The sequence below is a fragment of the Lycium barbarum genome, chromosome 7, assembly GCF_019175385.1.
Source record: "Lycium barbarum isolate Lr01 chromosome 7, ASM1917538v2, whole genome shotgun sequence".
In the NCBI taxonomy this organism is placed as follows: domain Eukaryota; kingdom Viridiplantae; phylum Streptophyta; class Magnoliopsida; order Solanales; family Solanaceae; genus Lycium; species Lycium barbarum.
In genome coordinates this window covers 124,433,602-124,505,690 of record NC_083343.1, presented here as the reverse complement: position 1 = coordinate 124,505,690, position 72,089 = coordinate 124,433,602, and the positions used below count along the sequence as shown (strand labels likewise).

The window sequence follows — 72,089 nt, the reverse complement described above, 5'->3', positions numbered from 1 at the left end:
CCTATAAACAGGACGCTACAAGATATTTAAGAAAAATTCCCTTATTCTTGATCTAGATCGTACGGTAGAGCTGATCCGTAAGTGTTCACTTCTAACCTTTATTTTTATTTTTTTATATTCTCAGCGATGCCTAACACTACTAGACGGCAGGCAGCTATGCAATTTATACAGAGATTAGATGACGAGGCGGGAGGAGGTATCAGTCAGGCGCCGCCCGCTAATTGGGATCAGCATGAGCCTCATAACGAGGCTGAATCTCAGGCTTCTGGAGCAACACCTCCACCCCCTCTTAAGGGGCAGAGAAGAGCCGATGTACCTCCGGTTCCTCCTTCCGTTGCACCTGATCAGGATTTAGATATGCGGAGCGCAGTGCAGTTATTGACTAGACTTGTGGCCTCTCAAGCCCACTGTTAGGCTCCAAATACGGGTGACAGAGCAGTGAGTGCAAGGGCACGAGACTTCATTTACTTGTCACCTCCAGAATTTACAAGGACAAACCCGAATGCTGATTCACATGATTTCTTAGATCGTATGCAGCGGACTCTGAGGCTTATGTTGGCTACTGATACTGAGTCGGTAGAGTTTGCTTCTTATAGGCTACGGGATGTTGCTATAGATTGGTACGAGACCTGGAAGCAGTCCCGAGGACCCTATGCTCCACCGACGACATGGAGAGAATTTTCTGAGACATTTATGCAGCAGTATCTACCTATTGAGATTCGTCATGCTCGACAGGATCGGTTTCTGCGTTTGGAGCAAGGTAATATGAGTGTTAGGGAGTATAGCATGCAGTTCAACTCTATGGCCAGATACGCTCCTACTGTTGTAGCTGATATGACAGATCGAGTGTACCAGTTCGTGGGTGGTTTAGGACCGCATTTGATCAATGAGTGTACCACAGCTTCTCTGAATCCGAGAATGTATATTGCTCGGATACAGGCCTATGTACAGAACTTAGAATATCATAAGAGGTAGCAGCGGGTTGATCGAGAGCGGGATAGAGGTCAGCATAAGAGGGCCCGATCTGCGAGTGATTCGGGGAATTTCAGAGATGGACCTAGGTCGTAGTTTTCTAGACGTTCATCTTATCCGGCAGCCAGTGCACCACCGCAGTTTCAGGGTTAGCGACATGATTGGACCACTTATTCTGGTCAGGGTCAGAGTCAGAGTTTGCGGACATCAAGCCCGCGTTTAGAGGCGAGTCTAGCCAGACCAGGCCTCCGGTGCCCCGTTGTGATCGATGTGGTAGGGCTTATTTTGGGATGTGTTGTCAGGGTGCTGATGTATGTTATGCGTGTGGACAGCCAGGTCATATTATGAGATATTTTTTTAGGGGAGGCGGAGGTGGTATGGCTCAGCCAACAGCATTTGTAGCGACTTCTTCTTCTTCAGTGCGCCCTTCTAGGCAGAGTATGCAGACATCGACTGGCAGGGGTAGAGGCAAAGGAGGAGTGTCTAGTTCAGGCGGTCAGCAGAACCGTATATATGCATTATCGGGCCGTCAGGACTTAGTGTCATCTCCGGATGTGGTTACAGGTATATTATCCGTCTTTTCCATAAATATGTATGCCTTGATAGATCCCGGTTCTACATTGTCGTATATTTCCCCGTTCGTTGATAGCAAGTGTAATAAAGGGCCTGAATTATTACGTAAGTCATTTGAGGTATCTACGCTCGTGGGTGATCCTGTGATAGTTATACGGGTATATCGAGATTGTGATATGATGATTTATGACCGCCATACGTTAGTTGATTTGCATGAACTGGAGATGGTTGATTTTGATATTATTATGGGTATGGATTGGCTGGTTTCTTGTTATGCTAATGTAGATTGCCAGACGAAGATTGTTTATTTTAATTTTCCAGGCGAGCCTGTTATTGAGTGGAAGGGCAATGTTGCAGCGCCAAAAGGGAAGTTTATTTCTTACCTTAAGGCCCGGAAGATGATTGTGAAAGGATATATTTACCATCTGGTGCGAGTGCAGGATGTGGAGGCAGAACCTCCAACTCTTCAGTCGGTTCCTGTTGTTAATGAATTCCCCGATGTATTTCCTGATGAACTTCCTCGCCTTCCTCCCGAAAGGGAAATCGACTTTGCTATTGATGTACTTCCAGATACTCAGCCTATATCTATTCCTCCGTATAGAATGGCCCCTGCTGAATTAAAAGAATTGAAAGCTCAGTTGAAGGATCTTCTGGATAAAGGTTTTATCAGGCCCAGTACTTCTCCGTGGGGTGCACCGGTGCTGTTTTTTCGTAAGAAAGACGGTTCGTTGAGAATGTGTATTGATTACCGTCAGCTCAACAAGGTGACTATTAAGAACAAGTACCCCCTTCCCAGAATCGATGACTTATTTGATCAGCTACAGGGAGCGAAGTACTTTTCCCAGATCGATCTTCGGTCTGGATATCATCAGTTGTGAGTCTAATAGCAGGATATCCCGAAGACGGCTTTTCGGACCAGATATGGCCATTATGAATTTCTTGTCATGTCCTTCGGTCTCACTAATGCGCCAGCAGTTTTTATGGATTTAATGAATCGGGTCTTCAAGCCATTTCTTGACATCTTGTGATTGTGTTTATTAATGATATTCTGAAATACTTTAGGTCAGAAGCAGAGCACGCAGATCATTTACGAGTTGTATTGCAAACGCTGCAACATCATAGATTGTATGCTAAATTCTCTAAATGCGAGTTTTGGTTGAATTCGATGGCGTTCCTTGGACATATCGTCTCAGATGAGGGCATTAAAGTGGATGGTCGGAAGATCGAGGCAATAAATAATTGGCCGAGGCCCACAACTCCTACGGAAGTTCGTAGTTTCTTGGGGTTAGCCGGCTATTATCGGAGGTTTGTGGAGAATTTCTCTTCTATTGCTGCACCCTTGACGAAATTGACACATAAAGCAGCTAAGTTTCAATGGTCTGATGCTTGTAAAAAAAGCTTTCAGGAATTGAAGAGTCGATTAACGTCAGCGCCTGTTCTGGCACTTCCTGAGGGATATGAAGGTTATGTGGCGTACTTGACGCGTCGAGGGTTGGATTGGGGTGTGTTTTGATGCAGAACGACAAGGTTATAGCATATGCTTCAAGGCAATTGAGGAAGCACGAGCAGAACTACCCAACTCATGATCTTGAGTTGGCAACCGTTATATTTGCCCTGAAAATATGGCGTCATTATCTTTATGGAGTTCATGTTAATATCTACACAGATCATAAGAGTTTTCATTATATATTCAAGCAAAAAAAGCTGAACTTGAGACAACGAAGGTGGCTAGAATTACTGAAGGACTATGATGTATCCGGGAAAGGCGAACATCGTAGCTGATGCGTTGAGTCGTAAGTCCATGGGCAGTTTGAAACATGTGGACGCTGATAAGATAGAGATGACCAAGGATCTATATCGATTGTCCAATCTGAGTGTGCGGTTACTTGACACAGGTGACGAGGGTGTTGTGGTTCAGAAAGCTGTGGAGCCATCGTTAGTAGCTGAAGTGAAAGCACGACAGTTTGAAGATCCCGAATTGATTAAGATCAAGAAAGGCATCTATTCTCAGAAAAAGCAATTGTTCGAGATATCAGATGACGGAGTTCTTAAATATAAAGGTCGATGGTGTGTACCTAATGTTGGGGAACTTTGCAAGCAAATTATGACGGAGATTCACCAGTCTCGGTATTCGGTTCATCCCGGTTCTACTAAGATGTACCACGACCTTCGTCAGTTATATTGGTGGAATGGCATGAAGAATGGCATTGCTACATTTGTGGCTCAGTGTCCGAATTGTCAGCAGGTTAAGGTTGAACACCATAAACCTGGTGGATTGCTTCAGAATATTGAGATCCCAACATAGAAGTGGGAAGCTATTAATATAGACTTTATTACAGGATTGCCCAGTTCTCGTCGGAAGTTCGATTCCATCTGGGTTATTGTGGATAGGCTTACAAAATCAGCCCACTTTTTGCTTGTCAAAACTACGTACGCAGCTGAAGATTATGCCAGATTGTATATCAAAGAGATAGTTCGATTACATGGAGTTCCAGTTTCTATCATTTCTGACAGAGGTACGCAGTTTACAGCTAATTTCTGGAGATCTTTCCAAGAAGGGTTGGGTACTCATATTAGTCTTAGCACAGCTTTCCATCCACAGACAGACGGACAGGCTGAACGTACTATTCAGATGCTCGAGGATATGTTACGAGCCTGTGTATTGGACTTCAAAGGAAGCTGGGAAGATCATTTGCCACTTATTGAGTTTGCCTACAATAATAGATACCACTCTAGCATACAGATGGCGCCATATGAGGCTTTATACGGGCGGAAGTGCAGGTCCCCTATTGATTGGTTTGATGTCGGTGAAACAAAGTTATTAGGACCTGAGTTGGTGCACCAAGCGGTAGATAAAGTTAAGTTAATTCAAGAAAGGTTTTTGACGGCTTAGAGCCGACAGAAGTCATACTCAGATAACCGACGTAGAGATCTGAAGTTTGCTGTGAGAGATTGGGTATTTTTGAAGGTATCGCCTATAAAAGGCATAATGAGATTTGGCAAGAAAGGCAAGCTTAGCCCCAGGTATGTCAGGCCGTATCAGATCGTGCAGAGAATTGGCCAAGTTGCTTATAAACTTGATTTGCCACCAGAGCTAGAGGCAGTCCATCTGGTATTGTTATACCCAATTTTAACCGAAGTCAAAATAGTTTACAACATCCCGGTAATTTCGGGGTTAATTAAAGTTAGGGAGTCGCCACCTAATTATTTATGGTGAATTAGGACACCTAAAGCTCATTAAAGTTATTTTTAAAGGTAACTCCGTTTTAACGTCTACGAAACTTAAAATTCTGGGTAAGGGTTCAATTAATCTAGAGGAAAGGTATTAGGCATCCTCTAAGACCCATTAACAATGGTTAACTGACCGGACTTAAAATTAATTAAAAAGGCTAATGTTAAGTATAAGTATGAAATCTTACGGTAAAAGAATAGCTTATAATTAGATATTTTGAATTATAAAGCATTGACTAAAGTTGTGCTAGAAAAATGACCAAAGTAGACAAACTGTTTTTAACACGTTATGGGGCAAGGTTAGAAGCAAATCTGATTAAGATAAGCGAGTATTGGCTTATGCATTATTTTCAAATTTTAGCACCTTTGAAAATTACTTCGTTTAAAGGAAAGACCATTTGAACTTGAAAAGAGAAAAAGGACATTGGGTTATTGATTTTAGTCTTTAAACTTAAGTCATATTCTATGTGATAAAGAAATATTATTGCTACTGCCCTAGGAAGGACGTATACTACCATCTGTGATAAAAATTAACCCCTTAATTACTAGTTATAGATGAAATTTAGCATGACTAAATAAAACCAATTGTTAATCTCATTGTTCACCAAATACCACACAAGCAAATAGAGGCAAATAAACTAACACAACGAAACAAATTAACGGAATATTTAGCCAAGTTCCAGGGCCTTTTGTACAGCCCGAGCATGGAAGAAAATAGAGACGTTACAGCAGCCTAGGGCAAACTGTTCGTTCAGCAGAGCAAAGCTGCGATATTTGTATAGGCTTAAGCCTTAGACGCGTCAACTGTTTGCCAAAGAGATATAGCAATTCGTCACGGAGAAAACAGCAGCAACAAGCCACATTATTTCATGAATGTAGCAGCTAGGTTGTCGTTCAGTGGTGGTGTAGTCGAGTCTCAAAAATGAGACTCTTAGGCTCCAGAGTACATGCGAAAGAAAAGAAAAAAATGTGAAACGAATCAGTCCATTTCTAATCAGCAGATGAAGTGTAAGACGAACCAAATTTGCATAAACATTTACCAAAATATTATGCATACTCACTCAACCATCAACACAACACAAATAAGAAAGAGTCAAAGCTAAAGATGCCATCTCAAATCCACATCAAATACATATGACAAAGGCAATTGAACACATGGTGGTAGACAGCCAAATGATAACCTCTCACCATAGTTATCTTAGCATCTCAATAACCAAACCAAACATTTATCTACACAGGGACTTATAATTAGTCAAGATGGACACCAAATGTGCACAGAAAGGGGGGGGGGGGGGGGCAACAAACAGTAGTGCACTAATCAGGTTAGAACAAATAATAACATTATAACAAGTGTCTAATAATGAGGTCGTGAGCATTTGGTGTAGTCCACCGAATGTGTACAGACAGAAAGGAGACAATCTTTCAGATTCTCTTAGCAAATGGATATGTAAGCTAAGTGATTTGGTCTTGATAATTTAAGGGGAAACAGTCCCTTTGCAGGTTCATACAGTGCATTTAAGACAACATGCAAGATTTTCTGAAGAAGAAACATGTACAGATACAGGGGAAAGAAAAGGGGTTAAACATGGCATACTAGGATTCTTAACTTCACCCTAGGTAAGACACATGTAGCATATTTGCATAGCATTTTCCGCAAGATCATTTATAAGTTTAGAAGCCAAGAAACTGGTTTAATGGAACAAGATGTATGCATATTTAACACTGATGAAGATGAGACAAAGATCATATGCAATGATAGGTTCAAATCCTCAAAATTCGACACACAAATAATGCTAGTAGGTATATAATACAAGCAAGCTTGTCATAAACCTTAAATAACATGGTCAGACACTGTAGACATATGAATCACACTTAGACAATCATAGGCATATATTTAAATCGTACAGGATCTTCACAAGCTAAATTTTGGCTCAACTAACCACAGAGAAACCAGAGTTTTTAGACAGATGATGAAAGCAAGGAAAGGCACAATGGGTTAAAGCCATTTCTTTATTTATTCCAGCATAAACAGAGCAATAGGTTTTTGACACAAATTCCCATTCAACAAACACAAACTTATGGCTTCAACTTAAAAGAGTAAAACAACATTCATGTTCAATTTAATGGGCATTCACGGTTCCGAACAGACATACGCTAAACAGATCGAATCAAACCAGTCCTCTATTATCAAATTAGGTTTATGATCACTCGTGTTTGAATAAAGGGACAGGACCCAAACTACCTAAACACAGAAGTAACATATTCTTGGTGATAACACATATTATTTACCTCAACAGTTTGACGATATGAGTCGGTTCCAACGCCACCTATACTAATAAACAAGGTATTGTTTGATCACGTAATTAAAAAATGTTTAAATCAATGTCTCCCCTATCAACATTTAGCCTAAGCATATTTTAGCAAAAAAAAAAACACTGGATTTCCGCTTTGTCTAGGTAGAAATCTAAACAAACAGAAATACCATTTTAGACTACCGCACATTGAACCGAGCTCTACTGAACAAAACATGTAAACACAGAGAGGCATGCGACACACATAAGGGACATTAGAGAACTGAGTTAAACACAGAAAAATCACACATGCAAACAAGGAATCATAAACACAAATCAGAATTAAATCGAAACTAAAATGGAAAAAGAGGAGGGTTGCACCGACCTGTCTCATGTGCAGTGAACAGGGCTTTAAGTCCTAATCTACACTCAATTTTTTAAGTAACAGCAGAAAGAATCAGCGACTTAATCTTTCAACAGGGTATTCCAGGTATAGTGAAAAAAGTGTAAATATTTTGGGAGGGGTTCAGGCAGCTGAAAAAAAACTCCCTTTGTTGGATCAAAACGTGAGTATTTATAGGATGATTTAGGGTTTGCGCGGTTCGAAAATGGGCGGAATTTTAACATCTAGGGTTTCAAAACGAGTCCAAAATAGACCCGTTTGAATTTGAATATTGAAGGCGTTTTCGAGCCAATTTCAAATGGTTGACTTGGATTTTATCTGCAAATGGATCGACCATTTATGGTCTTTTAGGATCAACATGTGTTTGAAGCTGGAAAAGGACTCCCTTCCTCTGTCGAAGACAGAAAACTCAAGTAACGCAGACATAGGGACGTTTTTTGTGTGGAAATGGTATAGACAAGACTGCGCTCGGCTAAAGAACGGTGTATCATAGCCGAAAATGGTGAGGGAGAGAGAGAGTAGAGAGAGGGGCTGCAGCTGTATTTTGTTTTGATGAAGAGAGTAGGGTTAGATGATGACATACGGAAATGGGCCGGATCGGGTAGAAATAGTAGGCTGGATCGGGTGAGTTGTAATGGGCTGCTTCGGGTCGAGGTAATGGGCTGCTTCGGGTCGACTGTTGAATTTAATATGTGGGCTGATTTGGGCTCAGTTGCTTGGGCCATCAATTGGCTGAAAATATGGATCCTTCTTCTTTATATTAATTATTTTTTGGGCTTCTAATTTAATAACTAATATACTATATACTATGATAATTAGTGATTAGTATGTAGAAAATAAAGGACCTGATAAAGTATAATTAATTTAACGAGTACAAATCTGAAAATAAAATGATGACGAACCCTTTTGAAATTTGTGATAAAGTAATGCCAGTAATGTTGATAGTAAAATAGTGAAAATGGGAGTAACGATATTAATAGTAGCAGCAATAAAAATAATAGTGAAAATAAAGTGTTTAGCTCGTCAACAAATTTAGAAGCCCAAAGAAATAAATAGGAATAAAGGAGGGACGAAATTGGATGTCAACAGGTATTTCATGTCTCCATGCTACGTAAATGCTTAGGTGATCCTTCTCGTATCACCCCTATTGAGGATATTCAAGTTACTGAGGACTTATCATACGAGGAAGTTCCTGTTCCCATCTTAGATCGTCAAGTTCGTAAATTGCGAACTAAAGAGATAGCTTAGGTTAAGGTATTGTGGTGGAATAATAATGTAGAAGAGATGACGTGGGAGGCAGAAGAAGATATGAAAGCCCGATACACCCATTTGTTCCAATCTTCAGGTTTACATTGACATCTCTATACTACGACACTTCCTTTCTTATTTCTATTTCTCATGCTATATATATATATATATGTTGCGTTAGGTGCTATTGCTGAGTCAGGTGCAGGGAGTACATCCCGGACCACAGTAGATGACAGTTAAGGTGAGTTATGGCTAACTTATTTTGATTTCTACATACTTAGATGGTCGTGTGAGGCCAAATTGCGATTGTTATGTTGTTGTGTGGCCCTGTGTGGCTTTGGATATTGGTTTGAGCTGCCTGACAGGTTTTGGATAGTCCTGTTTACAGAGGAAACTCTGCCGAAATTTTTTAAATTTTTGAGAGATTTGAGATATCCCTCAACATTCGAGGACGAATGTTTTTAAGAGGGGAAGGATATTACACCTCGTGTTTTCGTGCGTTGTCGTATCGTAAGGTTGCTAACATGGTAAGAAGGTATTTTTTTGAGGTATTTAAATAGTATGATAGTCGTACGTTAAGTTTTGAAGTCAAATGAGTTACGATACGGAAGTCGACAAAGGTCGTCGCAAGTTACATCTGTAAATTTTACTGAAATTTGAGTCAGATGTGAAAGAGCTTTTCCCTCAATATACTTGGAGTTATGGGGTGATCTACCTATCAAATCGAAGGTCTACGAGTCTAGTTTACAGCGCATTTAACCGTTTGTTGATACGACATGATTAGAGAGAAATCTGCATTTCCGTACAAGGGTACAAACTGCCACTGAGCAGTGGGCCTAACTTAAGTTATATAAATAGAGGCCCCAACGTTTTAGGCCCTCATTTTCATCAATATTAAACCCTAGAAAAGCCCTTATACTCTCCCAAATTTATTCTCCATCAATCACAACTAAGTTCAAATGCAAATCAAGTGATTACAACATAAGGAATCACATGACAATCATAGAATCGTAGATTTCTCGTTGTTTCGATTTTCGGAAGAAAGCTTCATCTTGAAATAACTTAAGTTGCAGAGTATTATTCAACTTTTGAGGTATGATTTAACCTTCTCTTCATCTCTTTGAGCCTTACAAGTAATTAAACCTAGAAATTAGGTAGAAACCCCCATAGAATAAGCTTTTGCAATTCTTATGAACTCTTATGGACTTGGGTTGATTGTTGGGCTGTTTTATATAGTTTTAACATGTTTCTTGGAGTTATGGTGGTATGGATAGGATAAGACTGATGAGGGGGAGTAGGAAAGTAAAATTTTGTAGCGTTTTGCAGGAAAATTGAGCTATAAAAGAGCCTACGAGCTTATGCCCGCGAGTTGCTTGCTTAAATGTCTAAGTGAATATTTTCATGAGCTATGAGTTTGATTTTGATCTTGAATAGTTCGTTTTGTGTAGGTAGTCGTTCATAAGGTATTTAAGGACCCGGAAGACGCGTATAGCTCTATCAACGAGGTATGTAGGGTCCTTCTTTATATCTTTCGGCATGACTAGAACTCGAATGAACGTTTATTGGATTGATTCATCGAATTCGAACTGCTGCACTTCAAATTGATAAACATGATTAAATCTACCCTTTTCTCATGAATAACTCACATCGAAGAAGATTTAAGTATTCTCATCCTTCCTTGTTCGTCGCTCAAAGAGAATTAAAATTCTTTTGTTCGTTCTTTTTCCGACGTTCATATTGATCATGGTTACTGATAGCTTGAACATGATGTCTACTTCAAACAAATCCGTACTACGTAACTTCCATGTTTCTTGTGTTGGTTGTCTCATTGGAAACCAAAGAACGTAAGGACAATAACGATAGTGGAAGGATAACGACGATAGGTCACTTCGACTCTTGTTATGATATCTCTTCTGAGGTTGGTCTTGCATTGCACTTATATATATGTGTGCTTATTTTCATTACCGAGCCGTGCTATAGTCGGCCGGGTAGGCACTTATATGTGCACCTAGACATGTTTTTTCTTTACCGAGCCGTGTTGTAGGCGGCCGGGTAGGCACGTAGTTGTGCATCGCCACTGATCAGTTGGGCAGAGATGATGTTGTGATGATGAGATCACCCCATAGAGGGATTTATTATTATTGTTATATGATATGATATATATACCTCCACATTGAGGAATGATTTTACGAGCACGCATTTACATTTATGTTGTGGTTATGGTCGCCCTCAGTGGCTTTGAACAGAGTTTCAGGTTGTTTGTAAATCTCTTCTCATATTATTTACATTATTTGTGCTTGTGCTTACCGCCTTACATATTCAGTACATATTTCGTACTGACGCCTTTTGTGCGCTATGCTCATGCCCACAGGTGCTGATAGACAGGCCAGCGTGCCTCCACAGTAGGACACCGAGATCAGCGGTTGAGTGTCGCACTCCACTTTTTCGGAGTTGCTGGTTGTGAGTCTATAGGTACAGATGCATATGTATATGCATTGTTTTGGGGTATGTCGGGGCCCTATCTCGACCTGTTGATATTGTGTTGCTCTTTTAGAGTCTTGCAGGCCAGTTGTCAGTGTATATATGTTTTGCTTGGCCTTGGCGGCCCCCTGTACAGTTGGCATGACTATATAGTCTTGTTGGCCTTAGCTATATGTATATATATATATATATATATATATATATATATATATATAGGTTGTTGTTGGGTTCTTCTGCGTGTAGGATTATACATTTGGTTCTTGTTAGTGTCATATTGCAGCCTTGTTGGCCTATTATTCATATTACATGTCACAGATGCCATGGTTGGTTCGCTCAGGCCTTCGGGTGCCGAGTGCCGGCCACACTCCCCAAGGTTGGGGTGTGACAAATATGTACTGCTATTTTTTTTTTAATTCAATTATATATACACAACTCAAGCGGATTGCTCTGGCGGGTGAAGATTTCGGGCATGAACAATAGGAGTCATTTAGTTCGGAACAAGAATATCCTGAAATTATAATTCCACATCCAATATGGGATATGAAAAAATATCAAGTTTTGTAGTATAAAATTTACATATCGGTTTTAATTAATACCAATAACTAAACACTTGATAAATGTAATCTAAAATTATACCAGAATTAGTATCCTAAACCGGTTAATCAAATGACCCCTTAGAGTTGACCCTCAAGTTTTAACAACCCTAGGCTAGAGAATGTGGTCGATCACCATAAACAACAATTGCCCAATTATTATGCTAAAGAGAGTATTTATAAAATAACAGAGAATTATTAGTTGTTGTTAGGTAGGAAAATTCTGTTTGCATGCAGTGGCTTTAAAGTTAGTTAAATCACTCTTTACAAGTCAATAACGAGTTCTTGTTATCAGGTCACAAAAAGTGGAGGCACAAGCTTTTGTTTGAAGCTTCACTTTTAGGTTTGACTAGCAGTTGCAAAGTACTATTTATGAGGCGAGCAAAAGGACCAACCTTTTCACTTACTTTAAAAGAGGAATGTTATTGTTGCATTGGTGGTTAGGTTGAGCTAATAAAGCATAGATTGGTTGATGGATTGACTATCTTATAATATTCACAAAATAATTCTAATATCACATGACCATGTTTTAAATTAGGAGTATATATTTTGCCTGGCCATTGTGCAAGAGCGGTGCATTCTTGAGAGATCATAAATACCGGAATCTGGCCAACTACTTATCTCACTGTCATAATCCAGCAAAAAATTTACTCACATCCGATATACTAACCTAATGAAAACCTTATAAAATGTGTCTTTACGTACACCAACACTAAATCATACTCCCTCCGTCCCAATTTATGTGATGTAGTTTGACTGGGCACGAAGTTTAAGAAATGAAGGAAGATTTTTAAATCTTGTAGTCTGAAATAAGCCAAAGATATTTATGTGGCATCTCGTAAAGTTAAATTATTGCCAAATAAGAAAATGTGTCATTCTTTTTAGGACTGATTTAAAAGAAAAGTTATCATATAAATTGGAGCAGAGAGAGTAGTTAACCAATATATACATTCTCACTTTAATTTATCATTTAATCATAATAAAGTAATATAGTTTGATGAAAACATCGGAACGTGTGTACATTTTTACCCCGTTTCCGGCGATATGAATCTATCCATCATCTCACCCCAAGCAATTTTTCTCTATTTTGTAAATGAGCAGAAGCCATTTAAGAAACCTTTATAAGTTTTTGTTGTGAAGAGTCCCACATCAGATGAAAAAGAGATGGGTGGTCTCCTTATATGAATTTGGGCTCTCTTACAAGTTCGTTTTTAGGGTTGAGTTAGGCCCAATATCAATGTTCATTTCTTTACACTTACGGTATGTCCATCTAATTTTTGTTCCTAAATGAGTTTTTACTGCTTTATGTTTGTCACTGTCAGTACTGTAACCAATTCCCAAAGGAAAAACGGAAAAGAAAAAAGAACTGCTTCATAATTCCTCTTCTCTACAAGAAAAACATGTCGTACCTATCACATCCCTCGACTCTTTATGTGCGTTGCTCGTAGTATATATAATTTTCAAGAAGTTACAATAATTGTTAATTGTTATCTACTCAAAGATATCCGCTCTAGGAACAAATTCTCAAGAGGAATTGATATTTATTCACGAATCACATCCCTCGACCAGCTCATGCATGCTTCATGAGCTATGTACGTAGTACATTAATCAGCATTCCCAGTTTCCTAATATGTTAAGAATCTGACATCAGTGGGTTAAACGGTACATGGTCTTCTTATGTGGACTTGGACAATCCTCCCCTCATGAGCTTGCTTTTGGAGTTGAGTCGAGATCTATTCTTTACATAATACTCGGCTGTTAACAATGTGCTTTTAAGCATTTCCATGCTTTGATAGCATGATTTTGTTTTCTGTTTAGAAGTGCAGAAATAGTTTTCTGATGGAGAAAAAAGCACTAAAAGGGAGAGTATAAGATCTTGATGCCTTCCTCCTTGAACCCCCATTTCAGAAGCCTCCAGTACTTGAAAATCATGTTGTAATGAATTTAACACTTGAACATAGAAAACACAAATTAAGTAAAAAGGTTTAAGTTCAATGCAATGCAAGTGTAGAAATATTTACACTATATAATCAGGTCACTTATAAGGGTACTTACAGGTTAATCTCAATGATAAACATCAATTTATAACCTGGTAATAATGGTAACTAACTTACTATCACAGGTTCACAGTTAAAGTACACTGATAGTAGTAACAGTGTATATAACTAAAATCCTAAGTAAAATGCGTGTCATGCATCAAGCTTCCCCGCTTCTTCAATCACAAAGCATACATGAGCTGATATGGTTATCCAAGGCTTCTTCTTTTGCTACTTTTCTCTTCTTCAACTATCTGTTTTCAAGTAGCACACACACGCTAGTTCAAGTTTTTCGAAACACAAAACAAATGCAGAAATGATAGTAAACTTGATACCTTTTTGGCCATGTCTTGCAAGATCTCAAGAATGTCAGAAAATTCAGGTCTTAAGCAGGGGTCTTGTTGCCAGCATCTCTCGAGCAATTCCACCAACATTGGATGAGTGTGCGTGGGAATTGTTGGCCTCAGACCCTATAGTTTTATGTTAGAAAATTCAACTAATGAAAGAGAAAAACCTCAACTTCACAGGAAAATTAATCTCTCAAAGTGACCTCAGGATGTTGCTCCAGAGTATCAATATTGCTTTTAGTACTTCCTGTGATCTAAGTGTACTGATATTTGTCGATTGCTATGAAGTGTGGTATATGTATAGTTTGTTCTAAATAAAAATATGTTTTTACTGCTAAGTTTTCTACAGATTTTGACAATCTCAATGTCCTGGTGCACCTGTGGCCACCATTGACCCAAAGAAAATATGGAATATTTGTGTAGATCCAACCATAGTGCACGAGTTATCAAGTAGAATCATTCAAAATTCAAGAGGACAAGATATGTTTGTAGATTGAGAAATACCTTCTGGACCACAGCCACTGCAGCTTGTAATGGGGTCAAGAACTCGTAAGGAAGCTGATATATTAACATCGATAAAAACGATTATTGACACTGAAATTTTTTAAAGCCAAGTAAATGCTCATGAGGAAGCTGCTGCTATGAAGAAAAATGGGATAATCTAGTGTAATAGGTTACAGGGTGAACTACTGAGATAGTAAAATATATAATAAGATTCATTGCCCATAATAAGCTTGTCAATATGAAAAACAATGATCTTTGGCAACATGAACTTTTAAGCAAAATGCTAAACAAATGAAAATTTATGAATTGGAAGCTTTATTCAACAAGTATTTCTGATGATTTACAGGCAATATTGTCCTCATATGTTAATGTTCTCCTAACCCCTCTCTTCCCTATGATTTTATGAATGATTGAAATGGAAGAATCAATGGAGAAAGCATTACCTTTCCTGTTAGCAGTTCCCACAAAACAATCCCAAAGCTGAAAACATCAGCTTTACGATCATACGGCCTATGTCCAATAACCTTTAAAATTTCAAACAAAAGAAATTAAAGTCAGGAGGTATGAACTGATTGAGCTGATATTAAGTTAGAGAAACAAGATAACCATTTCTAGCATCATTTCTACGGGTTCATTCAATAGTAATTTGGGTTGATTGCATGAGTTACTCTATAGTAGATCATGCATACAATTAATTTCAACTACATGTGTTTTTCCTTTTAGACCTTTTCTTTGATCTGATGGAAATTGCCTTATACTAAGGACCTCGATCAGCTAAGCTCATAAGTTAATGTTATGAAAAGTCATTGTTTCGTCACGATGAAACTCTACCAAGCTAGAAATTATTGATTCATGTGTGAAGCCATGCGCTTAAGAGAAGTGTGCATTTCACACAATGACGCGCAAAATGATCCAAACGAGAAGGTTTGTACTTAAAACTCTCAATTTTGAGGAGTTGGATAAATGACTGCATTATTGTATGCTGAATGCTGGAATTAGTTCATTTGATTACAATTTGATTGTTTATAGAACTAAACTATATTTTACATATGTTTGGTACGTAATTTTTAGTTTTCTGTAAATTATGTGCTTCGCTTCAAATTAGCATCCGTGTCTCTTCTTACTTTTCGCTTCAAGTCCCGTGAAAGTTTTCTTTTCCAAAAATACTACAACACGACAAAAAGAAGAAAAATGAGTGATACTACAGAAGAAGGGAAGAGAGGGAGGGTAGACCTCTGGAGCCATCCAACGATATGTTCCTGTTTCTGCAGTCATGACACCAGACTGAACTTGCACTCGAGCAACACCAAAATCAGCAACCTTCACAACCTATCAAGGACAATATGTAGGCAGTTTGTAAGAGTCTTTTTACATATACAGTCAAACATATAAGGATAACCAGGAAATCAACTTCATTCCTCACTTGATTTTCATCCATCAAGAGATTGGCAGTCTTCAGGTCTCTGTGGATTATGCTATTTTGGTGCAGATAGCTCATACCCTTTGAAAGATCAATTGCAACCTTGAGTAATGCTGGAAACCCGAAAAACCCTTTCTTTTTATGCAGAAAATCGTACAGACTTCCACCGGACATAAATTCTGCATTGAAGGGATATTTTAGATAGATGAAAGAAGTCTTTTCCAGTGAAAGGGTAAAACTAAACTAGACAATCCATGTGCTCTTTAATTAAAATGCATCTAATGTGACACTTTAATCTTGGATTACCTGTGATTATACATAAGTGTGGATGTTCCGTACATGCACCAATAAATTGCACAACATTCTTATGGCGGACTTTCCTGTAAGTACAGAAAGAGTTGTGGCGTATAGTCTCCACGGAGATGTACAATATCTTTAGATAGACACATCTATATAGGACATAATATTGTCGTTCGAATCAAACTTGTTTTAGTCACCTTAATATATAAATTTCTTGGGCAAAATCTTTTTGCACATCTTCATTTAGGCGCTCAGACTTGAGAACCTTAATAGCCACTTCCTGGCTATGGAATGAACCTTTATATCTGCCAATAAGATAAATTGTTAGCCCATCATCAGTAAATAATATATCTGTGTTTCAAAGTGTGATTTTACTGACAAATCACCAGTTGAGCCAGTTGCAATTTTGTAGTCATATTTCAGCAGTGCATTGTCTATTTCCCATGCTTCATTCCCATTGCTCGGTTTATCCAAATGGTTCACAGTGAAGTTAATACTGGTTTGTACAAGCTTCATTTTAGGGGACAAACGGTCTTGATTTAACGCAGACTGCAAAAGGTCTTGATTTAACCCAGGCTGTTTCTGCATTTCACTTTAAAACTTAAGAGAGAGAGAGAGAGAGAGAGAGAGAGAGAGACGATAAGATGAAAACAACATTACTAAGACCATCAATGACTTTTACCTCCATATTTGAAATTTCCTTCACCAGGGCAGTTCTTAGCTGGTCAGTTTCCTAACAATTAGGAAAGAGACTAGAATTATATAAATATGGAGAAAAAACATTCACCATGTAATGGTTGATAGAATAATAAATGAATCCAAATACAACAAAGTGATTGTTCAATAGACCAAGAAAATGCTCCTTTACAATCTTTAGTATATGCTTCAATGGAACTTATAAAACAGTTACCTGATTTCATTAATGTATGTGGACAAGGTGATCAGTACTCTACAGGTCATATTTATATCCCATTTGGGATATGCTTCTACCACAACCTTCTGAATGACTAACACAGTGATTAGGGAGCTTGCGGAAGGACTCTTGGAAAGTTGAACTTCAAGATGGACCACTCAAGTAGTCCGTCTGTTCCTTCTTTTGCCCAACTTTACAGGACTTTAACATAATTGTTTTCTATGCTCAGGTAGTTTTGGAGAAGAAATTGGTATGAGTATTTCATCATAAGTTGTTAGCTACAGATAGGATATATATTACGGAGCACAAATTTCATTCATGGATCCTCACCTAGTAAGCTGCATTTGGAAAGTCTAATTGGATTCATATTCTAGTGACACCAATCTGACATACTCCCTTGATTTTAATTACCTGATTTGACTTCCAACTTCTAAGGAATAACCAATGGAAAACCATTGCATTCTATTCATGGTCTATACTCATTTGATTAACAACAAAGTGCAACAACCATGTTCTCATGATAGTATATACACAAGTTTTAGGAGCTTTATTGTGCTATAGCATCTCATTTCGTAGAGAGCAAAACAAGAACAAGATGGATAAGACAAAGAGGAGAGAGTGCAGATTCAACCTAATATCACGCCAAAAATAGAAATGGTGCTATACAATTTATGCTTGTCATAGAGGAATGCGAAACACAAGAGTAGCAATCAATTACTAAAGAAATGTTTATACAGATATGCTCAGAAGACCAGATAAAAGGAAGGCACATAAGCAAAATACCCAAAGAAGATGTGGTCCATTCTTATACGCGGACAGATAACTCAGTTTCAAGCATAAACTATCTTTAAACTAAGTATACTCATACTTCAGTCTTAGTAGAGTACCTCATTTCCCCAACCATCAACCACAAAGACATCCAAGGAGTAACCATCTTTTGTGGAGAAAGCATGAGCTTCTTGAATGTTCAGCCCAATCTCAGAAAGTAAAGAAGTCAACTGAAATAAACATGCATAAACCTTAGTCATATATCATGTAAAGAACTAAATACAGAAACTCCCAGAGAATGTTTAGAGAGGGCAAAAGTCTGAATAACATGTCCATATTCAGAACAAGTGACTGTAAGCACATTAAGTGAGAATATAGACATTCCTTACTTGATGATTAATGCGTTTTGAAAAAGCTGAAATGTGCTCAGTATGTAACCGTTAGTGAAGAACCGTCAAATGCCACTCAATCCTATAATGTCTATAATTAAGACTTGATTAAGAATTACTTGGTGTTTGCAGATTATCCTCAGAAACAGAAGATATTATCACATTTCTGGTCTAGCTACTGAAAAAGCCTTACCCGAGTGAGGAGCTTGGGCTTGTCAAGTGTTGAAATCGTTATTTCATACGAAGGCCTATAAAAAAAAGTAAAAGAGATAAAGATTAACATATTCCCTGATTATGACAGCACCAACATGTTGAAAGATTTGAAGAAAACTGATGTGGAAAATTTTCTGTGTGTTTTCTCATTGCCCTGTTCAGGTATTTATACAATTGGATTTGTACAAAGAATAAAAGAAAATAAAATAACTATTAATCTAGGCTGTATACTTGTTCTATTTTAATTGTGCATTTCCTAACAATATCAAAACCTCATCATTCTAAATATTCTCTCATGTGCACCACATGTGAAAAGTGTAACAGATTTCCAGCTGTGCCAACTGTGCACAAAGTGATTCAACAACCCACAATAATTGAATCCATGTGGGATAATACTTTATTCTATTTTGTCATCTGAAAGTCTTTTCTTTGAAATGATTTTCTCTTTCTTGTTTCATCTTCTTCTTCTGTTTGTTGCTAACAGCAACAACATCAATGGTGTTTTCCATTCCAACATCCCCCCTCAAGATGGAGGGGAGTGTCATGACCCCCATCTTGCTGAGAATGTGTTTGTGGGAAGCCCCAGATAAGGGTTTCGTAAATAGATCTGCAAGTTGGTGAGAAGACGGAAAAAATGACAATGTAATCATCCCGGCAAGAAATTATTGACGCACAAAATGACAATCTAATTCGACATGTTTTGTGCACTCATGGAAGACCGGGTTGCGTGCTATATGTATAGCCGCTTGACTGTCGGAATGCAGAGAAATTGGTGCAGATAAATCCTCAAGGAGACGAATCAACCATGTAAGCTCGGAAGTGACCCGTCGCATAGATCTGTACTCTGCTTCAGCAGAGGAAAGGGAGATCGAAATCTGCTTCTTTGATTTCCAAGAAATCGGAGCTCCACCGAGAGTAATAAAAAATCCGCTTACAGATCGGCGAGAATCCTTACACGCGGCCCAATCTGCGTCACAGAATGCTAGCAAGGTGAAGGATGGATCAGAATTCAATAATATTCCTTGGGCTGGATCGACACTGAGGTACCGCAGAACCCTTAAAGCAGCAGAAAAGTGTGTCACACAAGGATTCTGCATATATTGGCTTAATGCAAGTACAACAAAGTTGAGATCTGGTCTGGTGTGTGTCAAATAGTTCAGTTTTCCGACCAAATGTCGGTAAAGAGTCGGGTTTTCCATTAAAGGACCATCATTTGCACAAAGTTTGGAATATGGATCCAAAGGCGAAGTAACCAGAGGTAGATGGGAAATGTCAAACTCCTTCAATAAATCCAATGTAAACTTCCTTTGACTTACTATGAATCCTTGTCTTTCCCGTAAAATTTCCATGCCAAGAAAGTAGTGAATGTTTCCCAAGTTCTTGACTTTGAACTCAGAATTGATAAAATACTTAATGTCTTCGATTTCTGATAAATTGTTCCCAGTGATGAGTATGTCATCGACATACACTGCTAGTATAGAAATGAGGTCCCCTGATTGTTTAAAAAACAAAGAGTAATCATTTAAAGATGATGAATAACCTTTGAAACTTAGAGCACCGGCTAGTTTAGCATACCATTGGCGAGAAGCCTGTTTCAAACCATATAGGGACTTCCTTAGAAGGCAAACATGTGTAGGACTAGGAGGCTCTAGACCTGGGGGAAACTTCATATATACCTCCTCTTGAAGGTCACCATGCAAAAATGCATTATTGACATCAAGTTGTGAGACACACCACCCTTTCTTTGCAGCAATTGTAAGTAAACATCTAATGGTGGTCATTTTGACCACTGGTGAAAAGGTTTCCCCATAGTCAATGCCTTCCCTTTGTATATCCCCCCTTACCACAAGCCTTGCTTTGAGTCTTTCAATACTGCCATCTGAAAGATGCTTTACCTTGTAAACCCATTTACAAGGAAGTGCTTTCCTTCCATGTGGCAACTCCACCACCTCCCAAGTCTGATTATCCTGTAGGGCTTGGATTTCTGTTTCCATAGCTGTAACCCAACCTGGATGTTGAATGGCTTGAGAAAAACTGTTGGGTTCACTAAGACTGGAAATAGAATGCAAAACATGTTGGTTGTCAGTAGTTAGGGCATTGAAAGAGAAAGCACTTGGTTTGTCTGTTTCCCCTATGCAGACATTGTCTAAATCTGCAAACCTGATGCTGTTGCATATGTAATCCTTGAGATAGCTTGGTTGGTTTGAAATTCTAGTTGTTCGTCTGCTAGGCAAAATGGGAACAACTTTAGATGGTGCAGATTGATCTGGATTATTTGGTGTAGTGTTGGAAGAAGGAAGATTTGTAGTGCTGGTAGGGAGTGAATTAGAAGTGTCAAAAGGGTTGGGTGTATTTATAGACTGAGAAAGAGAGTGATCTGGAGAATGGCTAGGTGATGAAGGTTGAACATGTAAGATGTCTGATGTTGCAGGCATGTCATCAAGGAATGAAAAGGCGTTATCTGATGATGAAGTGAAATTTGGAAACATGTGCACATGTGCAGGTTCTGTCTCTGCAAAGGGATAGTGATCCTCATGAAAGACCACATCCCTTGAAACAATAACCTTCTTTGTCTCCAATTCCAGCAATTTATATCCTTTTTGTTGTATAGGATAGCCCAGAAGGATACATGTCTTGGCCCTTGCATCAAATTTAGATCTGCCTTGTGCCAAAGTGGATGCATAGCATAAGCATCCGAAATTCCTTAAATTGTCATAACTAGGTTCATGATGAAACAACTTCTCATATGGTGTTTTCCCTTGGAGAACACGAGATGGCAACCTATTTATGATATGTGTAGCAGTTAAAATGGCTTCTCCCCAATAAGAAATAGGCAGATGTGACTGAAACATTAAACCTCTAGCAATTTCCAAGAGGTGTCTGTGCTTCCTCTCAACAATTCCATTTTGTTGAGGGGTAGCAACACAAGATACCTGATGTAGAATACCTTCTGATGCTAAATAGGCAGCTTCTTGTGTTCCTTTACCTAGCTCCAAAGCATTATCAGATCTGATCATTTTCACTTTAACCTTAAACTGTCTCTCAACCATAGAAAAGAAACTCTTAAGTATAGGAAAAGCATTGCTTTTAGTGGTTAAAAGAAAAGCCCATGTTCCTCTACTATAGTCATCTACTATAGTGAGGAAATATTTATGACCATTGTATGTATTTGATTTATAAGGGCCCCAAGTGTCCACATGAATAAGATCAAAAATTCCCTTAGACTTGATAGTACTAACTGGAAAAGGGAGCCTAGTTTGCTTTGCCTTAGGACACACATCACATATAAAATTAGAGTTTGAAACACAATGGAGGAAATGTAAATGTTTCATTGCTGAAAATGGGAGATGTCCTAATCTTACATGCCAAAGTCTTACATTAGGGATAGAGTTGGCATGTACTGAACTAGGAACTGAAACAGACTCTTGAATGGAATTGCTTCCTTTTGGAATTGAAACAACATCAGAAGTAAATAAACATCTAGACTTAGGACCAGAAGGCTCTAATAAATAAAGTCCTTCTCTTACTTCACCAAAAGCTTGTGGACTCATCTTTGAAAGTCCCTGCAATATGCAACTACTAGATGTAAATAAGATGTCACATGTGAATTGTACACAGAACTTATGCACAGACAAAAGATTATATTTAAAATCTGGGACATGGAGGACATTAGTTAAGACAAGACCTGGCAGAATGGATATGCTTCCTGTATGGGTAACACTAACTTTGAAATAATTAGGTAAACTAATGTTTAAAGGTACAGGAAGAGGGATTAGGAACAGGAAAGAATTAGGATTGTAGCACATGTGTTCTGAAGCACCTGAATCTATGATCCAGGTGCTTGATGTTAGACTAGCAAAACATGATCCTGAATATTTTAAAACAGTACCCGGAATTGCGTTTGCATTAATCCCCTTCTGTGCCTGCTTTGCATGTTTATACATGTGCATCATTTCTGCCACCTCCTATTTGGTATACTGCTGAGTGATATCAGTCTCTTTACTCTCAACATATTGTATGGCCTTATCTCCCTCTCCTTCTGTTGATATTATCCCATTTGCCCTAGGCTGGTCTTGCCCTTTTGTGAACTCAAAATCTTGAGGAAATCCTATGAGTCTGTAACAGTCATCCATAACATGTCCTGTTTTCCCACAATAAGTACATGTGACATTGGGATTATACTTCTTCTTTCCTTTGAACTTTTGTTGTGGTTTTACCAACCTTTGTGTTGAATTGTTAAATTTCTGATTCATATCTCTTCCTCTTTGTGGCTGAAATTTGAACTTCTGAGCATTTCTAGCTTGCCCAGCTGCCATAAATGCTGCAAACTCAGCCATTAACTGATTGTTTGCAAACTTTCCTTGACCCATTGCCATGAAAGATGCAGAATCAGCAGAGAACTGTGCATTTGCATATACTTCTCTCTGATTCTCATCTTGTAATAATAAGGAATAAGCAACATTGATGCTAGGCAAGGGATTCATCATAAGAATGTTTCCCCTTGCCTGTGTGTACACATCATTTAAACCCATCAGGAATTGAATTAATCTCTGATCTTCCAAAGATTTTGTGAGTTTCTCTTTGCCTTCACAAGTGCACACACATGAACAACACACAATGATACTTAGAGAGTCCAGTTCATCCCAGATTCTCTTTATCTTAGTGAAATATCCAGCTATGTCACTATTTCCCTGTACTGAGACAGATAATTCCTTTTGTAAGTGATAAAGTTTGGCTCCATTAGATTTGCCAAACCTTTGCTCCAAACTGTCACATAAACCCTTAGCTGTTGTGGAGGATATGACACTATCAGCTATTTCCTTTGATAATGCATTCAGAATCCAACTAATCACCATATCATTGCAGCAATTCCATTGTTCAAAATCTGCTGAAGTTGAATCTGGAGATTTGCAACTTCCATTTATGAAACCAAGCTTCTTCTTGGCTGAAAGTGATAGTAAAATAGACCTCCTCCAACCCAGATACCCTTTTCCATCAAACACTGTGTTAACAAGGGTCATTCCGGGTGAATCAGAGGATCCCAAGTAAAAGGGATGAGTATGATCAATGATGATTGTTTTTCCATCACTGGGTGCTCCAGTCACAACAGTTTCAGGCATTTTTTTTTTATTTTTTTTTTAAATTCCTGAGTAAGCTGCAGCAGATGAATAAGATGAGAAGAGATTTGGATCAGTCCCAATGCTCTGATACCATGAAAGATTTGAAGAAAACTGATGTGGAAAATTTTCTGTGTGTTTTCTCATTGCCCTGTTCAGGTATTTATACAATTGGATTTGTACAAAGAATAAAAGAAAATAAAATAACTATTAATCTAGGTTGTATACTTGTTCTATTTTAATTGTGCATTTCCTAACAATATCAAAACCTCATCATTCCAAATATTCTCTCATGTGCACCACATGTGAAAAGTGTAACAGATTTCCAGCTGTGCCAACTGTGCACAAAGTGATTCAACAACCCACAATAATTGAATCCATGTGGGATAATACTTTATTCTGTTTTGTCATCTGAAAGTCTTTTCTTTGAAATGATTTTCTCTTTCTTGTTTCATCTTCTTCTTCTTCTGTTTGTTGCTAACAGCAACAACATCAATGGTGTTTTCCATTCCAACACATGTTAAAACACTGAAAAACTCCTTACGAATGACATTGAAGAGAAATGAATATTACCAAAATAACTGTGGATTTCCCCTCACAGCACTATTTCCATCTTGAATATATAATTTATTGGCTCCTAATGCGAGCTCTGTGCTTGGTGACAAACCAAAGGCAGGTGGAGGATGCATGCTGTAATTTGAAAAAGAAAAGAAAAATCAAATTATACAAACCAGACTATTTAAGCCTTCATCACAATTCTGAGCATAGGAAAGAGAGTTCAGATATATATTTATATTTGTATCATCATGTGTCTACCTGCCATGGTGATCAGTACCTTGTGCACCTCCCCTTTTTGAGAAAGTGGAATGAACTGAATCCCCTGGATTTCCATCAGTTATTCGATGAATCTGGATAGCGCAAATATCAAATGAATAAGTTCTTATTCAAATTTGCTTCAAGCATGTTAATCAGAAAATGAAAACTTATTAAAAGATACTAGTAAAGAGAAATTGTAAAGAACATCAGCATATATCTAACTGAATAAAGTATATTGTACTTAACTACATCATTCAAGTGACCATTCCATCAAATATCCCTAAGTTCATGATTGAGTTCAAATATTGCTTGAATTACTATTAACTCATCAGACATGTAAATACACATAAATCGGTCATCATGGAAAGATGAAGCACAAAAGTTGGATAATATTATTACCTGCACTAGGTGGACTTCAACTGCTGGCGCGGGATTCTGATAATGTGCCATTTGCAACAAGTTCTTGTGCATGACAACATCTTGTGCTCTCTCAATATTCACATCCAATGCATACCTATATTAGTGATTGAACTTATTATTATTTAAATAAAAAGGTTACCAACAAAAAAAAACATACAATTCTACCTTTCTTCCAGGCCAGTTAAAAGCATTGAAATATAAACACAAAACAAGAACACTTTTATGCGCTTCTCCTAAATTATCCTGCCTATTTTATATCTCTAACTAGTTTACTATGAACCAGAACACAAGCTTTGATTCTCATACACTATAAGTATCAACTAAGAAACTTAAAAGCAAACTGATAAGTCGCCGTTTTTAATGCTCCATGGCCTCCGTCTCAACTTATGTGGCAGTGTTTGACTGGACACCAAGAGTAAGAAAAAAGATTTTTGAAAGTTGTGGTCTATAACAAACATTTGTGTGTAATGGTGTCCATCAAAAGCAGGAACTAATAGGCAAAGAGTGTACTGACACTAATTAAGATTTGCTAAAATATTTTGTTAAATAGAACTACAACAACAAGTAACATCCCATATGAAGCTTGATCATATACAAGGTAACTTAGAAATATAAGTAATAGCCTGCTGTAACAAGTAAATTACCCAACACAGAGAGTAAACTTTACCGAAGTGGAAGCTTAGTGAAATGAGCCCATAACTCGTCCTCAAAACCAGGTTGATTCATTTCTTCATCATTCGACTCCTTCAATCTTCGAAGAACTTCTTGAAAGACTTCGACTTTTTCCCTTCTCCTTCGAGTACGACTCTGTGACAACTCCAACAATCCTCTGCTACTGCAGCTTACAGCATCTTCCATCATCCAAAAATTAAGAGAATGAGATTTAAAGAATATTACAAAAACGAACGCGAATATACCCTCTGATTCAGATTCTAATTATTAGAGAGAAGACTTAGCTAAAAAATGTGGTAGTTGAAGGCTATGTACGTGTATTCTGTACGGCAGCTTACATCATGAGCACAACAAAAAAGATAAAAGAAAGTAAACAAAAGGAAATAAGAACAGAGTTTCTTGCTTTGCTTATATCACCAAACTGTCTTATTGTTGTTCTTTATTCTGAATTAAACTTTGTTTAAGGATTATATACATTTCATGCATATCATGTTGGATTTAAAAATTGGAATACAGGGGCTTGATAGTTACTCACAACCACAACCTTGTTTCTTCTTGTCAAATAAGATTACAAACTTGTTTGTTGTGTCATTTTCCACTCAACATGATGACACCATCAAGAACCTATTTTAAAAAGTGATGCATCTTTATTCATATAGTGATATAGAGTATAATTAAGAATTTTATGTTGGTGCAATTTGATTCACTCAATAAATAATGGGATTGCTTACCTCATTGCTTTAATCACTGTATAGCACATTATTGGTTGGAAAAACACTGACGTTTATGGAAGTTAGAAATAGCCAACAACATACATAACTAAGTAGTGACGGATGCAACTATTTTTGCTGCGGTCAGTGGTAGAACCAAAAGTTCCACTAATATAATGCAAAATACAAAAAAAATAAACACAAGAAAAAGTCAAAAGGATTCAACTTCTCTAATATATACATAAAAAAAATAACTTTGACCTTCTGGCGAAGGGGGTATGGATGGACCTTGCGCAGTTGCGCTCCCTTACTAACTTCATCCCTGGTTGCTAGATCATCCCAACTTAGTATTTTTGACACAAAGTATCTATATATCGCAGAAACTTAGTAAAAATTTCGATAAATATTATATCTGAATTCTTAATTTTTTAAACATAATAAAAATTAAATGTTACGTACTTTAAAGATAAAATTCAAACCGTTTAAATTCTGAATCCGCTTCTATATTCCGGAGACTTGAATGTGGGATGGGGAGGGGACCATGTGGATATCACTCCATACATTGTGAAAGGCTTCGTCTAGAAGGCTATAAAAGATTATTCGTTTTTTTTTTTTTTTTTTTTGCTTCCGTCACTCTACTTTTTGTTGGTCTCTGTTCTCCAAAGTTAGTGGTACTACACTTTCAATACTTCTTCGGTTATATTCCCCATTCACCATTTCTTTCTCTTGTTTTTATGTCACAAACAGTATCTCTTCTTCTTTTTCTCACAAAAAATATTACTCTCTCCGTCCCAATTTTAAGTGTTTTACTTCTTTTTTTTTCTTATGTTTAAAAAAAAGTATTTCTTTTTATATTTAGTAAGTTTTCCAATTTCAAGGCAAGTTTAAAATCATAAGATTTAAAAGACACACATCTTTAATTTAAGACAACAAGATTTAAAAGTTTCCTTTTATTTTTTAAATTATGTGTCCAATCAAACTGAAACACTTAAATTGGGACGGAGGGAGTACTTTCATTTCCTCAACATTTTCTTTTAAAAAAACAGTTGAAATTTTGTGAATAAGAAAATAAAATACTTTTCCAGCATGCTTTTTAGACTTCAATTTTTTTATTTCAAGTTTGAAGTCGAAAAGATTGTAAAACAAATATTTATTTTAGCAACATCCAAACGGCCAGCGCCCAAAAAATTAATTAAATAAATAAAAATTTATTTACTTATTTAACTAATTTCCGAACATGTCAAGATGACCGAGTTGGTCTAAGGCGCCAGTTTCAGGTACGGTCCAAAAGGGCATGGGTTCAAATCTCATTCTTGACAGTTTGGTCTTCTGAAAACAGCCTCTTTACTTTGAGGTAAATGAGGTAAGGGTAAAGTCTGCATACACTCTACCCTCCCAAGACCCCCACCTGTGGGATTATACTGAGAATTTGACACTTCAATATATAACAGATATATGAAAAAATTACTGTCAAAGAAAGACTCTTTTGAATCATGAAATCCGAAAAGTGCACATAATTAAATTGGTACGGAGGGAGTACCTAACAGTATGTACTACCTGAAATTCTATTTTCAACCTGCAAACTTTATCATCTGAAAAGCAGAATCTGAGCACTTTTGAAGATAAATAACATTAGGGGAAGAAAAAAAAAACGAAAGGAAACCTTCCTAGTACATGTTCATGATCATATGGATCTACATATTTTAATTTCCTCTGAGCAATCATTTGTTGAGCATTTAGATGGAAAAGTACACTACTATTGACAAACTACACTTCTCTATAGTTCCATTACAAGAATATTTGAAATCTTTTCTTGGAGGCTGCAGTAATCCGGAATTTCTGTAAGACAAGGAGACAAGTTTAACGATATATTGACAACATATTCGCTCCATCTCGAATTTCATGCTGACTTCAGTATGCCTTAGTACAGTCGATGAAGTTGAATAGATCGTTGGACTATAAAGATATGGCCTTATGGTTTAGAGCCATTAAACTCCAATTGCAAAACTAAGGCTCTGCTGAGTCTGAATTGCTTAGGCTGCAATTGGTTACAGGATGAGCGGAACGTATCATGAAGCTCTCAATGAATGCTACCATCTGCATAAACACGGATCATGTTAAATTTGAAATCATTCGGGACCAACATTAATGTCATGGCATGTCTAAAACCAAAATTAGTTCTAAAGGTACTTTTGATATGTCTTAAAATTATGTTTTCTTAAAATTCTATTTTTCTTTCATAAACTCAGTGCTAAGTCAAACACGTCATAAAAAATGGAACGGTGAGAAAATGTGAATACAAGACGAGAAATGGAGCTCAAAAGACACAAGATGAAACAAAAACTTTTGACATATTTTAGGCCTCGTGAACTATGTAAATTGACTAATGACAGCCTGAGATCTTTAAATGGGACAAAATGAATATTTCACCTTGGAGCTTCAAAATTTTCATGTAACATGTTCAGCTTTAATCAAATTTACACATGCATTTCTTGTCCTTTCCTGGGGGAAGGTAATATGAAAGGAAATTGAGGATGAAATTCAAAAGCCAAAACACTTACTATAGCAAAGGCAGCACAGGCTAGTCCAAATCCTGGGAAATGAAAGGGTGCATGTTCTGATAGAAATAAAGCTGGAAAAAACGACAACTTAATCAGATTAAATTGACTTAATATGGCCAATGCGAGGGAAGAAAAAAGAAATTCCAGTTTAGCTACCTGTTAAAGGACTGAAAATTAATGGGGAAACTACGCTCGCAAAGGAACATATGCCTGTGATGCATCCTTGAACCTTTCCCTGAAACCAGGAAATAAAGATCAAGTTGGGAGGTTGTGAGACAGAAATAGTCAAAACAGATAGAGACCATAGGAAATTTTATTCTACGAATAAAGAAATCTAAGTTGAATACATTAACAAAGGTGTTCTTGTCCTCCAGGGGAGAAAAAAAAAAGAGTTTAACAAATGATCAATGATGTTGTTACACACCTGCTCATTTGGCCCGACTTGCTTGGAGGCCATGCTCTTCAACTGCAATCAGGTAAAACTTTTAGTGTTTTTTTAGCTTTAAACTATCAAAAAACAAACAATTAAAATGAGACTTACACATGGCATTGCGAAATTAGACAGAACGGAGATCAACGCACTAGCATAAGGGACCTGCATATTTTTGACTGATCAATAAACTTCACTCATTTGGTAAATCAGTATGAGCCCGTTTGGATTGGCTTACAGCTTAAAGCTGTTTGCAGCTTATAAGCTGAAAAAAATAAGTTGGGGTAGTCCAACTTATTTTTTTTGGCTTATAAGCTGTTTTCAGCTTATAAGCTGCTTTAGATAAACTAAGTCAAATGGGTCCAATTATTTTTTTGAGCTTATTTTAAGCATAAAATGACTTTAAGCTGGCCAGCCAAACACTCAAAAAAGCTGAAAACAGCTTGTAAGCCAACTTATAAGCCAATCCAAATGGGCTCTATCTTACTATCTTGAAAATGATAAAAACAAATAGATTATGAAATGGACTAGTAAGGAGACAGAAATTACCCATGATGACCAAGCAATGCTATAAAGTAACATCTGCAATTGAATTTGAGTCAAACATCAGTAAATGAAATCTCTGAACGCTTTAAATTGAAAAGGGCTTTTAACACATTTTGCCGCTCAATAGTTAGCCAAATATGTAAAAGGGAGTACTAAATATGTATATTATACATTAATATACAAAAAATATATATTTACCGGCTATTATGTTGGTGATGGCTATACAAGGTAAAAATCGCAATGGGAAATGTAAAGGATAGAGTTAGTTCTGTACATGAACACAACTGAAAAAGAGCCCAACAGAGAGCAGCTTCTCCTCTCCAATAGCAGGAACTAATATGGGCATCAGAAGAAGCTGCAAAAGTTAAAAAAGAAACTGAGAAGCTAAAATTATTATAAACATGAAACAATAAAGGTAATCCAAAAACAACCACCTGTGATATGGATCCTGCAATCCCAGAAATTATCATCAAATCAGCAAATTGGTCTTTGTTGAAGTGAAACTGTGCCTTCAAGAAATACTGCTTACAGTTTCAAGAAAACCAATTTGTCTTAGAAAAATTGCAGTTTCTGATGTATAATAAATGTAATGTATACTATGTGTATAATTGTGTATAAGCTGTATATACTGGATAGGAAATTTAAAGAGTGAATCAGGCCGACTATTTATGTAAAGATCCCAATATTATGCTAGACATTCAGTGGTGGATTTAGAGTAGAACTTACGGGTTCACATAAACACAGTAGCTTTTATCCAAATTCTGTATATATACTAAGACATCCACTAAAAATCTACTAGAAATATTTGATTCTGACATAGTTATTATTGTACATTAACTTAAGGTTACTGTAGGAACCCATACACTTTAAATCCTAAATCTGCCTCTATAGACAATTGGGGTTTCCACATTAATGGGAAGTAGTGAAACTTACAAGAAGAGAAGATTCTAGTCCAACTTGTGCAACATTGACAAAGAAGGCAACAATAGCTGCATGTAAGAATGTGGAGCTGCAAAATTTACAATAACCATGATTAATAGGAGAGTCAAACAAACTAAAAATGCTCAGACTCTTAAAAAGTATCGCCAGGTGAGTGTCGAATCCTTCGAAAATCGTACATTTTTCTATGCTCTTTTTGAAGGATCTGCCATGCGTGCCACAACATTTTTAGATAGTCTGAGCAATATAGCATGCAGGGTAAAAATTATTCTAAATGATAGTATAAAAATTTAGTGAAATTCCAATCTGACCTTTTCTTTAACAAACAGAACACATCCTTGAAAGAAGGCAGTGTCTTTAATAATTGGAATGTTTTCTTTGGAGCTTTTTCCAAAAGGCAAATTGTCTCTGTTCCTTTAGCAGAAATGTGGTCTTCTATCAAAGGCTCTGGGAGAAACATTCTTGTGTATACCAGAGCTATTACTGCCACTGCTGCAGCAACCTATAGGTAGCAATAGTTTAATTTAGCATAAATTAAACTAGATACTTGTGTTTGATTGGAAATGGATTATAAGATGCTAATTTGACTTATATATTACTCTCTCCAGTTTAAAAAGAGTGTCCACTAAACCTTTATTTTTTGGGTTCAAAAAGAGTATCACCAAATCAAGAAAGAATTAACCTTATTTTTTCAGATTTGCCCTTATTAAGTGTTAAGTGACCAAATAACAATTTCTATTTAATTAGGGGTAGTTTAGTCAAATTATCTATTTTTGCCTAGAAGTTAGTATTTTCTTAAGAGGTGTGCAAATGACTAAATAGACACTCTTTTTGAACCGGAGGGAGTATATTATAGTCGCACTAGAAGGAAATATTGGAAATAATTGCAAAAGAGTTTACTAGTCAAAACATCTGATCAAAATTTAAAAATTTTATAGTTAGATGAATTCGAAATCATGAAAGTCATATACAAATAGTACTATGAGTTCAACTTCTATATTCAGATAGAGTGATTTTTCTATAAGAGGTTGGAAATAGTAGCCTGAAAAATAAGGTAACTAACCTTTTATTACATGCTAAAATATATTAATGGGGTAAATATTGTTATAGTATCAATATATATATAAGTTAAATCTATTATTAAGTATTAAAATATAGTCAAACTATTTAAAATGTCTCGAAATAAAAAGAGTACTGTCACATACTTGGAAAGTGGAAGCAGTGGAGAGGAAGCGAGTAGAGAGATTTCCACAGACAAAAGCAGATGAGGCAATGCCTGAGAGGACTCCAAACACAGAGGCGCGACGGCTCTCTGGAACAACATCAGCCTGAAATCCAACAAAATTATTATGTACTATATGAGTTTAAGTTATATATATCACCGGTGTAAATATTTTTTTTTTAATATTTCAAATCACTAAATGATATTTATAAGTATACTTAATTAAGACGTGAATTTTGTATTTTTTAAATAAGACAAATTTCCTGCTGCTATACGAATAAAAAGTGACTAGATAATGTAAAAAAAAATTGCCGTGTATATATTTCCTTTGTCCCAGTGTATGTGATAAGTTCGGATTTTGAGAGTCAAACTTCTTTATTTTGACCGTGAATTCAGACATACAATTTTTAAGTTTATTGAAAAATAATTTACATATTTAAAAACTACATGAAAAGTACTATAAGTCACAATAATTAACAACTTAAAATATTTAAAGGGCATATGAATAAATCGTGGTCAAATGTTTTCTTGTTTGACCCTCGAAATCTGAACTGTATCGCATAAATTGGGACAGATGGAGTAATAAATAAATTTGGTGAAAATAATTTTTAAGATATCAATAGAGTATTGAAGGTAGTGATTTTTACCACATAGGCAAGAGCAAGGCAGTGAACATTTCCTTCGCAAACCATAGCAACCAGAGTTCTTAGCACATAGTAAGCATAGAAGAAGTATTTTGTCCTGCTGTATGCCAATATCACTGTCCACAGAAAATTAATTTTCACAAAATGAGATTTAATTGTTACTTTGATTTCATCGGATAAATAAATGCTTTGAAAAATTATAATTATTTATACTTACTCCTTTTTCATGGAGGTACAAATAATTTCATCTAACATGATTTATTTATTTTTGGTTAACATTTGAAGGTTAATGACAAATAAGGTTTTGCTCTAATGGCTAACATTGTGAGAGTGATAAGTTCAATTCTTGAAAGCAGAGGTAATGATTAGTCTCACTGAACATGTTCCTCATTTAAACCATCTCAATCCTCTCCTTTTTTTTTTTTTTTTTAATCTCAAATCCTCTTCTTCTTTTTTTTGTTTTTAACTAATGAAATGAAAACAAAGTAATACATATATGAAAATATGTTGCGTTTTTTCTTCTTGAAAAATTCAAAGCACTCTATAACAAAAACAACAGTAACTCCACAATTTTAAGCAAGTCATGGTCGGTTATATAAATTCACACTATTTAGTATTTATATGAGCATGTCATTCTATTTGTGCTCATTTTAGTCCAACAACAATAACAACACGAACTAGTTTTTCTGACACTAGAATTTCTCTACACTAATCTACTCCCTCCATTCCATATTAGTTGTCCACAGTACTAAATATATCCATCTCAAAATTTTTGTTCATTTATAAAACCAACATAGAATTAACTAAAATTTTCCTATTTTGACCTTAGCATTAATTATTTTTTAAAGTAACCAATATTAATTAAAGTGTAATTTATTGGAGAGCGATAAGGGTAATGTAGTAGTAAAAATAAACTTTTATTTATGATTTCTTAAAAGACGTGTAAAAGAGAAAGTGGACAAGTAATATGGAATGGGGGGAGTATTAGTTAGCATATAAATCTTAAACTAAGACTCTTAGCAAATTAATACTATTGGATAAAAATTAAAGGTACTAACATAACTAACTTCATGCCAACTAATTGCCCCTGATCTTTATCCTTCTCAAGCAAGCAATACACTTGAGAGAGAGAGAGAGAGGGGGGGCCAATAGAATGTCAAACAAACAAAAGAGAAATTTCCTTTTTGTACATGTTCCCACAAGTGAGTAATGACAAACAAATGAAGTGAAAGAAACTTGGGCATTAAGAAGCATCAGAGTGGAGGAAACAAAGTGTAAATAGGTTGGTTGGTTTCACCAAATAGATGAAAAAGTTAACCAACTCAACAGTACACTGTGATGGACTAGCTTTAATTTGTATGCTTTAATACTACTTATAATACGTTTCCCAAAGATTCTACTAATAGTATAATGTTAGCCTTTTCATTTCTTCATTCTCAGGGTCCTTTAATCTTCATTTTTACTATCTTCTTTATTCCATCTGGTTCTTATTTGTCCATTTTTACCTTTTAATTAAAGGGATTCAATAGTGGAAGTCGGTCTAAAAGATTCAGTGATGTTTTTTCAAAAATTGAAGTCAGTGGGATAGTTCTAAAATAATGGCAACCTTTTTGCTTTTTTTTTTTCATTCAGTGTCTGATACCCGCATTGGAGGACGATTAATCCGGATTTGCGTCAGACAGGGCCCAATTCGGGTGGTAATGTTCCCTACCAAGATTCTTTCTATACTCAAGGCTCAAACCCGAGACTTCTGATTAAGGGAGGAGGAGCCTCATTCACTGCACCACATCTTTTGGTGGTGAAATAATGGAAACCATAAATATTTGAAAACAAGAAAAAACACCTTAACTATATTAAGATAGAAGATATACTCTTCTAATTTAATTTAACTCACATGCCGTTTAAGAAAGAAGCGAAAGCTTTTGAAGTATGTATTTTAAACGTGTTATAATATTTATGTGGTTATAAAACTTTTAAAATATGTGGTCTTAGACATGTTACACTATTTATGTGATTATAAAAGCCTCTTATTAGAGATAAAATTAAAAATTTAAGTTAAAACTCTTTTCACATTTAAAAAAAAAACAGTTTTTTATAAACGAATTGAAAAAATAAATTCACATGAAATGGGGAAAATAAGTACCTAGAGGAAATATAGAAAGGGTCAAAGGGAGCATCAGCATGACTTTTCTCCCATAAGTGTCTGATAGATTTCCCAACACAGGCATTATAATTAGTGATCCCAATCCTATTATCTGCACATCACCACAAAAAATTACAAAAATTACAGGCTCAATTTGGTCAAAATGTATTCATATCCAACAAAGTTTAAGTTGTAACTGGCAATCTGAAGATTTTTAATATTATTTGAAGATCACTCCATGTAATCAAAAAAAGAACAAAATTAGAAGAAAAATGAAATCAAAACGACAAAATGGTAGCTAAAGTGGGGCAGACATGTATTACGAGACACTTGCGTTCATTGACAAACTAGCAGAAGTTTCATTTTCTAATAAGTCAATTTCTAAAGAAGCAGGGGAAACTTCTCACTTAAAGACAGATAAAGTGATTCTTTTTTTTTTTTTTTTTGTATAATTATCTGGTATTCGACATTTATTGACTCGATCAATCCAAATTTGCTTAGCGTAGGACCCATTGAAGGAGGAAGTGCTTCCTAGCATAGATTTTATCAGGATTAATTGAACCCGAAATCTCTGATTAAAAACGACGATAAAGTGTTTGAGTAATGTACTATGCGTAACATACACTACAGGAATGGTGATTCTTTATTTGGATATCTAGGATTGTGTACACGTACGTGTTTTCATTCTTTCTACCTTTTTTTTTTTTTTTTGGTTATATGCTCTAATTAAAGAACATTAATGGGACAGTCTTTTAGTTTCTTACTCGATAAAAATTTCCATGCCCAACTTTATGATTCTCAAAGGGGAAAATTATTCAACAAGGAAAAACTACACCAATTTAGCAGTGTTGTATTAAAATTGAGAGCACTTATTAGTTTTTGTTTTCAATCTTGCTAGAACTAGACATAACAAGTAAAACAGTTTAGCAAAGTTAGGCACATGCGTATAGAATTATAATCTGAGGATTGTTGATGCATGGCTAAATAAGGCACATGGGTAATTAAGAAATTGTTTTATGATAAGCATTTATTTGGTTACTTTAAGTATGCTCCTCATTGTTCTATTTCCCTTTTTTTTTTTTTTTTTGGTTCCCTTCTAAACAAGTCCAATTCTCCCTTGGAAGTGAGCTAAGACTTACGATTAAACTTAATTACTTATAACCGTTTAACTTAGAATAAAAGCAAACAACTTCATGGAGGATATATAATGAATAATGACGGATTCAGAATTTAGAGTCAGTAATTTCGAAATAGTTATGATTCATTATATGTACATACGTTTTCTAATTCCCTTCGCATAAAATTGTACTATAAGATTTGAGCAAAATGTGAGGATAGAGGGGGAAATAAGCCAGTGAAGCCTTTGGTGAAAAGTATATGGCACTATGAAGTGGAAAGTAAGAGTGGAATACATGTCACATGGAACCATAAGGTAAGTCCCTCACTTTTTATCATTAAAATGGCAATACCACTTTATTATAATGAGCATATTCAAATTCTACAAACCAATATGTTGCTATAAAGAAATATACAAGTGTCCTTAACTCCTTATATGAATTTCAGCTAAGAAATGAAAAGAAGCAAGCTAGAAAACAAGACACTAAATTGAAAGCATTTTTAGCAGGTGCGATACTAGAATTTAGAGTAAGTGGAATCTGAATATTTTATTTTACGTATACGTTCCTAAACCATTTTGTACATGCACACACAATAATTCCAACGGAAAGCCCACTCTGTCACGATCCACTGTGATTTAGTCTTTTATTGATTCGACTCATTGAAACAAAAGAAAAAGCAATATAATGAGTTCAATTGAACCCACAGAACTCGTCCTAGATCCGTCTCTGATTCTGTATGAAAATGAAAAGAAGAAGGGATTAAGGGAATATTACCGCCTGTTGAATTCCAGTGAGATATATAGCAATGGAGCATTCATCTTTTCCAGGACAAATGGCAGACATAGTGATATCAGTTATGGTTGGAATCACCATGAATGCAGAGAAGCAATGTAGAAAAACAGTCATGAAAAGGTGGCTCAGCCCATTAGAGAATTTTTCCATATCTTCAAATTCTCACTTTAGTTCTTAGCTTTTACTAGTTCTTTCACTCTCTATAGACAGAGAGTTTATAAAAGAACAAAGCAAAAACAGAGAACCACCAAGTCTTAGAAATAGCAGTATTGGAAGTTCAAATAGATTAGATGGCTTTAACTTTTGAATGATCTTTTTCTTGTCTGCATGCAAAGTTAGCTTCACTCTTGGGAAAGTGTTGTTTGCTGGCTCTAGCTTTTTTATATAAGTTAAAAACAAGGAAATAAGAGGGAGAAAGAAAAAGAAAAAGAAGAGAAGAAAATAAAATATGTATGACGATAAGAGAGTAAAAACAGGAAAAAGAAAGAATAAGGTATAGATTTGCTATTTTTGATTATGAGACAGAGAGGGGGTTGAGAGGTCCTTTACACATAGGCATATGTATTTTATAGAGTTTAAGTTTAATGTATTGGTGTAAAATAAATTACAGATCAGATCACTTAAAAAGTAATTGTATTAATCAATACATTTAATAAGTATTGATTGGTACGTAACCGATAATAAATTACTAAATAAAATGCTATAATAGACTAAATTATGTTGATGCCTTGATGGTGTAAAAGTTATTTACGTTGTAGGTGAATATTTAAATAAATTAAATTGTATTTTATATATCTCCGTCTATTTTATTTTCTGTGTCTTATTTTCCTTTTGAATTTGCTTAAACGAGAATGTCACTCTATAAATAATATATCACATGTCTCATTCATGTGTTTGATTGGGTATGAAGTTTAAAAATGTAAAAAGAGCTTTTGAAAACTTATGCTCTATAACAAGTCAAATAGAGCACTTTGGTACATTACATGTACACATCTTTAAGATCAGATTCTTCAAAAATCTTTTTTACTTTCTTTTGATGCTCATATATCAATCAAACTATGACATATAAAACTAAACAAATAGAGTAATTTAGATGCGTAGCTTTGAAGTTGATGCAAGAAGCAATCATTTCATTAAAACATAAAACTCACCTCAGCACTTGTCGTACCTCTTCTTCTTACGCTTTGAGACGTACAAGTTTTAACCAGACATTACATACACTTTGCTCTCCCACTGGTCGGACCCTCAAATTTTATATTATTAGCAAAAAAAGCATTTTTTTATTCATTAGGAAAAAATTAAAATTAACTATAAACTTCGTCATTAATCCGTTGCTAAATAGCTCGTAGTTAACAAAATATTCTAATAATCTATCGTTGCATAGAATAAGTAAAAGATTTTAATGTGATTAGTTACAGAATTTGTCCGCCGCTAATTCCTGACTTTTTTGGTAGTGATATTGTTACTACCCCATTTTATTTTATATATCTTATTAGTTTAACTGAGCACGCAAATGAGGAAAATGAGTAAGACTTTTGAATTTCGTGGTCTTAAATTAAAGATGTGTGTAATGTGTTAATATGCCTTTAAATCTTGTCGTCTTAAACATGTCAGATAGGATGTTGGAATTAAAGTGTTACTAAGTATGAAAAGTGATATGATTCTTTTGGTAGACTAAAAAGAAAAATAAGACACGTAAATTAAAATAAATAGATTGATATAATTTTCCTGTGATATTATATTACTTGTGTCTCAAGTTAATATGTGCTCTCTAACTTTTGATTTCTCAATCGGTACCCGTATTTATGCTCCAACTAATTCGTAAAGGTCAATTGGGAAACATTCCCTAACATGTTTTTTTTTCCTATACCTATTGCTCGAACTCAAAACTCTTGATTAAGGATAGAAAAATCACATCTAATTATAGCATTATTGGTAAACTCTTAACACTTACGAGCAATCCCTAAAAGCTATTCACTAGATACTTCCATCACAAGTAACTTCTAGTTGAGATGGCTCTTGTGAATATACTCTTGCCTCGTGTTTACTCCTAATATTTCTCTAATCATTAATGGAATTGTTCCTTTTGAAAATGTGATAGAATCACTACTTTAATAAAATGAAAGAAAAGAAAAGAAAGGCGAGAGTATGCCGACTGCCGTAGTCCAACTCGTATTGGATCCAATTAAAATATTAATTAAAAAGAAAACTATTAAAAAAAATTGCACATTGCATTTAGCATAACATGCATACGAAAATATATGGAAGGCTTTTTTCCAATTACAGAAGACCTCATGGAGTAAAGTTTAGCAATTAGGTGGACACAATTTTAAAGTAATGCCTCATTAATTGAGAAAATACATAAATACCCTCCTGAGATGACACCATTTTTCAATAAGACATCTAAACTTTGTCAGGGTCCTATGACCCCCTTGAACAACTTCAGAGTAGTATATAGACCCCCTTTTTCGGTCAATCCCAGTTATAAAAAAATGTGTGCAAATCACTCACCAATTGTCACTTGCCACGTGTCAAATTAATTTTTAAATACTTTTTATTCCTGTTTTTTCTATTTGAATCGTTTTCTTTCTTTTTCTATTTATTTTCTCCGTTTTTTCTTCATCTCAACTCTATAAAAGCTCCTCCGATGAAGCCACTACCATCACTGCCACTGCAACAACCACCAACTCCACTATATCACCACCAAATAGTTTCCAAACCATCATCAATCAGTATTTGAAAATCAAACCCACCAAATAATCAAAATCTGAAAACTAAAATCACCACCAAACAAAAATCTAAAAATTATCCACCCCACCTTCTCCCCTTCCCCTAACCGCGAGCTTCACTGAAACAACAATGGAGGTGTGCTTAGCTTCAGAAATGGAAACAAAAGAATCACTCCACCATTTTATGCTATTATCATTGCATTTGGTCTCTCTCTCTCTTCCTGAAATTATACAAACAATTATGGCTTAATAATCAATTTGAAAAACTCTCTTCCACCTGTGGCAGAAGCCATCATGGCTGACCGGTCGCCACTGCTCTGCCATCTCTTCGCCGACGACCACTTTTTAATATTCTTCCGTCTTCCTCTTCTAATTCCCCTAAAATACAATTAAAAGCTCATTTATGCCCAGAACCATTCCATACCACCACTAAAAGAAACAAGCTAAGAGAAGAAAATCACCATCAATGGCCTGAAAAAAAATGAAGAAGATGGGTGAAATAAAAGAATAAAAAAGAAAAGGAAATGAAATTAGGAAAAAGGTAAAATAAAAAGAGAAATAAGTAGAAAAAATCTTTTTAATAGCTGTCAAAAATATTTATCATTTTTTTAGGTCCTCACTCTTCCTAGGAGAGTGATATACACTCTCTACGCTGTGTACCCGAAAAAGGATGTATTAATTCCAATTCAAAATTGTTCGAGGGATCATAGGATCCCCGCAAAGTTTAGGTGTCTTATTGAAAAAAGGTGTCATCTCTAGGAGGGTATTTATGTATTTCCTCCTCATTAATTTGTTAATGATACCTCTTTTTTCTTTTTGATAAAGAAGTTGTCAGCCAGGGCTTCATTCGAGATTCGAGAGAAAGAACGTTTCACAGTTCACATATTGGCCGGTTGGCCCATTAGTAAAATTGAATTTTAAAGCCTGATGTAGTATTTCGCCGTGAAGAAATTGCCTGGTTTGTGCTTCAAATGAGCTGGTCTTAATTTTTGCCCTTCATATGGGCTGGTCTTTGGTGTTTGTCCTCAAAATCGAACTTATGCCTAGCGAGGCATAAAATCTTTAAGGTGCAGACATAACTTGTAAAATATTATGATGCAAAAAATTATTTACATCGAGGGGAAAAACCCATTTGCCGTTGCATCTTAGTTCAAACCCATAAGCAAGCCCAATTCATTTCTACTAAATCTAACCTGCAAGGAAGTGCACGGATATCCGATTTTAACGCCGCCATTTAATTTGTGCTCATTTTTAAAATAAATTGTATGTATATCCACTTCAGTTAACCTTAGATATATAGTGTCTGAAGTTTCATATTTTGTTGAAGTTCAGACACATACGGCTAAAGTTCAGCCATTTTTGTTTGAAACTTCAACCATTTTTTTGCCTTACTTCAGGCACATATGATTGAAGTTTAACCATTTTTTTATGTACTTCAGCCACATAGTCTAGTAATATGTGGTTATGACTTCATCCCATTTTTACTCGAACTTTAGCTATATGTAGCTGAAGTTTAATCATTATGTCTGACTTTAGCCATTTCTTTCGAAAGTTCAAGCACTTATCGCTAAAGTTCAAGAAAAAGTGATTTAAAAACTATCATACATGGTTGAAGTTCAGGCAAAGATGACTGAAGTCCAACCTTTTTTGACTGAACTTCAAGTAGAAATGCATGAACTCCACTCATATAACACTAAGTTTAATTTTGTCAAGCCTAAGTTCAGACACCACATATCTGAAGTGGTATATATGCTAAAAAAAAAAATGGACACAAACTAAACGACAGTGTCAAATAGACCATTGTGTGAAATTTTTATCGATTTCGTTGTTAATTATTACTCTCTCTGTCTCAATTTGTTTGTCTTACTTTCTTTTTTAGTATGTTTAAAAAAGAATGCCGCTTATATATTAGTGACTATTTACCACCAAGTGCAACATGCTACATGACGTATTTAAGACCACAAGATTTAAAGGATATTTTGATACATTACACATATCTTTAGTTTAAAATCACAAGATTTAAAAATTTATTTTATTTTCTTAAACTTCACGTTGAGTCAAACTACGACAGACAAATTAAAACGGAAGGAATACAACTTATGCATTGGGCTGTCCATGATCTTGGAGCACTCAAAGATCTCGCAGGCTGAGAAAACAGTCATTTACGGGGTCCAATATCTAATGGCCCATAATAAGGGCTAACTGCATTTTTTTTGCAAAAAATTCCGTGGCTTGCCCTTCATACGGACTGGTCTTTAGTTTGTCCCTCAATTCGCTGGTCTTTAATTTTTTGTTCTACTTCTCATTTAATGAAAATTTGTGAGCTAAAATACCCTTTTTCCACCGAAGATTGTTGGGACACCAGAGTTGAAAATAATAATAATTTCGCAAGGCACAGGTTTCTATGAATCTATGCATATTCGGGTGCAGTTACATAGAACCTATGCCCTGCCCGGCGAAATGAAGTCTGCCTTAATTTCGCAATTATGCCTAATAGGCATAGGTTCTGTGTAGTTTCATAGAAACATTTGCCGTGTCCGGCATAGTTTCAATGTAACTACATAATGAATAGGCATAGTTTCATGTGAACTTATGCCTTGAGACATAGGTTCTATGTAGTTTTATAGAAATCTTTGCCGTGTCCGACATAGTTTCTATGTAGTTGGGTTTAAATGGAGCGAGTTTAAAAATGAAATCAGGTTATGTTGGAGATTTCCGTTAAGACAAGGGTATATTTGAAAACTTTAATGACGGGAGTGATATTTTGACTCAAATTTGTAATGGAGAATATTTTTAGCCATTTTCCCAAAGTAGAGGGGTATTTTTGACCCTTTTTCCTTTTTTTTTTTATTAACCTCAACACCCCCCAAAAAAAAAACCCACCAAAAAAAAATTAAAAATAACTAAGGTGTCGATATAACAAAAGTTTCTTGAAAACAAGTCAGCAAGCTCTTTCCTTTCGAGGAACTTTCCAAGAAAAATCCACGACACTACAATGGTACTACAATTCATGTGGTTGATTTTTTGTTTACGAATTGCGCCGCTTCAACTCAGCTCAATAATCACGCCGGTGGATTAATTAAACTAACACTGTCGACGACAAAAATCATACTAAATGATAATATATGGATTTTCTCTGATTTAAAGATCTCTTTTTACTTTGACAATAATGATCTATACACAATTAACTACGAATATTTAGGAATCTTATTGGTAAACGCTCAACCATGGCTGCCAGTTTGCCAAGCCCCCCTAACAACAACTGCGTGCGTAATTACTATGTAGCTACCACCAAACAAATTAAATCTTATTAGGTGAATGTGAACAAGATTCATATCTTGCGTGTGGGACTGTTATCAAATAAATGCATTTATTTATTGTTTGATTTGATTATTCTAAATAATAATCTCTTATGTTCACTTGCAATTTGAATAGATGTCATCTATTTTATTCACAAACCTCTTGTTTTATTTTTTACTTATGATCTTTTGTAAAAAGTATGATCCCACAACTAGCATAACATTTATACTAGAGTCTGGAGTACAACATCAAATATTCCGATTCTTTCCTAATCAGATATATCGTGACTCGACTTTTGCAGTTTTGTTCTTTATTAGATCAAGAACTCACCCAAGAACCCTAATCATAGACTCGAGTGAATAAAGAGAACTACCCCTCAAAAGCTTTTAGCAAACTGAAAGACAAATGGATTATACAGCTAAAACAGTGATGAATGGATCGAGATTCGAGAAATCGAATTAGATTTGAGAATCATGAATATTCGAAAAAGTTAACTTATATACTCTATCAGTATATATAACTTTTAACTTTAGTTATGAATAAATGAATTTTCATTTACAACATATCATACACGATGAAGCAGAAATGAATCAAGAACAAGAATAAACTGAGAGAATTAAAGAAATAGAAAATTTTAAAAAAAGAACTTATCTAATGATAATTCAATTGAAGCGGACTAGGTTGATTCATGGTTCTCCTTTTCCATAAATTAATTTCCTTTCTTGGCTCCAAGGGTATATTTGTTCTTCCTCTACCTATTAATATTGGAGCAGAAAAAGTAACATTTAGTTCTTTTTCTTCGTCGTCATCATCTTCTTCTTCATCTTCATAATCACTGTATCCTCTATCATCATCCGTATAATACTTACGATGATCTTCGGGTGTATTTTGTATAGACCTCCAGTCAAAATTGGTCAACGGTTCGCGTCCACTAGCAAACCTTTGCATTTGACTCAAACAAGGTGCTCTATCAGGAAGGTTACAAATAATAATTTCAGCTGTAACATCTGATTTCCTCCCCGAAATAAATTTTAATTTGCCAGCAAACATATTTCCAAAACTAGACATCGATTTCTTCGTAACGTTTTTTTGTTGATTGTTACTAGTGCTTGTTCTTTTGTTACTGCTAATGCGATTCAACTTCTTTTTCTTGTTGTGTTTGATTTGGCCTATGCATGAGATTTTCGGCGAACTTGGCTCGGATTTTCTTCCAGATTGATGGGATGGAACTACTGGTATAATTGGTCCTGCAAATCCTTTATGGTAATGATTCTTGTGTTGATGTTCCGCTGCTAATCTTTTTTCTCTGCTTGGACTAAAAGGTGCATGTGCATTGTGTAGTATAAACGCAGCTGCTGCAACTGCTTTTGGTAATAATTTGAAGATTGTTTTCTTCTTTGATGACTTGCATGGTTTTTCCATGAGTACGCTTCACGTCCTCGAATTATTATTCACGAATAAACTGGGAAAGGCAACAGAAAAATTTGATTCTAACTTCGTAGAGCCGATGCTGATCCAAATTCAGCTAGCTAGCTAGCCCTCTTTTGCTTTTGATTTTCAATGTGTTTATGAAGGATGAGTTTCTTATCTTTAGGTCTCTTTCTGTGCACATTTATATATAGGTGAAGTGGGGTTGAATATGGTTGGCTAGAGAAATAGTTGTATGATAAATTAAGGAGATTGATAAGGGTGGGGACATCATTATTGACCTTGTCATCAAGACTGAAGAAAGGAGTGAGAAGAAGGGGTTTTGAGGGGAAAATTAAATAAACTAGTATTTCATATTTTGGGTATGACAATAATTTGATGAAACTTTGTAGTCTTGAGACTTACATTGATGTTGATGTGTATATTTTAAACCAATTGGGTATACATGACTTACATGATTAATGATTTGTCTGTAATTATTTTGACTCGTTGCACCATGCATGCATGTCACTTGTTTTAACCAACATATAGAAATATTCTTGTCAATATTTAATCAGAGAACGCCACCACTTTCCCATTCTTATCCTATACTCTCTCCGTTTCAATTCATGTGGTACCATTTGACTAAGCACGAAGTTTAAGGAAAAAAAATAATTAAACTCATGATTTAAACATTTTTGTGACTACAAGTCATCTAATTAAAAGAAAAATTGAAATTTTAAAGATAATTAATTATTTTCTAAGTATAGAAAGACGACATTCTTTTTGTGATAGACCAAGAAAGAAAGTGTGCCACATAAATTTGAACAGAGGGAGTTCGACTAATATAAGTTACCTACCTAGTTTTATTTCGACGTTGATGGTGTCCAAACCAACTTGTACGCACTTCAATTATTCCACTGAAGACCTGTTACCTCTTTCAACACAAAGTTTTACCCATTTTATTGACCGTTAGGTCATGCCCTTAATTTAGTGCAAGTTGTATACATTGTCAAAAACCAACAAAATAATTTAGAAAATAATATTCAAGAAAGACATTTACAAAAAAAAAAAAATAATAACATTGTGCAAACATATACTATAACAGAAAGAGTCAAAATGAGCTTACAGGACCAAGCAAAACCAATTTGACCAAAGCAATGGGACCTATTGTTGCTTTAATTTAATATTGTGATGCACATTTTCGTCATGCACATTTAATATTGTGATGCACATTTTCATAGTATATTAGTTAGGAAACTTCGTGCAATATCAACTTGCAGACAGAGTAGATAATTTGTTCTTATTCCCAAAAGTCGCAACCCAATGTCTCACTTGCAATACATTTTGGATCATCACACTTTTCTTAAAGTGAATTGACTAACTTTCCCTTTGAATTTTGAGTAGTTTTTTTCCCTTCAAGTAAGCACTTTCAGTAATAAATGTATTATACTAAAAACAACTTACTAATTATTGCTAACTACTATACTTTCTCCGATTCCTTTTAGTTCTTATGTTTACTAAAAATAATTGGTTCAAAGTATATATTATTTTGTAATAATTGAGATAAAATTAATTACTTTTTTCACCTTTTACTCGAAAAAAATGTGGAAAAAAAATTATAAACGAATTTGAGTATTGTTTAGAAGAACCACAATGTGGTATCATGAAATGACACCCAACATAGGTGTGTTTGCCATGAATTGAAAATAAAAAGATTAAAAAAAAAAAAAAAAAAAAGAAGAAGAAGTATTGATTAGAAGAACAAATCTTTGTAAACAAAAAAGAAGAGTTATTGTCTAATGATTACAACCCCCGTTATTTTACAAGCAGTAGTACTTTAATTCCACCCAAAAGTCTTCATCTGTTTTATATTTCCCTCTCTGGCGACTTTGTGGCAAATATAAAAAGAACGTAGGATCGAATTATTTTTTAATCATCTGATATTCGAATTTATAAAACCAATTAATTCAAATATGTGTTTGCACCATTTAAGAAGAAGTGTTTCCTAACCGAACCTAGAAAGATAAATATAATGCTTTAACCTTTCTAATTAGTGGCGGAGTCAGGATTTTCACTAAAGGGATCCAAAAATATAAAAGAGTAAACAAACGAAAAAGGCAAGGGGTTCAACATCTACTATATATACATAAAAAATAATTTAAACCTTGTATAAACAAGATAATTTTTTGCCGAAGGGTAGAGGTCGATCTAAGATTTGAAGGTGGCGGGTGCCACAATTTTCTTCAATGTACATCTTGTTAGGAACGTGTATTTGGGTCGGGTCCATCTCTTTTGAGTTTTCGGGTCAACTTAATAGGCCATTTTTTATTTGCAAATATGAAAATTACATCTCTAAAATCAAGAAACGAACATAATTAGCATCTTAAACAAGGAATCACACCCATTAACAACAGAAGTAAAATTAACATTTTCACCAAGGAACTTACATCTTTTATGTATATTAAAAAATGAACTTGCACAAGTAAAATAACATCTTCAATAAGGGAATTACACCAATCAAAATAAGAAAAATTATAGAAAAACTCTTCAATAGGTAAATTACACCCCATAAGTAAATGTAGAATTAGATAAACTATAAGTTCTCAAAAATAAATCATAAATTTCATGTTTTTTCTAGCAATGCTTATGAAATTTCCATCACAATTTAAGTAGTAAATTGATTTAAATTGAATTTAACAATTATAGAATAACACGAATTTTTATAATACACTCCCTCCGTCCATTTTTATTGATCCACTATACTAAAATAGATGTCTTCTTTTACTTGTAAGTTGTATAGTTTGAAAACCCAAGAGATAATTTACCATTTTATACCTATTTTACCCTTATTATTAAGTACTCCAATTCATTTCTCATTTTATTTATTGCTTATTAAGAGTGCCCAAGTCAAATATAAACAAGTAGACATGGACGGAGGGAGTAACCAACAAAAGAAATTATAAAAAAGTTGAATTTTGATCTCAATCCAAAAATTTTATTGAGACTCACAGATTTGAGATTAAGAGAAATGCTTAATTTAAGGGATTTTGAAGTTTCTATTTTGTGTGTTCTCGCTAGAAATCACATATAAAATAATAGAATATAGAAAAGAAAATATAAATAACAAAAAGATAAATAGAAAATTGAGAGAGCCGAAAAGGGAAATAATTGGTACAAAGGAACTAAAAAGCAGAAAGAAAAAAGGGAGTCGGAAAATGTTCAAGATAGATTCAAACTTGTGTCTACCAACCATGACACCTTTGTCTAATTTGCGACTGGGGGTGGCAGGATCAAATATTTAATCTAGTTTAAGCAAATTGCAACATAGGTATATAAAATTTTTATCAATTTAGGGGGTGCCATGCCACCCCCACCCTAAAGGGTGGATCCGCCCCTGCCGAAGGGGGTTCGGGTGCTCAACCCCCTAGCCACAACCTGGCTCCGCCCCTGTTTTTAACGGGTACATTTGTAGGCGTCTATTTTAACGAAGATTTTTCTTTATGTTTGAAACTTGGGTTATAAAATTTTCCTCGATTATTTTCTATTTTTAAAACTCGAACAACAAATGTGTTAATATGCAATTACACGAGTAATCCAATATAATTCGTTGAAGGATATTTGGCGTATTTCTTGGAAATTAGCTATGAGGAACGTTGCATTTGGTAGACGTCGATGTGGACGGCTGATCTAAATAATTATCACACGTAACATGTACACCGACTGGTAAGAGCTATAGAAGACAAAATTGTGATAGTGATCCAATTTTTTTATTAGGTTGATGCCAAATGAATTGGTCACACATTGTATGTTTGACTTTTGTATGAATTAGTCACACATGTTGGAAAGTGGAGTCAATAATATTTGGTTTAGACAAAACAAAAAAAGTGTTTTATGCCGGCAATACAATTGAAATGTGTCTACATAACATAGAGAAGGCTTACAAGTTCTTATACTATCCAAGTTTATTTTATTGAAGATATAGTTCATTAAAATAAAACTAATGTGATCTTTCTAATAATTTAAACTTTTAAATTTTATAATCATGTAATATAACATAGTACACAGAGGTCCTTGATTCAAGTCTCAGATTAAAAACAATTTTTATATGATTGGCTCATGAAAAAAAAAAATCCATTTTACACGAGGGAGACAAAAAATGTAAGATAATTTTTTCACATGTCTAATTAAGTCTTAATTGGTAGAATAACCTAGTACCCATGTTGATGCTCAAAGCGTAAAAAGTACTCTAAGAAATAGTCGCATGCAAGCTAGATTGGGGCACCACCACTGTGGAGGAAAAAAAAAATTGTACATTATAAATTACATAATGTACAGAGATTCTGCTATATTTTGTGCAACATATCCGCACATGTTGGAAAGGGTTCTTAACTTGTTGGATTCCATCTTTGGTGACTGTAGAAATTAATTCTTTTTTAGATTCTCATGATTATTATTTTTTATTTTTTTTTGAAAAGCTAGAGTTATTACTGTTAACATATGTGTTGATATTACTCTCTTCATTTATTGTGGGGAATCTCTATTGAGTGTTCAACCACAGAAGCCTCAAGAAATAATAGATTTTTTTATTCTGACGACACAACATGGTACAATTTATTCCGCTACATAGTTGAACCAAGAGTACTGGGTAGGATCGGCGAGCACCGTGCACATTAGGGGTGTACAAAGCGAACCAGCAAACCGTATCAAACTGATAATTCGAATCAAATCGGAAAAAAAAATCGACTAATAGTTTTGTTTGATTTGGTTTGGTTTTAATAAGAAAAACCCGAACACTATTGGTTTGATTTGGTTTTAACTAAAAAAAGTCAAACCGAATCAAACCAACCCGACATTACATTTATAAAATTTCAAACATATTTTATACATAAAACTATTTATTTATAATGTAATTTATAAATGTTTCTTTAACTTTTTTTATAGTTTTTTGTCTTTTAACATATTATTTCAAGCTTGGAATTAGATTTTGAATGATCCAATAAGTTTTATAGCCTAGTGATATTAGTAACTTAAATAAAACTCAACAAAAATCAAATCAATACTAATGCTAACACAAGTAATTCATATCTAATACTGGAATGACAATAATGTTTATCTATTCTTTAGCTTTATATTAGTTTAGAAAGTGAAAATACATTACTTAATTTTATTTTTTTCTTTAATATCTAGTCATGTAATTAATACTTATTAGCCGTATTTATTTTAGCATGACTTAGGATTTTTAGATTATGATCATAATCAACATGCCTTAGAGACATATTTATTGTAGCATGACTTAGTACTTTTAGATTATGATCATTTTATTTTATGCGATTTCATTAACTTTTTTCATTGAATATTTTAGCACAATGTCAAATCTCATCTCACGTTTTGTGTTATTTTCTTAATAAATATCTTAATTAGATAGTCGTATCTTACTAGGACTAAAAAAAATATTTGAAGTACAAGCTATATGCTTTGTATGAAGACTTTACCGAAAAAAACCCGAAAAATCCGAGCACCCCGAACAAACCGAGAAAATTCGAGGTTGAAAAACCCGACTTTTGTTGGTTTGGTTTGGTTTATAGATTTAAAAAACCCGATGCAATTGATTTGGTTTGGTCTTTAAAAAACCCGAACCAACCCGGTCCATGTACACCCCTAGTGCACATAGTATTGTATGTTAGTAGGGTCCGAGGAAAGGCCACACCACAAGGAGTGTAATGTAGAAAATTTACCCTAATGCAAGCAGTAGTGACTGCTTCCACGACTCAAACCTGTAACCTATAGATAACACGAAAACAATTTTATCGTTGTTCTAAGGCTCCCTTCTAAACCAAAAGTATTGAAGACAATATATTATCTCAGGTTTTCTCTGACACGTTGGCACTAGTCATGTCTTTTTGGCCACTACATACGATAATGGATCGATACATGTACCAAGATCTATTCAAATACTGATTTGACCTCTTCGCTCGTTAGGATATAAGACTCTCGTCGCTGACAGATGTTTCATGCAACCTCTTGTGAACAGAGGTGAATCTAGGCATGAGTGCACTATTAAAGAAAGTAAACAAAAAAATATATTAACTGAGATTTGATTTTTGTTTCTCTTGATAAATAACTAAGTTTTTAATCAAATGCATTATTAAGTATTTTTGTAACATGAGTTCCATCAGATAATATTAAATCAATTCTAAAAAATATATACATAAAATACGAAAAGATCATAAATTCACACGTCCCAAAATTTGCACATAAATTCACCCCCGCTTGTGAACACGTTAGGCCAAGAAGCTAACTGTACCTTGAATTGACATCAACCAAATAGAAGCCTTGGGGCCTATTAGGAATGGGCTTACTTGGCATAGTGTGACTGTGACGTTCTACTAAGCCCAATTTAGCCAAGCTTCCTGCTTCACTTTTGTGGGAAGAAATTGCACGTTTAATCCTTCAAATGAGCTGGTCTTTAATATTTGCGCTTCAAATGGGATGGTTTTTAATTTTTCCCTTAGCAATCGAATTTAGGCCTAGCGGAGCATAAATTTTTTATGGGCGAGAGCATAACTTTTGAAAAATTGTGATGCGAAAATATTAATTTATGTATTACGAAAATGTTATTTGTCTTGAAGGACCAAAATTAAAAACCAACACAAAAGAGGGCCAAATTGTGCAAATGATACCTTTTGTGGTCTTTTGATCCTGAAAACCCACCCTTGGGTTAATTTTGTGAATGGATAATTTCTACCTTATGTACTAAATTATCAAATTATATTTTGTAATGAAATAGTCATTCAACTGTACGTATCTTAGTATTACGAGAGTCATTAAACTAATTTTAGTAACAAAAAATTATTCAACTTTAACTAAATATCACAAAAGATCACTAGGAAATATTTTGTGTGATATCTAGGCAAAATTAAGTATAAAAGTCACTTGACTTTAACAACTAAGTATCACGATAACATAAAAGTTGAGTGAGTATCTATAAAATTAACGCATTCAACCTTTGGTGAAGTTCGCATGCATAATTTGCTTAACATGATACATTATGACAGAATGAAACTATGGCATTCAATCTTTTATGTCGGGAAAGTCTCGCTTTTTCCAGAGGACTTTTAAATGAAATGTTATATATATTATATTATTTAAGCAGTCAAATTTCCTAATTTTTAAAAATATAAGATATTTTTAATAGTAAAGTTTGTGACTATAATATATTTAGAGTGCTTGAGAGAACCATGTCGAATGAACTTGGCAAAATTACCCTTTTGAGTATTAAGTTTTTAAAGAATGTTGATGAAATGAAATCTCACAGAAAATTAAGTGAACTATTTCTGATATTTTTAATATAGCCATTCTTTAAAACAACAGAAATAATTATTAATGGACATTGTTCCTTAGCCAAATTGCATTTGTTTCCCTTACATTTCTCTGCTGACACGTTGCACCAATTTTCTTGGTTAGAAAAATAGCAATACTCAATTTGCTAACATGACGTCGAACTCCAACTCGTTTTTCATCAATCATGTTCTTAATCGACCCTTCTTCAATATGGTCCTTTCTTTCAACAAAACTTGAGTGTCGACCCTATATTTTCTCGCATATAGTTTGGAGTGTTAAAGCTAGTTAATGATTGAAGCTAGCTAAGTTGGTGTGAATGAGAAATGGAGGGAAAAAAAAAAAAAAAAGATAATGGAAGGAAAATGAAGTTCAAAGCAAAGTTCTGTTGAAAAGGAGCCTTGTACCACATTGGTGGTAGAAAGGGAAAGCTATGTGCTTATATTAGAAAGCACTTCCTCTAGCTCTTAAAGGGTCAAGAAGAGGGACTCCCCTCGCGCCGTCGTCGTCGCTCGGCTCAGCTTCGGCTTCGGCTTCGGCTTCGGTCTTCATTTTCTGAAATTATTTTGTTATTTCCGCCGTAAATTAATTAATAAATAATTAAATTTTCGCGGAATAAAAAAATTTTAAGGAAAAAATTAAATTTCCCAACGTTCTTATTTTTTCGGAAAAGGCATGGCCTTTCCGAACAGCCACCAAGCCTAATCTGAAGAGGCATGTTCAAGGCTATATAAACTGAGGCAATGCCTCGATTTTCGACTACTGAATTTTTCACTGCATCTCCATTCTTTCACAAAAATAAACTATTGAGTCTTCGTGTGTTTTCGTTGCCATATTTGAGTTCGCCGAAGTCGTAGGCGTTTGAGGTACCGCCACTCCTGCGACAGGTACATCCGTTTTATCCTGGGAGGAAATAATCCGCAACCTCGGGTACAGTGAGGGGGTTAAATTCCTTAAGGACACACAGTGTATTCTGTGGTCTCGGATGTTTCTACATTATTATTATTATTTTTTCCAACAGTTTCTGTTGTTTTCGAAGTTTCTGTTTTTCCAGTTTCTATTTTTTTTTTATACTGGTTTTGAACACGGGAGATAACAAACTTAAGGAATTTACTACATTATTTCTGTGTTCATTAGTTGTTGTTTACCGATTACAGAACGTTATACGGGAAAGGGAAAAAAAAAATGGTTCTTTAACATAAAACAGTGTTGTGCACAAAATAAAATAAACCTGTTTCTTTCTTGTTTGCATGTAACGAACTTGTATGTTGTTTGGAGACTAAAATCTTCGGATTTCTACTCCGCTTGAGATTAAAGTTTCAGAACTTTCTACTCATTTGGATACTTGATTTGAAGATATAAAACTTCATCAAGTGTACAACATACAGTTTTCTACATTCTGTTTGAACTTTTTTAAAAAAAAATAAAAAAATTAACTGTTTTGTGTAAACTTGATTCGGTTTGAAGAAATCAAATCTTCACCGTTGTGTATTATGTTTGTTGCTGTCAAAACAGATTCAGTTTTAAGTATTTGTTTTTTACAGTAAACTGGTGTTTATTAAATTCTTCTGTTGTTCCTGCGACAGAAATGGGAGAACAAACTCCAAATTTGAATGCTACTGCTACTGCTACTGTCACACCAGCCCCCGTGGTTGGTTCTACGAGCAATGCTGCGTCCTCCAGTCGTACTGCACCAGCACCGGCTCCGGCAGAGAAGCCCGGAAAATTCACCGGGATTGATTTCAAACGATGGCAACAAAAGATGTTCTTCTATTTAACTACTTTAAGCCTTCAAAAGTTTATTAAGGAGGACGTTCCGATTCTGCCGGAATCAACACCTGAGAATGAACGTTTTGTTGTAACTGAGGCATGGAAGCACTCAGATTTTTTATGTAAGAATTATATTCTTAGCGGACTGGAGGATGATCTTTACAATGTCTATAGCAATGTGGCAACATCAAAAGAGCTATGGGATGCGTTGGAAAAGAAATATAAAACAGAAGATGCAGGACTAAAGAAGTTTATCGCTGCCAAGTTTCTGGATTACAAAATGGTAGATGGCAAGTCTGTTGTTACTCAAATTCAAGAGTTGCAGGTTATCATCCACGATCTCCTCGCTGAAGGTATAAATCTGCTTAATACTTGTATCGAAAGTATTCAGTACAGTATTACTTACATATTGTTTGGTGTAGGTTTGGTAATTAGTGGGGCGTTTCAAGTTGCGGCAGTGATAGAGAAGTTGCCTCCTTCATGGAACGACTTCAAAAATTACTTGAAACACAAGCGAAAGGAGATGACACTGGAAGATCTCATCGTCCGGTTGAGAATCGAGGAAGATAACAAGGCAGCGGAGAAGAAGGCAAATGGGAGATCAACCATAGGGGGAGCACATATTGTTGAAACTGCCTCAACTAATCTGAAAAAGAGGAAAAAGGCATCGGGACCAAGGAACTATCCCAACAAGAAGAAATTCAAGGGAAACTGCCACAATTGTGGAAAAATCGGACACAAAGCTGCAGACTGTCGTGCTCCAAAGAAGGAAAAGAAGAAGGGTCAGGCTAATATGGTTGAAACAAACAATGAAGTTGATGACTTGTGCGCTATGTTGTCTGAGTGCAACCTAGTGGGAAATCCGAAGGAGTGGTGGATTGACTCTGGCGCCACTCGCCACATTTGTGCTGTTAGAAAAGCCTTTGCTTCATATGCTCCCGCCGGGCCCGACGAGACCATTTACATGGGAAATTCTGCAACAGCCAAGATTGAAGGTTATGGAAAGATCCTGTTGAAAATGACCTCTGGCAAGGTGGTGACTCTCAACAACGTCTGTCATGTTCTTGAAATTAGGAAAAATCTAGTATCTACCGGACTTCTAGTGAAGAATGGTTTTAAGTGTGTTTATGTTTCTGACAAGGTTGTAATAAGTAAGAACGAGATGTACATAGGAAAAGGTTACCTTACAGAGGGCCTTTTCAAACTGAATGTAATGGTTGTTGCTAATAATAATAAAGTTTCTGCTTCGTCTTACTTGATTGAGTCAAATGATTTATGGCATTCACGTTTAGGACATGTCAATTATAAAACCTTGCGAAAAATGATTAGTTTGGAAGTATTGCCTAAGTTTGAATGCAATCAATCAAAATGTCGAATCTGTGTTGAATCTAAGTATGTTAAACATCCTTATAAGTCAATTGAAAGGAATTCAAGTCCTTTAGACTTAATCCATACAGATATTTATGACATGAAGTCAATCCCATCTCGCGGTGGAAAGAAGTACTTCATAACTTTTATTGACGATAGTACGCGGTATTGCTACGTCTATTTACTTAATAGTAAAGATGAAGCAATTGAAGCATTCAGGCAGTACAAAACTGAAGTTGAGACTCAACTTAACAAAAAGATTAAAATGATAAGGAGTGATAGGGGCGGTGAATATGAATCTCCTTTTGAACAAATATGTTTGGAATATGGTATTATTCATCAAACGACTGCCCCTTATTCGCCACAATCAAACGGAATTGCAGAAAGAAAGAATAGAACACTAAAGGAAATGATGAATGCCTTGCTAATAAGTTCTGGGTTACCCCAGAACTTGTGGGGGGAAGCTATTCTAACAGCTAGCCGAATACTCAATCGAGTGCCCCATAGCAAAACAAAATCAATTCCATACGAAAAGTGGAAAGGAAGGAAGCCCAATTTGGAATACTTCAAAGTGTGGGGGTGTTTGGCCAAGGTGCAAGTTCCTAAACCCAAAAGGGTAAAAATAGGACCTAAAACCGTTGATTGTGTTTTTATAGGATATGCCACAAATAGTAAGGCATATCGGTTTCTGGTTCACAAATCTGAAAATCCCGACATTCAGGTGAATACAGTAATTGAATCAGATAATGCTGACTTCTTTGAAACCATATATCCGTATAAAAAGGAATGTGAGTCGTCTAGCAAAGAATCTAAACGACCTCGGGAAGAAACAAAGGAAAATATTCCTGATAAGGAAAATCCAAGACGCAGCAAACGTCAAAGGACGTCTACTTCCTTTGGACCAGAGTTTCCAACATTTTTGTTGGAAAATGAGCCTCGAACTTTCAATGAAGCTATGTCTTCATCGGAAGCTCAATTTTGGAAAGAGGCAATCAATAGTGAGATAGAATCCATATTGGACAATCATACTTGGGAATTGGTTGATCTTCCTCCAGGGAATAAACCTTTAGGTTCCAAATGGATTTTCAAGCGGAAAATGAGAGCTGATGGTAGTATTGATAAATATAAGGCAAGACTAGTTGTTAAAGGTTTTAGACAACGAGAAGGTCTTGATTACTTTGATACATACTCGCCGGTAACGAGGATTACATCTATTCGGGTGTTAGTAGCGTTAGCCGCCGTGTACGGTCTTGAAATCCATCAAATGGATGTGAAAACAGCCTTCCTAAATGGAGAGTTAGAGGAAGAAATTTACATGGAACAACCTGATGGGTTTGTAGTTCCAGGGAAAGAGAAGAAGGTGTGTCGACTTGTTAAGTCTCTTTACGGACTTAAACAAGCACCTAAACAGTGGCATGCAAAATTTGACCATACGATGCTGTCAAATGGATTCAAGATAAATGAATGTGATAAATGTGTTTACATTAAAAACACTCTGAACCACGTCGTCATTGTTTGTTTGTACGTGGATGATATGCTGATAATGAGTAACGACATTGCTAACATAAATGCTACTAAGCGCATGCTTGCTAGTAAGTTTGATATGAAAGACTTAGGAGTTGCCGATTTAATTTTGGGAATTAAAATCCATAAGACTCCTCAAGGTCTAGCACTGTCTCAATCTCATTATCTTGAAAAGGTACTTGAAAAGTTCAAGTACTTGGACTTTAAAGTTGCAAAAACACCAATTGATATGAACCTTGCTCTTGCAAAGAATAAAGGTGAAAGTCACTCTCAATTGGATTATGCCAGAGTGTTGGGATGTTTGATGTATATCATGAACTGTACGCGACCTGATATTGCGTGTGCTATAAGTAAACTAAGTCGCTACACTAGTAATCCCGACCAAACACATTGGCTGGCAATGAAACGAGTTTTGGGGTATTTGAAACATACTCAAAACTTTGCTTTGCATTATAATAGGTATCCTGCAGTTATTGAAGGATACAGTGATGCAAATTGGATCACCGGTTCAACTGAAACTAAATCCACAAGTGGATATGTTTTTACCATAGGTGGAGGAGCAGTGTCTTGGAAGTCATCCAAACAGACATGTATCGCCCGCTCTACAATGGAATCTGAGTTCATAGCTTTAGACAAAGCCGGTGAAGAAGCTGAATGGCTCCGGAATTTCTTAGAAGATATTCCATTTTGGCCCAAACCGTTGGCTCCTATATGCATACATTGTGATAGTCAAGCGGCAATAGGAAGAGCCGGGAGCGCGATGTACAACGGAAAGTCTCGTCACATACGACGAAGACATAATACCGTTAGACAACTACTCTCTAGTGGAATTATCACAATTGACTATGTTAAGTCAAGAGATAATGTGTCGGATCCGCTAACTAAAGGCCTAACTAGAGAGGTGGTTGAAAGATCATCGAGGGGAATGGGACTTTGGCCGAGGACAAGTCATCGTGGCGGTAACTCTACCTAGAAGACTGGAGATCCCAAGATCTAGGTTCAAAGAGATCAAACAAAGTCATTGATGACGGTTCAACGTTGTCACAATAACTTTTGTGGTCCATTCTCGTGATGAGACAATGTTCAGTACTAGGATAAAGCATTACGGCTTTTTAATGGTTTCCAAGTTTGATACGGGGTATATCAAATAGTGTATCTACGGGATGACACATTTGGGAATCACCTATGTAAGTGTGAAGTGTAAGCCGCTTCAAGGAGAATTCTGTGAGGCCAATTCTCTACGCACTTATGAACCAGGAGTGTTCATGGCTGAAACGAACAAAACAATGAGAACCAAAGATGGTTAAAGGGTTAATTGTGTGACATGTGGTTGTCTAGGTATACACCAAAGCTCGACGGTTCAAAGATATCAAATCTACCGATTGACCGAGTATATCCGACATATGTTCACTACGGAAAGTTCAAAGAGAAATCTACTTATCCAGATGCGATTAATTCTTGCTTACGAATCACACGGTATTTTTTGTCATGCATGTTTTTCCATCATATAGCCATTCCCCATTCATGTGGGGGATTGTTAAAGCTAGTTAATGATTGAAGCTAGCTAAGTTGGTGTGAATGAGAAATGGAGGGAAAAAAAAAAGATAATGGAAGGAAAATGAAGTTCAAAGCAAAGTTCTGTTGAAAAGGAGCCTTGTACCACATTGGTGGTAGAAAGGGAAAGTTATGTGCTTATATTAGAAAGCACTTCCTCTGGCTCTTAAAGGGTCAAGAAGAGGGACTCCCCTCGCGCTGTCGTCGTCGCTCGGCTCGGCTCGGCTCGGCTCGGCTTGGCTTCGGATTTGGATTTGGTCAAATGATCTGATTGATTGATAATCTTTTTGGACCAAATTTATTTAAATTCAATCTTCATTTTCTGAAATTATTTTGTTATTTCCGCCGTAAATTAATTAATAAATAATTAAATTTTCGCGGAATAAAAATTTTTTAAGGAAAAAATTAAATTTCCCAACGTTCTTATTTTGGATTTGGATTTGGTCAAATGATCTGATTGATTGATAATCTTTTTGGACCAAATTTATTTAAATTCAATCTTCATTTTCTGAAATTATTTTGTTATTTCCGCCGTAAATTAATTAATAAATAATTAAATTTTCGCGGAATAAAAAAATTTTAAGGAAAAAATTAAATTTCCCAACGTTCTTATTTTTTCGGAAAAGGCATGGCCTTTCCGAACAGCCACCAAGCCTAATCTGAAGAGGCATGTTCAAGGCTATATAAACTGAGGCAATGCCTCGATTTTCGACTACTGAATTTTTCACTGCATCTGCATTCTTTCACAAAAATAAACTATTGAGTCTTCGTGTGTTTTCGTTGCCATATTTGAGTTCGCCGAAGTCGTAGGCGTTTGAGGTACCGCCACTCCTGCGACAGGTACATCCGTTTTATCCTGGGAGGAAATAATCCGCAACCTCGGGTACAGTGAGGGGGTTAAATTCCTTAAGGACACACAGTGTATTCTGTGGTCTCGGATGTTTCTACATTATTATTTTTTTTTTCCAACAGTTTCTGTTGTTTTCGAAGTTTCTGTTTTTTCCAGTTTCTATTTTTTTTTATACTGGTTTTGAACACGGGAGATAACATGGAGTACGTAATTAACCTTTCGTAGGTATTAGATACGAAGTCAAGATTTAAAATTATGAATTTTGTACTTGTCATTGAATTCATAGCTTGTTTTAGTTACTGAATTGACAATGAAATATTATATATATATATATATATATATATATATATTTGATGAGTTTTCTGATACAAATACAAAGTCTTAAAAGCTATTGGGTTCATCTAAACTGTAACTAATACTATAAATCTGCCCTGGGGCGGAGGAAGGAAGGGCCAAGGGGCATCTGAACCCCCTTCGGTGAAAAAATACACTGTTTATATATAGTTAAAATTTATATCTATGTATATATAGTAGGCGTTGAATCCTGTTTGGTTTCTTCGTGCGTTTACTTTTTCATATTTTGAACCCCTTACTAAAAATTCTCGCTCCGCCACTGACTCTGCCCCAGCATATATACATGCAACTAGAGCTGAACACGAAAAATCGAAAAACCGACTATATTTGGTTTGGTTTTGGTTTCAAGCCTAAAAAAATTGAACCAAACCTACTTTATATATACATATTTTAAAAATTATATTTGTATATATATATGTGTGTGTGTATTTTAATTTTTTTATGAAAAAATTAAAATTTATATTATGTTTTTATACTCTTGGACCATGCTTTTGAAAAAATTACTTTGGCATATTTCCATGTTTATAGCAAGCTCTGGCAAGGAGTATTATATCTATAGACCGGTGAGTCACTGGTACTGTTAGCTACTTTGGTATGTTTCCATAGTAAAGATGTGGTAAGTTTTTATTTTTAGAAAGGTAATAACTAGTAAAGGTGTGGCAAGTTTTTGTGGCAATATCCAGTTTTCTATTTCAGATGAGTTTGGTTTCAGATAGTGACTACAATGTATTTAAAAAACCAAATAGTAAAAATCGATAAAGTTTGGTTTGGTTTGGTTTGACAATTTGAATAACCGACTTAATTGATTTGGTTATTTTTTATATAAAAACCGATCCAAATCGAACCGTGAGCACCCCTATATGCAACACGTTCAATACGTATATTAAAAGAGAGCTCTTCCTAGTAAAAGTATTACTCTTTAGCTTAATTTAATAGTATTTGAGAAGAGTATTTTATTTTTTACCTTAACTTCATTCTCAAGAAAGTATACAGCCGTCTGGTTAACAATAAAAGGGTCAATTGCACATAGTCATATTTAGGACCCCTATTTAAGATATAGCAAAAAAGGTATAATCATTCCTGCTTGCCTTTATAGTCATACCTTTATCTCAACATAGAAGTGGATGAGCTCTATGTTGAGATAAGGGTAAAAATAGAAGTGGATGAGCTCTATTTTGATATACCTTTTTTGATATTTACCAAAGTAAAATAAAGGTATCTCAACATTACCAAAAGAGCAGTAACATGCTAGAAGTGGATGAGCTCTATTTTGATCTAAAGGCCTTAATGTAATGATTTACATAATTCATTCCTGCTTGCCTCTATCTTGCAAACCTCAAAGTGTGTTCCATCATTCCATGTTTAATTTGAATTTCATCGCGGAACAACTAGCTTGGGCCCATCTAAACAGCCTGCCAAAACCAGACAAATAAACCAAGTCCACAACTAACATTGCATGTCATTTTAGTACATTATTATTGATAGGTACAATTCGTCTAATATTACATATTTTGGGAAATTCAATACAATTGAAGAAGGTTCAAATGCCAAATTACAACAAAGAACAGGTTTATGACTTACAAGACTTACAGGTGTAGGCCTTTCAGTGGATGAATCATGGATGTTCCTTATATTAGGTGACTTGATATGACAAGGTTTGGCTTTACTTATTATTTTAATGCTAGATGACCAAAGCCCGTGCTAGCACGGGCCCAACACAAAAAATAGTATCACATTTTTCTTTTTAATCTATCTAAAAAAGAATGATATATTTTAATGTTTAGAAATCATTTAACTTGAAACTTTTCCTTTTACCTTTAATGAAATGATTTAAATCCACATAAATATCTATGACTTGTTTTAGACTACAAGTTTCAAAAATCTTTTATTTCTTTTTTAAACTTCGTTCCTAGTCAAATTATGTCACATAAATTAGGACAGAGAGAGTACCTTTTAGTAATATAATTATGGAATTTTTATTATAGAAAGTATTATAATTCAATTAATTGAAAATATCAATAAATTATTTTACTTAGTCCACTTCTCCCATAGATGACTTTCTTGGTTTGGTTCTCCAATTGAAAGATTTGAAATACACTTTTTCCTATCGAGTTTCATGCCATCATCTCTTTGTACTCAACAACACTGAAAAACGCTTTCATGTGTTAGCATCTGTTGTAGTTTTAAATTTTTAAGTATAGACCAATTTCATCATTTTAAGAAAATATGTGTATATGTTTCTTGACCGTTTATATTTCGTCATCTTGATGTTATTCCTCATTATTTGTGTGAGACGTATGTGTCTAAAATTAGTGCATTTTTATCCTTTCCCAAAGGTATAAGTTTTAAATCTTTTAGTTTTATGACTTCTTTAGCGTTTTTTGTGTTCAATTTGAATAGTTATTTCTTTTTTCCCGAATTTCTCTTCTTTTTTATAATAATGTATAAAAGGGTCATTTTGGGTAATATTAAAAATATGAGTCATTTCGGGTAAATATTTTTTCCAAATAAACATAGGCTGTTATTTTTCCTAAATTTTATGCCTAGTGGCCGTAAGTTTTTAATAGTGCAGAACATAACTTGTGAGATATTATGATACAGAAATATAAATTTATACCTCACAATTTTTTTTTTGAGGGACGAAAATTAAACAGCAACACAAAATAAGGTCATAAGTGACAATGAGCCTAAAAATGTGAGGGATTTTTAGAGAGAGAAAGTTTTGGTAGGACCCACAACACACATGTGGATCCCCTTTAAAAAAAAATTATAGGAGGTTGACGACGATCTACTCTCAAAACTGATGCTTCTATAGTAGTAAAAAATTTTGGATTTGATTTCCAGGGATGAAAATATGATTTTAATTTGTTTGATTTAAAAATAAAATTGTTTATTAAAATTAATTGTTATGCTCTTCTATTCATGTGCACTACTAAAAATGGAGGTTCTTTCCCACCGACATTCAGTGAGAAATTTGTATTATAAAATATTATTTTTTCACTTTATTCCCACCGAACGAGCTCACTGAGAAAACGCATGGTGGAAACAGGTTCTCATTGAAACATTGTGAAACTTTCTAATTTTGCGTGTGAAAATATTACTATTTACGTTTTTTCACCGACATTCAGTGAGAATAACCGTTAAACATTTTTCGGTGAGAAATTGAGTGAAAAAATAGTAATTTTTAAGCAGTGACAATCTTTGGAAAGCAAGATTGTTTTCTAGAATCACTTCGATCTTCGTGGCACATGGATTTAAAATTCTGTTTCACATCACAAATATTGTCATTATTGATTGACCATTTCTTATCAGTTAGCAGACAGAGAGTTCAATAATTAAAAGAAGTGCATTTCATATTCTCATTGTTGATATGTTTTCTGCCTTTGCTAGCAGGCCACCTCAAAATAACAAATCTCTCTTTAGTGCAATATGCTAAATATCCTCGGTCTGTCTCAAATTGAAGTATTTTGTTATGAATTGAGGCTTAAGATAACAAATTTGGTAAAATTGGACTCATTAGGAAGAGTAGCAGGCCCAAACATCCACCAAAAAAACTGTCAAATTATATTTAACTAGACGGCCTATGCCCGTGCTGCGCACGGGCCCAACACTTCGGATTATAGTGCATCTATGTATATGTAATTGTCTTTGAATAGTGATTATATATATATAGAGACAGAGTATATATTATGTTCAAAACACAATTAATATAACATTGTAGTTTGTGCTCCGTATTTAAAATTTTATTATATTAATGTTTGCTACGAATACAAAATCGGCAAATTTATTAATATTTTTTAAAAGAAAAGACTTGTTTAAAAGGAAACTATTTTCCTTTTTAAGCAAATTTTGATTTGGATAATTCTAATTCAAATTATTAAATTAATTTTACATGTTTAAAACGAAACAAAGTAGAAATTGATTTTATATTTAAACGAAGAAATACTATTTTTTTTATATTGCTTGATTTTGTTAATATGGGGTCTACTTTTTTTTACAGTGAGTTTGGAGATGGTGGGTTCTAATTTTTTTTTTATTATATTGCTTGATGTTGTTTAGTATGTGGTCCACCCTTTATGGGGTGCACCCTTTTTTTTGTTGGATACTATTAGTTTGTACTATTTTTATGCATATAATATATATACATATATTAGGTTCAAAATACGATTAATATAACATTGTAGTTTGTGTTATGTATCTAAAACTTTATTATATTAGTGTTTGCTACGAATACAAAACCAACACTTCTTTTTTTAACATTATTTTTTTTTAATATGGGTTTCACTTTTTTTTTTTTTGATATTGCTTGATTTTGATAATATAGGGTGCACTTTTTTTTTTCCCATGAGTTCGGAGATGGTGAGTTCCACTTTTTTTCTTCCTTTTTTTTATTGCTCGGTGTTATTTAGTATGGGGCCCACCTTTTTTTTAAGGGACAACGGACGACGAAGCATGGGTGTAAACCCATGCTTTATATAGTTTCTTTTTTTATTTTTTTATTTTTTTTATATTGCTTGGTGTTGTTTAGTATGGGGCCCACCCTTTTGGACATTATTAGTTTGCACTATTTTTATGCATATAATATATATATATATATATATATATATATATATATATATATATATATATATATATATATACTATGTTCAAAACACGATTGATATAACATTGTAATTTGTTCCGTATCTAAAATTTTATTATATTAGTGTTTGCTACGAATATAAAGTCTGCACTTTTTTTTTTTGACATTGTTTATTTTTTTAATATGGGATTCACTTTTTTTTTTTTTTTTTTGTATACTGCTTGATTTTGTCAATATGAGATACTATGTTCAAAACACGATTAATATAATGTTGTAGTTTGTGTTCCGTATTTAAAACTTTATTATATTAGTGTTTGCTACGAATACGCACGTGGCAATGAATCCATCATTATTGACTTAATGAGATACTTTGGAAATTACATGAATATTGTTTGATTTTTTAATACGGGGTGCACTTTTTTTTTTTTGACATTATTAATTTGCACTATTTTTATGCATATATATATATATATATATATATATATATATTACTACTAATATAACATTGTAGTTTGTGCTCCGTATTTAAAACTTTATTATATTAGTGTTTGCTACGAATACGCACATGGCAATGAATCCATCATTATTGACTTAATGAGATACTTTGGAAATTACATGAATATTGTTTGATTTTTTAGTAGGGGGTGCACTTTTTTTTTTGACATTATTAATTTGCACTATTTTTTTAATATTAGTTGTTGTTTAATATATATGGGGCCCACAATTTTTTTTTATTGCTTGATTTTGTCAATATGGGATACTATGTTCAAAACACGATTAATATAATATTGTAGTTTGTGCTCCGTATTTAAGACTTTATTATATTAGTGTTTGCTACGAATACGCACGTAGCAATGAATCCATCATTATTGACTTAATGAGATACTTTGAAAATTACATGAATATTGTTTGATTTTTTAATACGGGGTGCACTTTTTTTTTTACATTATTAATTTGCACTATTTTTATGCATATATATATATATATATATATGATTTTTTAATATGGGGTGCATTTTTTTTATATTATTAATTTGCACTATTTTTTTTTATATTAGTTGTTGTTTAATATATATGGGGCTCACAATTTTTTATTTTTATTTTTGTTGTTGTTTAATATATATGAGGCCCATAATTTTTTTTTATTAAGAAACGGACGACGAAAGAAGGACGACCAAAGTGCCCCAAACTCCATCTTCTAAATAGTAATAAAATAATAAGTAAGAAACGGACTACGAAAGAAGACGACCAAAGTGCCCCAAACTCCCTCTTCTAAATAGTAGTAAAGTAATAAAATAATAAGTAAGAAACGGACGACCAAAGTGCCTCAAAACTCCCTCTTCTAAATAGTAGTAATTAAAAGGAGCACGTACATTATGTGAAGATGACTATATATACATACTAAAAAAAAAATATTCCGTTAGTTATCCAAGAACTTTGTCTTTCTTTTCGTAGTTATTTGTCGTAGTAATCTGGAACCTCGCTCCCTTCTAAATCTTCCTTTTATTTCTGTTTGTTGTTGTAAAGAAATCAGAAGCACTCCTCTTTCAGTATATGTTGTATTTTCATTTCTCCATTGCAATACAAATCTTCATTGTTACTAATTTTGCTTTTACTAACATTTTTCTCTTTTAGGTATTTGGTATGCAAACTTATTATCCGATTGATCCGAATTTGCATAAGAAATTACCCTTTTCCCTGACTATTGTATCAGATTCGTCGTCCATGGCATAATGATCGAGCATGATGAATTGATGTCATATCCTAATTATTACCAGCTACATACATGTTCAGAGTCCAAGGTACAAGACATTTTGCATTCTTAATTAGGACTTGAATTGAAGATTTCTGATTAAAAATGAAGCGGTCACTATTAATTATTCTACCACATCCGCCTGTGGTTGATTTAACATGGTTAAAAAGAGAATATATATCATTTGGTTCACAATAAAATCCTCTAGAGTACTTACAGCCATAATGTTAGTTAGATAGGAAATGAATCAAACATGCTCAAATTTGAATTTTTAGTGCATTTCAAATTTTGAAATATTTAAAAGTAACAAGAATAGACCAATCTGTTTTGAGTTGTGTCAAATAATTTGGAACATTATGGAATCGAATGAATTGCATATATTAGGACTGATCGAGTAGTCTAACCGATTATTTGTTTATTTATTTAAGATGCTAAAGTTACAAGGCTTAAGCACTAAACTTAATAATGACAATTGACTATAATTTGTTAGATTATAATTTTGGAATCTCAAACAATCCACTTCCAAAATCGTAATGCTATTTTTATTTTTTATTATTAATAAAAAAAAAATAGCACTACGATTTTGGAGGTGGATTAGCTCTATTTTGATCTAAGAGCCTAACGGATCGACTTATCTCTTCCATGACATATTCCTGTCTGTCTTGTTTTTGTAAAGCTTAAAAGAATTCCACATTTGCATTTCATCAGAGACTTGGATTTTTCTAAATTTTGGAACATAAGCTTATAGACCTATCTAAACCAAATTTTATGGTTTTCTCCCGATAAAACCATAACAAAATCAAAGATTAGAATTATAGCTATAGCTAGGTACATGTACATTTCATCTAATATAAGTATTCGGAAAAATCAACTTATTTGAGATTGTTCATTTCGAGAAAATGTATGTCCATGATTTGCAAATTCGAAGGCTTTTCTTTCTTTAGTTTATATCTGGTCTTGGGTACTCGTATTAATGTTCGAATTAATTGGTTTGGATTGTGCCACGTAATACCTATTAAAAGAGAAAATACTTCGAACCGGAATAATTTTTTTCATGACTAGAGCTTGAATCCAAGACCTCTTATTAAAGACGTGGGGATCTTATACATCCTGCAACCCTCTATGGTCTTCCGAAGGCTTGGTAATGGGTAGAATCCTGAATACTTGTTACATATGTGTTTGATTAAGATTTTAAATTTTATGTAATATTGATGATGTAAAAACATTTACATGCACAATCAAAATTCTTATAAATTCTTTTACAGATAAATCTTTATATAATAGTCAATAATTAGTAATTTGACAAAATTGATAACCAATTTGGTTCAATAGTTTAAACTATTTGCTAGTAAAATTAGTTACACTATTAATCTATAAAACAGAAAAAGTAAGACATTTTATTTTTTGTTTGTTTTAGTTTTTAGTTTCGTGAGTGATTAGATTAATTTAATTTGATTGAATTATTTTGAGGTTTCTTCATAGAAGTTTGACGTTTAATTTATTGAAAGCAAAACAAAAAAAGTTAAAAATTATTTCTAGAAAAGTATTTTTGTTCTTCATGGCAAATGGATTTGTCTTCCCATTGCAACAAGCCAACAACCTCTTCTTATTACACGTCAATTCCAATTCTGATTGCACTTCGACAAAGACGGGTTAGGGTTTAAAGACGCCACTAAGTATTTCTTTTTCCTTAATTAAAGATTCTATGGTTGGAGCTGTAAAAATAGAGTTATCTTTGATAGCGAGCGATTTATCTCCAAAAGTGAAACTTTCAACACGAATTCGAGCTATTAGAATAAAGTTACCTTTGACAGGAAACACTTTACCTTAAAAAATGAGATTTCCCAACACGTATCTAAACTAATCGGGCCTTAAAAATGATATCAAACATTACTAAAAAACCTAACAAAAAGGTTTAAAGACAATAGATGTACCATTTAAACTCAATATATGGATTTAACTTTTATACATTGGCAAGATAAATCCCCCTTTTATACTATTAGTATACTTTTTTTTTTGTTTCCACCCGGTGTCCGATATCCGTATTGGAGCCCGATTATATCCGGATTCGCACCGCATAAGGCTTCATTCCGGGGGAAGCGCTCCCTACCAAGGATTTTTTCATACTCAGGGCTTGAACCCCAGACTTCTGGTTAACGGAGGAGCAGTCTCATCCGCTGCACCACATCTTTTGGTGGTTTTACTATTAGTATACGTTAACTTGTTGTAGATTACTTATGAAAAGTTATTTAAAGTTATTTTTTAGATAACACACACACACACACACATATACATATATATATATATATATATATATATATATATGTAAGTTAAATGGGTGAAAATCAGATTTTTACCCCCCAACTTTGCTTTAAAAATTAAACTCCCCCTCAACTTTGAACAATAGCCATTCTCCCCCTTTTATCATAATTGACATTTTAAAATTCCTATTTTACCCTTACATTATCTACTTATCTTTTTAACTTTTACTTCTTTAAAATCATGATTTTTTCTTTCTCTCTTTAGTCTATGTAACAAATTTCCTATAAAAAAAATACTACTTTCGAGACGGAAAAAGAAAAATGAGAAATACTAGTCTATAATGAAATAAATGAGAAAACGAATTTCTTTTATTAATAATAATCAAAACTCTGATATCTATTACAAGTAAAAATAACATGTAATAATAACTTTATAAATATCTTTCAGTGCAGGTAATACAAAAATAATTAACAAAAATAGAGGTATATTCTATAACAAATTCCTAAAAGATTATCTATTTATATTATAAATGAATTTTAAATTATAATTTAAAATATTCCATTAATGACAACCAAAACTCGTTTATATATTGACAATTGAGAATAAGAGAGAAGTGAAACTTATATATATATATATGAATTTAAAATAAAAATCTGTAAATACCTAAGTTAAAAAAATAAATTTTATATAATATAAAAGGGTATTATATAGATGGAGGATTGAAAATGTCAAGGGTAAAATAGACATTGCATAGGATAAAGGGATGTCTATTGTTCATAATTGAGGGGGGGGGGGGGTTTGATTTTTAAAAGCAAAGTTAGGGGGGGGGGGGGGGGGGGGGGAATCTAAGTTAAATTCCTAATGTAGATAAATATTTCAGATCAACATTTTGTATGATCATGTCACCAAATTCAGTGTCAAATTCAACTATCATTATTTCGTTCTTTTTAATATGTGATATTATTTTCTTATAAGTTCATCAAAACAGAACAATACATTTTTTAATTTGAAAATAATTTTATTTTTTATTTTTTATTTTATCCTTAATGAGAAACTTAATTATACAATCACACAACTACTATGACATGTTGAAGATCATAAATTTTTAAAAAAATATATTTTTATTTCTTAAACTCTCTAAATCAAATTATATATCACACAACTCGAAACGCCATGTGTACTAAAACTTCATTTCGATTCCAATCATGCATACACATAAATACAAAACAATATAAATTATACACATAGAGAGAGATTGATGGGGATAGCTTTTTAATTCATTGACCTAAAAATTTTGTATAGACCTAATTCACACCACCAAGTATTTAAACCACTCATCTTCCCTAATAACTTTTCTCATCAATTATGTTTTGTTACTCTTTTCACTTCTCTTCTTCTTATTGTCTTCCCCACTGCCACTATTATCAACAACCCCCTTAAATATATATTTGAGTTGAGAGTTAACCAAAAAAAAATACCCTCTAGCAAACAATGCTTTTTGCTGTGTTCCTTGCATTATTTCTTCCTTGTGTTGGCATGAGTGTTGTTTTTGTAGTCTACATGTGTTTTTTTTGCCATGCCGCAACAACAACAAGGCAACAACAATCTAGTAATAATCATCAAGAACCTATGAAGGGTATTAATGAAAAGGGATTATCTTCAGCACAATTGGATAAATTGCCTAAAGTTCCTGGTCAAGAATTGGTGTTGGGAAATGATTGTGCTGTTTGTTTGGATGTAATTGATAAAGAACAAGTGGCAAGAATTGTACCAGGTTGCAACCATGGGTTCCATATTGAATGTGCTGATACTTGGTTGTCTAAACACCCTGTTTGTCCTATTTGTCGAAGCAAACTTGAGACAGAGCTGTTTGATGGTACTACTGAAAGCAATCCTTGTTGAAAAAGAAAGGAGATTGGGGTGTTTTTCACTCTTTTTTTTTTTCTCTTACAATTTGGTATAAGGTTGTGCACCTAATTTAGGTGTTCTGGGATTGTGATTCAATCAAGAAAACATTTTTGTTTTGTTTCTTCTTTCTTACTGGTCTGAGATTAGTCTATGATTATGACAAAAGAGATTTGGAGGTTAGATTGCAAAGGTATCTCTCTTCTTTTTTCTTTAGGCATCCTGTATTCAGGACGACTAATTAATCATTTAAGTTATTGAATTCTAAATTACTAATTTATATATAATAAATATTTTTAAGATAAAAGCAGGATTTATGCAAAAACTAGTGAATCCTATTGAATCCAGACGCGAACCGTACATTTGACCTGGTTGGTGTGGACTGTTATTACTAAAATATAAACCTAAGAAGGGTCCTGCATTATTTTACTAATAAATCTAGTGAAGATTAGTAAGTACAAACGAATTCCAATTATCTTACCACATTTTTTATGGTGAATATCGTTCATCTGCACAAGTAGGAGTAGTAGTTTTGTTTTAAAAAGACGTCTCACTAGCAGAAAATGACAGATAGCTTGTAAGTTGTTATGGCCCTTCTATTTGAGTGATGATCGCTAAAATCTAAGGGCCTATTAGTAGAGGTAAATTTTCACTAAGAAAGTTATAACATCTAATATATTCGAGTGATCGTCGCCAACATCTAGGTTCACCCCTGCTAATATAGCAGTGGCGGGGATCTAGAATTCTTAGCCAAATTAATACTAGTGCTTAATATTGAGAAGTTTAGTAAAAAAAATGGTTAGTGCTAGTAGTTTTTTAGTGCTTTCTCCTCTCGAAGTACTTCTTTGTCTGCAACCATCGATGAATAAATTATTTTTTGGCGACAGGCCCTGTGGTACTGTGTGTCGAACTTAAGTGAAACTTTGAGATTCGTCGAGTACAATCAAATGATAATTGATAAGGCTTCAAAGGAAAATATACAAGGAGGCAAAAAGGAAAAGAAACAGGAGAGTATTTAATTAACAACATTATGCCTAGGTAAATATATATGGATATATTTTTTTTTTAATACGTTTTTTGCACTATCAAAATATTATAGATGAATGTGACTCAATTGATGACATAGGATCATAGTGGAAGTATCTTTTAATTCTTTGACGAAAAAGAAGCATCGTTTATTTAATTGATGAGTTGATCGTAATCAAGTGATCAATAAGAGCCAATTCAATGAGCTGTCGTTCTTTTCTTCGCAGTAATATCATTTTATTTCCGTATATACATTGCATAATATCAAACTTATCATAGCAAATATCTCCTTTTTACATTAATTGATTCATTTAATGTTATATCGATATCTTTTGTATTTTAACAAATTGAAGCGAGAAAGGACTTAATCTTAATGAATCGTGATACAAAAGCCATTGTACCACTTATAATACCTTGAAAAAAGGATATTGGTTCAAGCACAATTTCTGGTCCTTTGTAAGTTTTCATTGTTATAAGTAGTGATATTGTTGTAAATTTTAATAGCTGGCTAAAATGTTATACACGATTAGTCCATAATTTACACGTAACGTAACTTAAGAAAGAGAAATAATAATATTTTTGGCAGGTAGCTAGCTAGTCGGGAGAGGCTATGTGACAGAGGTGAGGACTGAGGACAATTGATTAGAAATCAAGAATTGGTTATGTGGATGATTTTGATTAATTGGTAGTTTTCTATGGGATGCATGGATGCTTAATTGACTAATACGTAGAATTTTGTGTTTGATTGGCCATACCTGTATAATTGATGAGCCGAAGTTTCCACGCAGATCTATGGAACTATAAACCACAATTAAGATTTTAAGTTTATGTGTTCTGAATCTAAGAAAAATAGCCTATTGCATTTTAATGAATTATTTATACATATTAAATAGATTTCTAAACACAAATATAGAATTTTGCCAAAACTATTGAATTTTGCTGAGCGTGTAAGCAGAACTACAGCTCTGTCCTGACCATCAATGTAAAAAAGAAATTAAACTATCAGATTATTCTAAGGATATTTATAGATAAACCTCCTTAAAAATTAAAATTTATAATCTTAAAAATAAAATAAATTAAATTACCTGCTATAACAAGTAAATGTGGCATAATGATTTAAAAATTAATTACATGTGCGTATGTGTGTGTGTATATATATATAAAAACTTAGGTAACTATAGCTGATTTAAGTGGACATGTATTACCATTTGCAATGGTATCTCTCATACATTTTATGCATTTAAGCAAAACTATCTTCCTCAGTAAGCCATTATTCAAGAATTGGCAACCTAAAAACTGCAATACTTCTTTGTTTAGAATTTGCAAAATTTATGGCTATTTTTTTTTTTTTTTTTTTTTTTTTTTTTTTGTCTTTGTCAAAGAATGATAGACGATTAGGTGTGCTTCTTTAATATCTATTTTGGCTTCATATACTTTACTTTATTGAAAAGAAAATGAAAGAGGAAGATATTATTATTGCGATCCAACTAGGTCGACGATTTTTGGTTTATGAATTGTGCATTATAATTCTTTTAGCTTATTAGATTCAATTT

At 34.4% G+C, this 72,089-nt stretch overlaps 4 protein-coding genes across 5 annotated transcripts; 1 reads left to right on the top strand and 3 right to left on the bottom strand.

The window, feature by feature from the left end:
• Nucleotides 1-13,795: 13,795 nt before the first annotated feature.
• Nucleotides 13,796-26,189, bottom strand: LOC132604167 (serine/threonine-protein kinase STY46-like). 2 transcript variants are annotated; one of them, XM_060317537.1, is made up of 16 exons: nucleotides 25,703-26,189; nucleotides 25,015-25,129; nucleotides 24,616-24,707; nucleotides 24,373-24,489; nucleotides 18,663-18,717; nucleotides 18,200-18,310; nucleotides 17,082-17,132; nucleotides 16,779-16,975; nucleotides 16,597-16,704; nucleotides 16,406-16,479; nucleotides 16,103-16,278; nucleotides 15,913-16,008; nucleotides 15,123-15,203; nucleotides 14,680-14,733; nucleotides 14,164-14,298; nucleotides 13,796-14,082 (listed from the first exon to the last, which is right to left on the bottom strand). In XM_060317537.1, the coding sequence occupies exons 1-16, from the start codon at nucleotides 25,894-25,896 to the stop codon at nucleotides 14,038-14,040; spliced, it is 1,701 nt and encodes a 566-aa protein (XP_060173520.1). In that variant the 5' UTR covers nucleotides 25,897-26,189; the 3' UTR covers nucleotides 13,796-14,037. The 2 variants fall into 2 exon arrangements, with proteins under 2 accessions (XP_060173520.1, XP_060173519.1); XM_060317536.1 differs by having other exon boundaries at nucleotides 16,779-16,981; nucleotides 25,703-26,186.
• Nucleotides 26,190-27,903: 1,714 nt separating this feature from the next.
• Nucleotides 27,904-37,302, bottom strand: LOC132604165 (uncharacterized). The gene is made up of 14 exons (XM_060317534.1): nucleotides 36,795-37,302; nucleotides 34,903-35,014; nucleotides 32,763-32,875; nucleotides 32,099-32,221; nucleotides 31,205-31,395; nucleotides 30,888-30,963; nucleotides 30,389-30,475; nucleotides 30,229-30,309; nucleotides 29,958-29,990; nucleotides 29,520-29,573; nucleotides 29,403-29,444; nucleotides 29,135-29,213; nucleotides 28,979-29,049; nucleotides 27,904-28,514 (listed from the first exon to the last, which is right to left on the bottom strand). Exons 1-14 carry the CDS (start codon nucleotides 36,960-36,962, stop codon nucleotides 28,425-28,427), a joined length of 1,320 nt encoding a protein of 439 aa, XP_060173517.1. The 5' UTR covers nucleotides 36,963-37,302; the 3' UTR covers nucleotides 27,904-28,424.
• Nucleotides 37,303-43,354: 6,052 nt separating this feature from the next.
• On the bottom strand, nucleotides 43,355-44,542 carry LOC132602577 (uncharacterized protein At1g76070-like). Its single transcript, XM_060315396.1, has one exon. The coding sequence runs from the start codon at nucleotides 44,261-44,263 to the stop codon at nucleotides 43,493-43,495; it is 771 nt and encodes a 256-aa protein (XP_060171379.1). The 5' UTR covers nucleotides 44,264-44,542; the 3' UTR covers nucleotides 43,355-43,492.
• A 24,408-nt stretch (nucleotides 44,543-68,950) lies between these two features.
• LOC132604164 (E3 ubiquitin-protein ligase ATL23-like) lies at nucleotides 68,951-69,633 on the top strand. Its single transcript, XM_060317533.1, has one exon. The coding sequence runs from the start codon at nucleotides 69,097-69,099 to the stop codon at nucleotides 69,505-69,507; it is 411 nt and encodes a 136-aa protein (XP_060173516.1). The 5' UTR covers nucleotides 68,951-69,096; the 3' UTR covers nucleotides 69,508-69,633.
• The last annotated feature ends 2,456 nt before the right edge of the window (nucleotides 69,634-72,089 follow it).

What these genes read in the sequence shown, in the direction of transcription:
- LOC132604165 (XM_060317534.1), bottom strand. Translation starts at nt 36,962, where the DNA reads ATGGAAAAATTCTCTAATGGGCTGAGCCACCTTTTCATGACTGTTTTT. An exon ending in TCACTGGAATTCAACAGGCG is followed by an intron (nt 35,015 to 36,794) that starts GTAATATTCCCT and finishes GGTGATGTGCAG; the next exon opens with ATAATAGGATTGGGATCACT. An exon ending in CCTGTGCTGCCTTTGCTATA is followed by an intron (nt 28,515 to 28,978) that starts GTAAGTGTTTTG and finishes GTGTTTATGCAG; the next exon opens with ATGGTAGCATTCATTGAGAG.
- LOC132602577 (XM_060315396.1), bottom strand. Translation starts at nt 44,263, where the DNA reads ATGGAAAAACCATGCAAGTCATCAAAGAAGAAAACAATCTTCAAATTA.
- LOC132604167 (XM_060317536.1), bottom strand. Translation starts at nt 25,896, where the DNA reads ATGATGGAAGATGCTGTAAGCTGCAGTAGCAGAGGATTGTTGGAGTTG. An exon ending in ACTGGCTCAACTGGTGATTT is followed by an intron (nt 16,705 to 16,778) that starts GTCAGTAAAATC and finishes TCTTATTGGCAG; the next exon opens with ATATAAAGGTTCATTCCATA. An exon ending in ATCGTTGGATGGCTCCAGAG is followed by an intron (nt 15,204 to 15,912) that starts GTCTACCCTCCC and finishes GAAATTTTAAAG; the next exon opens with GTTATTGGACATAGGCCGTA.
- LOC132604164 (XM_060317533.1), top strand. Translation starts at nt 69,097, where the DNA reads ATGCTTTTTGCTGTGTTCCTTGCATTATTTCTTCCTTGTGTTGGCATG.